The 61,292-nt window shown below is 42.4% G+C and overlaps 1 protein-coding gene across 1 annotated transcript; it reads right to left on the reverse strand.

The window, feature by feature from the left end:
- Positions 1 to 6,360: 6,360 nt before the first annotated feature.
- Positions 6,361 to 60,250, reverse strand: LOC308134982 (LHFPL tetraspan subfamily member 6 protein). Its single transcript, XM_080502845.1, has 4 exons — positions 59,991 to 60,250; positions 57,430 to 57,966; positions 12,409 to 12,507; positions 6,361 to 7,284 (listed from the first exon to the last, which is right to left on the reverse strand). The coding sequence occupies exons 2-4, from the start codon at positions 57,812 to 57,814 to the stop codon at positions 7,166 to 7,168; spliced, it is 603 nt and encodes a 200-aa protein (XP_080358971.1). The 5' UTR covers positions 57,815 to 57,966; positions 59,991 to 60,250; the 3' UTR covers positions 6,361 to 7,165.
- Positions 60,251 to 61,292: the final 1,042 nt, after the last annotated feature.

The following is a 61,292-nucleotide window of genomic DNA, read 5'->3' on the forward strand; positions in this document are numbered from 1 at the left end:
CCTAAATCCATTTCCTCACTGTAAAGTTAGCTGCAAACTGCTGCCTTTAAATTACCGAAGTGTAACTTTAAAACAAGTCTTCACAACGGAGTTGTTTCCCTTATGTGCGACAAGTCCCCACAGCAGTGATAAATGCACACTGTCTCACACACACTTCTAAAGTTAGACATACCCTAAAGCTGCATTAATGAAATCTGGCAACCGGAGATGGGAGAAACAAAAAACAAAACAAAAAACAACAACAAAAACAAAACTAAAAATGATTATTGCTTCTGCCTCATTTGTTCCTGAGTACTATCCCAGCCTTCAGAGATGTGCGCAGTATTTTTGGACACTGCGCACCGCAAACATACCAGAGAACAATTTTACTGCAGAATAAACGACAGGACGTTACCTCATCACCGAGTGGTTCCACTGCCACCCCATCAGCGTCTCAGTCTTAACTTGTGTATGTTCATCTGTTTCCACATTATGTCAGACATTTACTCCAGGGCCGCTTTGTGATTGGTCTGTGAGTTTGCTTCTATAAGCAATCACTATGAATACTGCATTTCATTAACTGTGGTGATGAAGCATATCGCCAATTTAGACACGTTGTATAATACATTTCTGGAGCAATGATCATCTAAAGTGAGTAAAAAAAATCATCTGTTATGCACTATAACTCCTTCAGGTCTCTTTAATGCTGCATATCTGTGCTACCACTAAAGACTTTAACATTTTAGGCTCCACTTATTTTCAAGGATCAGAGCTGCTTTGTTAATAGTGTGCTCCTTAAGATAGTTTTGCACTTGTGACGATTTAAACGTAACACAGACTTACCCATTTATAAAAGCTTCAAATCTCAGAAAATTGGTTATATTTGCTTTCTATCTGTTGCATCTTCCCCCTCCTCTGGGGGACGCCAGAAAACTCTAAGGGTTCTTTAATTCCTGATTGTTGGGAAGGAAAATGAACAAGAAGGTTTTTTTCAGGGAGCAGTTTTGGAGAATTGATCCATTTAGTTTTATGGCTTTACATATTCATCCATTTGTGTTCGCTCTCACCTCAGCTGCTTTCTATCATGATAAACTTTTAAATTATATGGATTCATGTAATGATATATTGTCGGGAGCAATTGTTGTTTTTGTCCGGGGAAGGTGGGGGGGGGGTGCATTCCAGACCTTCTTTGTGCCTTCTGTCATTTCTGCCGATGGCCGCAGCATCAGAAAACATAAACTAGGATAAATAACTATAATCACGTCCTTCGCTAACTTGAGGATTACCCGGGGGCGTCAATCTTTCAGAGGATACCTACACTTTGTGACGGGACGAGTCTTTAATGAGGCGAGAGCCGAGTTAGTCTGATTAGTATTACTTTAGGTTGAAGGATTCTTTCTCTGCTCCGCTCCCACCGAGTGTTACTGCCTAATGGATGTTTTCAGAGGAAACTAGAGGAGCGACGGTCAAGAAAAGATTGTCAACACTGAAGATACCAAGGTAACTTGAGCGTTGGACCATGTACTTTTACACACTGGTAACTTTAGAGAAACTTACACCCTTGGTTATATCCATTTTGGGGCTCATGTCTGTGTAATACTAACTTTTGTTAGTTTGGAAGAAATGCAAAGAAATTATCTAATTTATTGAACGAAGGATTTAAGTTGAGCTGCTTTGTTTTTCTTTTTATCGGCTTTAAATAGTCGTGGTCACGGAGGCATTTATTAGTGATAACACGGGAGAGCTCAGTCGAGACCGAGTTCTGGGGACGGCTGAAATACTTAATCTGACAAACATCTTTTAAAAAGACATGTTTAAAGTGATTTAAAGGGGCATCAAACTGGCGGCAGATTCGGAGGCCAGCGCTCACCAGCTTTTTGCCGAAAGATAAAAAGAATCATCGTGTTTCTCCCACAGGAGACGTCTGTGCTGCAGAGTTGATTACACTGAACAGAACCTCGGTGCTGTGACAATTATTAGATAGGAGCTGGGAGAGTGCCGCTCCCGCATCTTCTCTGCATACATCTCTCGTTATGGTAGGTCTTCTATAGAATATTTACAAGCTTATGCCTGTTGGGTTTCTGCCGGGAGTCATGCTCCCCGAGTCAAGAGAAGGCTATGAAGTTTCTTTATTTATTTTTTTTCTTATTTTGCACAATAAAAGGCACAAGAGAATGCCATGCAGCAGTTGATGAAAGCGGCGTGCTTTCACAGCTTCCTGATACCATTTAAATCTCTGGATTGCCAGTGGAGTATTTTCAATACTGGGAAACTGAAAGGATGCAGGTATCGCTCAGGTTGGGAAATCCAGCCTCCGCCTGAGAGTGAGATTAAAAGGCGACGCCAGACGCCATCCTATGGGTTTTTTTTTTTTATTGATGCTAACTGCACACAAGGAAGACATCTGTCAGAGGAAAACCAAAGCTTGTTTTACTGCTTCCCCTCGCAACTTTCAGTGGCAGTCTCTTCTCACTAGAAAATAATTTAGTGGGGATGATGAAATAAAGCGCTCGAGAGGAGGAGTGTGGACAACGCGAAGGCCACCCGAGATTTGAATGTTTATCTCACCATGAGAAATTGAGGCATTATTGATGGAGTGGTGCGGACAGAACAGGCCACAGGTTTGTGATGCTGCTCGAGTCAGAGGAGGTAAAATTGGTTTTGAGAGCGAACAAAAAAAAAAGAAAAGAAACTGCAGCCAAGGGATGATTGTGGGTGTGGCCTGAAGAGCAGCTCGGTTAAAGCTTCGTAAAAGAAACATCTTCTGTTCTGTGTGATTTGATGTCAATATCAGATAAGCTAGTGAAAAAAAAGATATGAAGAGAAATGAATGAGGAGTTACTATCCCAGAAGAAGATGTCATTAATGTCTTCAGACAGCTGTTGAAGCTCTCTGAATAAAAATGCATCATGGAGATATTATTCACGCTGCCTGTATAATGTTGGATATGACGGGGAGAGTTTACTTCAGTTTACCTTTGCTCACACACAAAGACTTGGAAAAAGGGAAACTGATGAGTATTCATGTTGTTTGCAGAGTGCCAAGGGTATTTTGACTTTGTGAAAGATTATCTATTTTCGGAAGAACTTAAAAAAGGAGCTGTTGAGTAAATATACCTTAGTATGTATAACAACAATGATTATATTTTGCTTCCTTAAAAAAGACATGTTTTTCTTGTTTTGATAACAGTAAGTTGTCTCAAACTAATCAAATAAACCGACAGGCAAAAACGTCAAGTAAAATTAATTTGCAATCAATAGTTATGAAGGATGAACATAAATTGAAAAGGATTTCAGTGTCATACTTTTATGGATCTCATTTGTGAATACGTTAAAAACAACTTATGAGGCCCGATTATGTTCGGAGTCCTCCTATCGGGATGTCTCATTTCACCCATTGTGTTTCAGCAGTTTATGAATCAATCAAAGCTCAGAATGGTAGAAAACCGTCCTGCTTTAGTGTTTTCGAAGTGTGAGGAAATGTCTCCTGAAGCTTCACATGATTCCAGAACGTTGGTGAAAGTTGCTTGTCTCAGACTTGCTACAGAAGATATATACGTTTGTTCATGCTGCCAACACTGACCAATCTCAGCCATGTCTCCTGGGTTGTTTTCTGAGATAGGAGCTCATCCAATTCCACATTGAAAACTTTAGTTTTTATAGCATTGAACCACTTTGATGTCCAAATTAGCACTGTCACTATCCAAAAACAATATTTACTAACGAATATTAAAGCTGGATAAATGGATAAAGTCTGAATTTCATGCGTGTGTCCAAAGTCCTACAAAGTAAACAGTGGCAGCATTAATTCTGAGCTGACATCTTGTCCTTCTTAAATATGCCCTCTCAGAGCAATGCTACCTTTTCAAAGTTCAAACAAGCTGCTAATTTAGAGTTGCTGTTACCGCAGCCCTTCCTCATCCCTGCCGGTGAACCGGTGAGCCTGGGCTGTGATCCGTCCATCTTGGCATTACGGCGTCTGATCCTCTCTGCCGATGCCGTTGGTCCGCTGTATGTTATCGGGAAACCCCTGGGCTCCCCGTCCATATTAACGTGGTAATTGGCAGATCTCTAAAAGACAGAGTTGGGCTGCTAATTGGCAGTTTGTTTCAGTAGAGAGGGACTTGGGAGGCGCTTGATGAAACAAAGAACAGAATGTGTGAACAGGGATTTTTATTTTAAATCAATAGGATGAAGTAATGTCTAAGATTACGTGACTTTCCGGGTTCATTTACATCATATACATTGAGATTCACTCAATGTTTCTTATCATGCTACAGATTATTATATGTATAGGTATTTGATTCCAGGCCTGTTTGTTCAGCTCCTATAGTATTCACAGATGAGAGAGACCGACCTCCCTCCTCCTATTCAGACTCTCCGCTTGCAGTCACGCCTCGCTATCTTGACATCCTGCAGCAATATCCATTAAACCATCTCTTTATGGAGATTGGTGTTATAGCAGCACAAAACCTTTGTGAGTGGAGTTGCTCTTAAGGGCAGCGATTATCCCACTCGTGGCGCTATCGGGGCGGGCAAATAATAATTACAAAGATTTAATTGATGCGGATGTGTCCATCAGGCTGCCTCAGCTGAACCCTCCAGAGGTGAATCTCACTTTACGATCCACAGCATGTGTTCTACTGCTGCACCATATTAGGAAAACATGCTGTCATGCTGTTGAATACTGTGATAATCATGCGATAAATGCAAACACTTGAATAGATGATGTTAATGTCAATGAAAAGGACCAAAAAACAACAGTGCTCTTTCTCTTGCCCTTGTTTCACCAGTGGTGAGCGGTCTGTGTTTCTGGTCCTTTTCATTGATTTCTATGCTTCTGACTTCCACCAGGTAATAACTAATAATAAGGTCAATTGATTTAAATTCTTCCTTTAGATAATTATATATTTTTGTCAATGAATTGCACTTGTCTTTCGTGTTTAAAATTTCTTAATCTTGAATTCGGAGCATACTTAACGACCCACAGCATGTATACACAGGAGTAGATGTGTGTATTTAGACATTGCTATATATTTAGTATCATGATTGCACATTTGTTTTAATTCTAGATATATAGTAATGTTTTTCTTGCACCGTGGCAGCTGGGAGATGCTTTATTAAAACCTCACAGAGTTTCTGACAAATTCTGAAGTTATATGGAATAAATTAAAAGATGTTTCTCACCTGTGCTGGGATTCTCTAACATTTCATCTCATTTTTAGGTTTCCAAGTTTCTGTAGACTTCCAGGCTTATCTGTCAGACGCCTCAGAGTCTATCCAAGTGCAAAGAAGCTCAGAATAACTCGGCGGTTATGATGCTGCTCAGCTTCTCGTCAGTCTAAATTGACATCAGTAAAAAGTACCTTTTAACCGGCAGCCGATCAGAGCAGCGGCCTCACATTTAGCATGTTTTAAGACAATAATCCACCTCCATGCAACAAGAGCTCCGAGGGACTGGTGCTCGCTGTCAGTCTGAGATACGGGTGGTGGTAAAAAGGCGTGAGCGCTCCAGCTTGACCCCAATGTGTCTGTCTGCGCCGACGAGGCTTCTGGTTGACACTCCCAACAATCAGCGCTGATATCAATCAGCTCAGCAGATCAAGACGAGCGAGAGAGCAGAATGCAGAGGAGCGCCGCTGATGTATTAAACAGAGCGAGTGCGGGGAGATACTTCTCGTGTGAAGACTTGAGAGGAGGGGGCGTTGCCATTATCGGGGGGGGGGGGGGGGGGGGGGATGTTGAGCATTGTGAGAAAATGGCCAAGCTAATGAGGGCCAAACACGTGGAGAACAGCTGCGTCGTAAATGGGCTTTGCTTTGTACACCCGGGGCTCGGATGTTGTGTTTGTTAATCAAACGAGGGAAAACAAAGAGAGGAAGACGTGCCTAAAAATAGTAATTGAAAAACTGGGTGCAGCTCAGCGTCTGATGACACACATACAAGGGTGGTAATTGCTAAGAAAAGGTTACCGTTGTTGTTATTCCCACTATGAAGCAAAGTGTGAGAGCTCGAATGCACCCCTTGACATCATAATGGATGCAGAGCAACTCGATTTCCCAGGGAGTGATTCCATCGCAGGCTTTGTCAGGAACGACTCTGCAGCTTTAAAGTTGCAAAAACCTGATCAAAGGCGAAAACTGTGACCAGGAGGTTACGGGATTTGCCTCGTCGATAACAGGGAAAAGATAAATTCACAGCACTGTATGTCCTCGGCCTCGTCATCGATTTGGGAACAAAAGGACTCCCACATGTAGGGAACTCTATCGAGATCTTGAAGCCATGGGAAAAAGCTGTTTAGGAATTCAAGTGCATTCTCCTTGTTTGGCTTCAGGGCCAAAATCCCAGACTAAAATAACACTACGGACAACAAAAGTTCAATAAACATTTATTTACAAAACAAATATAATGACAAAGAATAGTTTGAGAGTGAATATAAAACGTGATATTATGATAAAATACATTACCATACACAATGTATATCTTATGAATGTGTTAAATAAACTCTGTTTAGCTTTTTTTTTTTATTTGTGTAGGAATCTGAGGTTGGGAAGCAGGCAGCCAGTGTTGGATTGCTTTACGTTAAGAGGGATTATTGCATTTCAGTTTGTGTTTAAGGCAAGAATGAGACATGAAGAGGAGACGGCAACACGTCACGTAACAATGAGGCAAGATCACTTTTCTGTTCATCACGGGGCACGTTATCACATAAACATCAATGACTGAAGAGGAAAGGGAAGACAAAACAAAAGAGGAGAGAATACGTTTTTCATTAAAGAAATAGATATGTAACAATTTTACAAATAGGATTGGTCCATACATTTTTCATTTAAGAACAGCTTTTAAGAGAAGTACCAGTTTTCAAAGCTGTGTGTGTGTGTGTGTGTGTGTGTGTGTGTGTGTGTGTGTGTGTGTGTGTGTGTGTGTGTGTGTGTGTGTGTGTGTGTGTGTGTGTGTGTGTGTGTGTGTGTGTGTGTGTGCGTGCGTGTGCGCTGCATTATGAAACAGTCCCTGCAGTTGTCAGATATATAGTGTCCCATGATGCGCAGAGCACTGTAATGACTTGGTGTCTTTGGTGCCTGGTGTGCTGTACTGGTGTGAGTCCACAGAGTCCCCAGTCCACTCCCTTTTGACGCACCGCCTGAGGTCTCCGTCTGTCCCCGTCGTCTCTCCGACGCTCTCCCCCGTCAGTACGGGTACTGCTTTTGCTTCTTCCCCGCAAAGCAGGACAGCCAGGTGCACAGCAGCATGGCCGCCGCCGCTCCCGCGCCGGTGCAGTAATACGCCCAGCCGATCTGGCACGAACCTGCAAAAGAGGAAGCGGGAAGCAGAGCAGGATTTAGGCTACTGCCTTATCACACTTTTATTTTTATCCGTCGCGAAAATCTTCAAAAGCCAGTGGATGGATTTGAATAAAACTTGGACGGGTGAGGCTTCAGCCAAGAAATCGCTGACAGTCCGGTTTCACAAGAGTGAATGTGAAGTTTTTCTTCAGATTATAAATCTCCCGTCAAACTCAATAAAGAGTTAGTTTCCTCCAGTAAGGGTTAATTGCACTGCTGATGCTTATAAAAGCTCATGTATTGAATGGCAATGCAAATGATGTATCAGTCAAAGCCGTCCTAAAATACATATGCTGAATTAAAACCCTTCCTATTGTGATGTGTACTGATAAACATTGATCTTTGATATCGAGAATATAAATGAAATGACGAAAAGTAATAATGTAAAGGATAATAACTGAACATGCAGGTAATTTGATACATTTTCATCAATTTCACGCTTTGAGAGTCTGGACAGTGTCGTAGCCTCGCTGCAGGCATAGCCTTTTATTGGTGTCAGTGCCCTATAAATGATTTAAGTAAAAAAATATCTAAAATTGACGAAAACTGGTGAAAACTGATTCCATGGGTCCGTATCTGCCTTTGACCCGACATCACAATCAAGCACCGATTGTTCCTAGTTGCTCAACATTTCTGTTCTGGCTTTGACATTTCCCTGCCTCGTGTGAAAAACAGTTGCCATCGTCACAACAAATGCACCAAGGCACAGTCAAATCAAACAGTCTGGTTGGTGGCATAGGCACGGTGCAGACTTAAAAAAAAAACGCAGCACCCGTTCAAAGGAAACTAAAATATACACATTTTCTTTCATCCTCTGAGGGGATTATGCACATTATTAAACAGGACATGACAGTTTTTGAAAAAACTGTGATGGACATCCTGACTTCTCATTATAGGCATCAAATATTCTGCCCAAGTTATCTAATTAACAGCCCCGGTGGCCAAACGACGAAGCGTCACATTAACACATGATATTAAATGGCTGAAAATACTTCTTTGTCTGGCTCCAATTTTCCCCTTTCAGTTTTTCTTTGTATTTGAATTAAATGAAAAACTCGCTTTGCATCTTGTGGAATATTTATTATCTAATTATGCAAAATGAACCTTTATTACGATGTAATATAGTCACCGTCAAAGTGCGAACGTGGATTTAAAAAAAAAAAAAAATTTTTTTAATGCTTTCATTCTGAGGACCTTGATCATTTCTATCTTCAACATACATGCAGCTAATATATAATGCAGTGATGGGGATCTGGCGATGTGCCACATTAATAAAAAGCGAGAGACAAATTAGCGAAGGAGAACTTTTAACTCGTGATTTGAGTGAAACTCATTGTTGGTGTCACCATCTACGAGGAGAAATTGAAATAATTGCAGTTTTCAACAGGCACATTTAATGCATCATTAGTACTGAATGCAAAGAGGCTTGGTAATGATAATAATTCCCCTAAAGCTTGCTCACGCAAATAGGAAAAGACAACGAAAACTAGAGATCCAAAGGTCTTGCTGATGATGCACGCTTGAAATTTTAATTATTGAGATGATGTTTAAGTCAGAATATCATCCTTTTGAACGCATACAGACACTTTACAGTTGAAATTGATGCTTTAAACGTTCAAACATCAATCTGTAATTAGAGCATGGATCTGTAAAGTGCATATACATGTATTTAGCGTTGCAGTGTTTTGACTGTTTACTATTACTACACTTGTTTTTCTTCACCACCCTCCAACAACAGCATGATTACTATTCTGGTCTTGACGGCAATCATTTCAAACAAGGTGAACTATGTTGGTATTTCTGAGTAATCAGTGAGAGTTTACAGGATAAGGCCATGTTTTTAGTGCACAGTTTTTGCATTTTCGCTTCAGAAAGATTTTGCATTTTGCACAAAATTAAGTCTATTTAAGGAGAAACGGTAGAAACGATCAAAATGTTTGCTTAAATAGTTAGCACATAGGGCTACTGGTTGGTACTGTTGTTTGTTTTTTGTGATGAAACCACACACACACACACACACGCAGAGAACAATACGATATGAACATTAACAATTGCGGGTACACATACATTCGTATGGACAGACCAACCGACCTGGATTATTATTCCTGGTGACTGTCTGCTATTAAACTGCCAAATTCCAGGAGAATAAGAACTCTGGAATCCACCATTGTTGTTATTGTCCATCTTGTACACATGCAGAAGAACTATTTCCTTCGGGCGCAGTGCACATGCACAGAAGCAGTGCTTCTACCTTCTACATGGAGATGGAGCCCAGGCGTTTTCGAAAACGTTCCACATTGGGAGTCATTTTTAAAAAGTCTTGGTTTTTTTTTGTGGCTCGGAGCACCGTAACGCAATAAAAAGCTTGCGTTTTAACTCGATTTCAACGGACTGCATGCTCATGTGGTTCCGAGGGCAAGACAAGGAACCTCACGATCTCAGTATGGCAGCCATTGCCAAGCAAGGTGACTTACAGGGTAAAGTGCCGTGAGACTAATGAAGCAGTAAAGATGCACTATGTAGGGACAGTCCATTAAACATTCACCCTGTTTCAGCCCACAGACTGATGGAATCAGCAGAGCAAAGCCCAAAGTAACATAAAGTGGGATAGAAGAGCAATGAAACTCAGTTTGTCGTCGTATACACTGGCTCACAGTCAAGACGAGACTTATTGTAATCCTGCTCAGGTCACATTAGTTGAGCTGCTGTAGGTTTAGATCCAGAGATTATTCAACATTAGACTGCAAAGAATTACACTTTACAACAAGGAAAGTTGTTGCTCATACATTTTGTACAAAGAGCATTAAATTACTCCTGCACCTTACGCTAAAACAAAGCAAAGTTATTTATAAGTGTCATAATTATCCAGCAAGCTGTCTATGTTTATCGTGTATTGGTCACATTTGTGTGGTTCCAATACAAAAACAAACTATAGAATTTTCAGCATTTCTGCCATTTCCGTGTTTACAGACATCGTTTTCAAAATGTTGCCATCTAAACATTAAACTTCTCTGAAGCAAAACTACAAACCTGATGCGTTTTGACGAGAAACGTCACGTAACCGGGGTTTCGACAGAGTACGACAAGCCTGATCGACACATTTATATCTTGATTGTCACTTTTATGTATGCACTCCCTGTACCTCCTATAGTCAGTGGAGCTAAAAGTTCCTAATCTGTGGGTCCTGGTCCCTTCAGTTTGCTTCACTTAAACTATTTTTCTGTTTGGTATTTCTCATTCCCTTTTTTTCCCCTTCATACAAGCCGATAACCCCAACCGGTAGAGACAGATGGCCGCCACCTCAGAGTCTGGCTCCCGAGAGGCTTTTTTTTTCTTCCTGTTAAAAGCATTTTTTTTTTCTCTCAACTGTAGCCTATACCTACTCATATGGGATAGCTGATTTATTTGGTCTATATTTAGTTTTGTTGTGTTCTTTTTGGTGCTGTATAAGTTATATACCCCCAAAAACATTTTCTGCACATTCCTGATCTATTTAGTCAGAATTTGTTGTTTTCTGACCCTGTTGACTACGGGAAGATCCACCATCAAGGTAGAATTGTCATTTTAGATTAGATTGAATTGATAGGAAGACATTCCCTGATAAAATTCATGCTTCAATAAGAACAAGTCTTTTCATTTTGAACACTAAATGAGTTTTGTGCTTGTGCCACCCTCGGGTCGAAATGTCAGCGCTGTACAAAAATGAAAATCATCCAGAGTGAGGAGAAACATGAGAATGAAGTTTCTGTTATATTCACCCGAAGTGATACTAAATCTTCTTTGTTCTCTTAATAATTTTAATTCAAGTCCATATTTTACGTTGGGCAAACAATCAAACGCTATTCAACTCACACCGAGTAAAAGAGAGGCGGCAGTATGAAATGCTCTTCCACCTCCCCAGTGTCTGATGAAGTAGCATATTAGTGTCTGCGAGATAGTACTGATACTGCCAGCTGCATACAGAGCACAAATCCAGCTTTGGCTTATTCTCAGCACATACCGTATTTATAGCCATAAAACACTTCGGAAATCGCCGGCGACTGAAGGTTCTGTTGAATTCTTATCATGCATTTTAAACACCAAAAAAAATCATATCTCTTCGGTATATGACAGCGCCATGAAAAAAAGAGTCTGATATAAAAAGTCTGTGCTTACACTTTCACACTTCATCATTGATTCGTCTGTTCTGGGACCAAGAACATTCAGCAAGTTCCAGACTAGGCGCTGTTTCTGTCGACTAAATGAAAACACGGGCATTCAGACGACTCGATGGTGTTCCATTAACTTCCTGAATCTTGAACAAAGTTAAGTGGAAACATTTCTTGTGAGGTTATTGCTGTGATGGAGCGCCGTTATCTTCTCACTGCTACGACATTCACTTTCAGCAATAGAAACTACCAAGTCCCTGGAGAATATGAACTTGGACATCACACTCTGGAGGTCGCTACCGTTGTTATCGTCCATCAGATTAACTATTTACTCCGGCTGTGGTGCGCTCGTGCCTTGAGTGGCGTTTTCAGAAAGTTGTGTTTTCAGAGGCTCCGAGGAGCGCTGTCACTTGAAAATGTCATATAGACGGGCCCTAAGGGCACATCCACGCGACGAAAAAAAAGCACATTGAACTTTAGAAGTAGACTCTTGCTCATAAACCTCTGTATAATTCTAGTTCTTTAGGTCTATGGACGGGATACTCCTGCTGTTATCGTCATGAAGCTTTATGCAGCTCGACCGGCGCTTGTGGTCCGGGATTGTTGTGGTTATTTGATGACATCACGGACCATGGCGGGGGGAAAAGGGGGGCGATTACCTCATCTTTTTTCCATAGTTTTGCCGTCCACACCAGCGGGAGGGGGGGGTTGAACGGCACAAGCCAGCGCTTCAAAATTTCCCCTCCTCTGGGACCCATGTTCAAAAAAACCTGTTTTCACACTTCTCACACACCGCCTCATGTGGATGATCGGCCAAAAACAGCCTGTTTGGGGTAACAGGTTTCATGGTGTGGACGGCCCCTCAGTCATGAACAGACTTTCTGTGTGAAGTTTGCATGTTCTTCCTGTTCAACCGCACGTTTTCTCTGGTCTGCTTACCTAGCTGGAACTGGTCTGAGCTGTTGTTGCAGGTCTGTTGTACTTCCTCGCTGTCCCATCCCAGTGGATAGAGCGCACAGCCTGATCCTATGAGCAGACCTAGGAAGGAGATGAAGAGAGAGGATCAGTCAGGCCTGTGATCACGCTAAATTGCAGTAACGTGACAGATCACTGCAGGGGGGGGGGGGCGTTCAAAAATATCACAAAACATTACCACAGGCAGACAAGACAGCCCACTTTGTGAGAGGAAACCTGCAGCAAGGACAAACTCTCATCGTCAAGGTGCTCGCTCGGCTCCTCGAGGAATGATTTGTTTTTTGAGAAACCTTGCCTTTGTGGCTTTTCATAATTCAACAATCTTTTCATTAAAGTGAATGAGAATGCAAAGCAGCGCTTTTTGTTTACCCTTCTTTCACAGCCAGGACAGAGGAACAAAATTTAAAGCCTGGCTGAAGTTGATTCCCCCGGTTTATGTCATATTCAAGAGACAATGAGCTGCTGCTTTCCACGGGAGTGATACGTGTGACCTCGCCGTTCTCGCCTCCACCTTATCGCCGCTTTCCAGCAGACAGCGACAGAGACGTGGCTCTGGCCTGTTCCGGCGGTTTCATCTCGACACAAGCCTCACAATTCCTTTGTAAAATAACACGGGTTGGTGATTTTTAACCACTTCATCACAAATTACTTTTTTTTTTTTTTTTTTTTTTTAGTGCGACAAAACAAAGCACTCATCTGCCAGCCGCTCATAGAAAACACTGCAAATGAGCAGCGGACGTATGCAAATAGCTTGGCAATTTCTCACAGAGGCTACAGCAAGGAGAGGATAAAAAAAAAAAAAATCCAAGCATTTTTTTTGGAATGCAATAATTACTGTAAAACTCTGGAAAATCCTTGAGGGACTGCTTTATGTCAGTGATTAAAGAGACTTATGACTGTGCTTAAAGCTGTACACTGAGACAAGAGTAAAATCTAGTCAAGGCCATTACATTAAGGATTAATATCCTCAATATTTGCTTGCAGCCAGGTCTTGACAAGTTATTCCCTGTATGTCAAGGCCTGTCTCTTAAAATTACCCCGTGGGGCCCCTTGGTAGGTGGCTCTGCCATCACATTAGCTTAATCCCTTCCAATGTGTCTGCCTGCTATCAGTTTTGGGATGCGAGGATGGAAGCGGAGCTTCGGAAGCAAAGAAAGCGCCTTCCAACCTGATTACCCCTTCGCCATCCAGCACCGCCTTATTACATCTACTCTAGATAACAAGCAGGAATTAATCCAAGTGCTAATGCAGATGGGCTTGACAAACTGGCTCAGATTGGAGGTGGAGGAGGAAAAGTGAAAACGACGTCCGTGTTGTTGTTGTTGTATTTTTCATCCCCAGTCACAGCCAACAGGACGATGAATATCAGCGGTGCAGTTCGGGGAGGGAAAACAGAGCGACCGAGTGTGGCACCGGTGGTAGAATTCAGTGAAACTCTGGCACGCTGATGAGAGTGAAGGGATATAAAAAAGTCTTTGACCGAGTCTGTGTCATTACAGCTCAGGATCAGAGGGGATCCAGGGATTTTCATAACAACTCAGCCGTTTCTCCCTCAGACCCTTAAAGAGAACTTCAGACGAGTTTCCGCTTCGGACCGAAATTTGCCACCTTTAGCAAGAGCGGCACTGGAAACAGGAGCATTTGATGTGAATTCCTGCTCGAGCATTCACTACGGACCCCTGATGAACCTAAAGAGCCCGTCCTCTGCAAGGTGGAGGAATGCAATCTGGAGCAAACACGTGCAGCTGCTTGAACAGTCCTCCGTTATATAATGCTGTCAGAAATGTTTTGAGACAAATTTGTAACAGTAAAGATTGTAAAGCATGCCAGGATGATAATGTATTCATGATTAATATTAAACAAAATCTAAAATTCCCTTTCAAGCGTTGTGCAATGCAGAGAGGCAGCAGCATGTAATCAAAGTGAATTTCCTTGCAGCGAAATAGGAGGAGAAAGAAAAGGGCAAAATGTTGCTTTTGTCTCCAAATGATATTGTCATTCTGTCCAGCTTGGAGTAATATTTCCATTTTTTTGAAATTAAGATTTATGGGGATTCTCAATCACGATTTGATTAACACACTTGTTAAAACAATCCACAGCCTGAAGCTGCTCCGCTCTGCAGCAGGCAGCAGAGAGGAGGAAGAGTGCATAGTTGTGCAGCAGGCGTAGGAAAAGAAAGACTTCAGTGCATAGTTTCCACATCAGGTCAGATTATGACGATGGCTGTGACTGGTGAAAATCAATCGACGGCTGCAGGCAGGAGGGAAATTATGACCTTAACCAAGACAAGAGCTGACGTCCATAAAAAAACAAAAAAAACAAAGAAATCCCAGGTTTCCCTGTGAATTTGTGCTGCTTGGTTGTTTGTGAGGATCAACTGACTGAGCCTTTCTGCGACTCTGCAGTGGGCGGAATCAGTGCAGGCGCACATATGTTGCCGTGATACTATTAAAACATACCGCAGAACAAAACGCGCCAGGGAAGCAGATGAATACATGTATATGACCATGTTGCTGAGGTGTAATTTAGTCGCGTGTCAAACGTGATCCCACATTTCTCTTTCTGGCTTTCATTGATTTGATTTATATATTTATTTTCCTTCTCACGACAGTTAATTCTGTCAAATCCCATCCTCCACACTTACTATGCCGGTTATTGAACACTGGAAGCAGAAGGCTGGTGACTGGGGAAAAGATTCCTAAGAATATATGGAGGGGGATGTTCTTTCACAAAGTGTTTATGAGCAGAGATGTTAGAAAGAAGTGTGGAGTGGTGAGACTCGACTACCTCGGGCTCTGATTCTGCATGCAGGCTGTTGTCGACAGATACTTTCCATCCCTGCTTCCTAAGCTGACACAGATACATCCTGATCTGCACAAATAGACACTTGGGGATTTGTGTCATTTAGCATGTGGCTGTCAGCTCTCCTCAAACTTTTTGGCTTGTGACCTCTTAAAACTGAAGCAAATCCTTCTTGTGACCTCCCGTCATGCACTGCATACGAAGCAGTGTTTTTTTTTTTTGGTTGTTTTTTTTTTTTTCAATTGTGTTCCTGTGTGAATCATTTTGTGAATTCTCTTAGATTTCTTGACCTCATGAACACTACAAACACAACCGACTGTGCTGCATACTAGACTACATAACACAAACCTAATGATCCCCTCTGGGAAGACGCACTTCACTGTGCAGCAGAAAACAAAAAGCAAGAATATAAGGGAACTTTAACTACATGACATCCAATAAATAAACATGGTTTGGATGCATGGAGACGAGAGGGTGATTTCAAGTGTTTGGGGAATAAATCAATACGTAGTAATGTGGTTTTGGCATTAACACACAAGTTACTGATTACCATTATATTAGTAATTCATTTACAAGTTTCAGTTATTTTTTTGTCTGATGTGAAAAAGAGTCGGGGAGCTGCTGTCCCAGGCCCTGTGTACACGACAAAGTGATAAAGGAGAAGTTTTGTTGTGGTTAGGGTGTCTGTTTACATGACAACGGTGCTCGGAGTCACTAAAACACTGCTACTGCGCATGTGTCACGACTCGCAGTCCATATTCTCCCGGGACTTGATGCCTTTTTCTTTCTTTCTATTTTTTTTTACCATCTTTTTAGTTTTATAGTTGAGACTCGCCCCTGATAACATCTGATGCATCATCAATCCATGAACCGTTGGGTTCTCTCCATTTTCTTCACGTTTGCAGTATATTGTTCTCTGCACACATATCTGTGTGGTTTAATTACAAAATCAAGCAACAGCGCCCTCCAGTGGCTCGGCATACTAACGCCATCGTCTCTGTGTCGTCACGTGAAATGTTGTCGTGTAATCGGGGCCTTGGTCGTCTGTCCAAACGAATCCCGGTGTACTTACCATTGTCAGTTATAGCATATCATTCTCTACACGCATGTGTATGTGGTTTTCATTACAAAAACAACCAACAGCACCCACTAGTGGCCCAACATGAAAGCGAGATAGTTTTCAGCGTTTCTGTGTAAACTGAATAACGTTTCCGTGTAAACCCAGAACTTGTCTGAACTGAAAACATGATGCGTTTTCACTAGAAACGTTGTTGTGTTAAAGGTTACCATTGCACTAAACATCTGTTTACTGTAGAATCAGAGCCTCTTGTTAACATTAGGGTTAGAGCCTTTGCAACTATGATGCATTTCTCGGCTTAAGTACCCATAAGCTGGTTCAATGTTGCTTCTACTTGTCATCAAAAGTTTATGAATGTATTTCCATCAAGAAACAGTTAGAATGAGGACAAATTATTTAAAAATGTCAACATCTCTTTGAGTACTACTTTTGAAAGAAGTGACACATAATTCTGAACAAGTGCTAAGTCAGGGACTTACATGACCTATCACTGAAGACCTGAAATCTGCTGCAAACAGAAAGGTTTTTTAGATAATTTCAAAACCTTTCATTTTAGCTGTAATTAATAAGCTTTTTTTTTTTTTTTTTGTAAGTAATAGATCTACCCCAAAGCACAGAGAGGAAATCGTCACTCCCAGACAACATGAACAACTTCATTTCGCTCTGAGCAGATGGCCGTCTCATGATGAAATCATTGCACGGTTCCGCCAAGCTGCCATGAGGATAGTAGGTGGAATACACCAGAAGGATTTTTTTTTTTTTTTTACAGCAGCTCTACAGCATCTACGTTAACACTCACAGAGCTCACGGACAGAAAAAAACTAATAAATAAAAAATCAAAGATGTGAGAAATCTGCCACCAGCAGCACTCGTAGAAGCTCTGTGTGCCCTCCACAGGAGTTATTAAGCATCCAAATAGCCAATTTTCCTTCTACAGCATCAATCAAGTCCTCAGGTCAGACTTTCAGATGCCCTCAGCTTTCTGTGAAATCGGTAGATGTTCGATTTCCGCCTCATCCGCACACGCTCTGAGGTGTTTACCTTGCTGATTTTTCTTTGCCAACAAGCTTTGTTTGTAAAACCTCGGGCCACTCCGGGGCTTTGTTTCAGCTGCTGTGGCTGCGAGATTGTTCCTGGCAGTTTTCAGTGGCGGAGGAAGTGGAGGGGGAGAGGATTGGCCAGAGCGTGCAGAGCAGAGGAAATCAGGCAACTTATTCACAGATCGAGTTTCAATTGATCTCCATGTAGTCATTATCAGAATGATCTCGGGCCTAATGGCTCTTCTGAAAGACTCTCCTATGAACTGGGAAGGAGCGGGGTTAAATGGACTCCACCAAATACAATCAGGCCCACATATCAGTGTCCAATCCCTAAAATCGGCTCTAATATAGCGATCTTTCTTCTGTGTCTCCTTGCCTCGGGTTTCATCAGTGCACTTGAGCTCACTTCTGAAATCGCATTTTGGCTGATTTCAAAAAGCACACAGAGAAGTGTTTTATTCCATCAGCGCTGAGCTATTGTTCCTTCCTCCTTTCTCTTTCAGCGCTTTTTACCTGAATGAAAAACTGCCCCCTTTTCATATCCCCCACCGACATTCTCTTGTATTTAGGGAGTGCTGATGCCTTTTGTCGAGCCTTCCTGCTCTCTGTCAAGACCCAAGGAGTTTCTTTGCCCTCCTTCATGCCCCGAGACAATACCATTCAAGGTTATCATTCAAGAGGCCAAAGAGGACGGGGGGGGGGGGGGTTGTTGGCCAGGGAATTGGAGTGGGGATGTGCCTGACTGAGCTGGCTTAATGTAAGACATTCCTTTTTGTGGCTCTTCCAACAGAGGAAGGAGACATGTAGCTACCGTACCTGGAATGCAGGCCGGAACGTCCTCATCTTTCTGCGCCTTATTTTCCAAAAGAAGAAAGATAGCACATCAGCATTAGGGTCAAATAAATCCACGGGGAAACTTAAGCTCGCACGCTTTCCTTATCGTCGCTTCAATCAAAAACCGCAACAAGCTTCCCAGTGTCACATCAGTCTAAACAGTACATGTGACGAATGTGTCCAAAGACTGATCCCTGCATGTGGAGGCATGTTTCCTCCTGCACCAGAAACACAAGGCACCACATCAACACGTACACCCGCCGTTTCCTTATCGCATTTCCTCTCTTTCCGTCGTTTTGAGTCGGATTAACGCAAACGCAGCTGCTTTCAGAAAGGCTTTACTCCTCTGTGCATCTTTTTTTCTTTTTCTTTTTTGATGGTGAAGCTGGGGTTTTTTGTGCAAGCGGAGGAATCTAGAGATTGAGCTGAAAGGAGCAGTGAGAAATGGGCATGATGGAGGATGAGGGAGATGCAGAGAAAAGGGGGATTTAAACAGGCTATGTGAAGTATGTGCGAGATGTGATGTGCGCAGCGAAGCATATAAATACCTGCTGCCGCCAACGACTGGCCCTCAGCGTCACTCGGCCACTGGTCTACTCATTAGTTTTGTACTCGCTCACAAAGGAATCGCATTCAGCTTGTTAGGAGTTTCTATTTAATTCACTCACCGACGCAATTACTATCGGAGACTGCTGGGCCAATTTACTGTTTTCAGAAAATCAAGTCTTTTGTTGCTTTAAAAGTTGCACGACCAACACAGAGATGTGAAATAGACCCAAGGCGCTTTGTTGCGTCTTGGGTGTCCGTTTACACAACTGTTTTCAGCGTTTCTACTGTAGTCCAATGAAACGGACATCGTTTGCAAAACATTGCCGTGTGAATGCGGAACTTTTCTGAAACGAAATGTTAAAAAAAAAAAAAAAAACTTTGTCGCGTGAACAGGGACTGAAACTTCTACGTTCCAACACGGGGAAGTGAATCAGTGAGAAGACCATAGTGAGATAAAAGCTTCAGCGCAAACAAAACGCTGACTGTTCATTCAGAGTGTGAAACACCCCCCACCTCTCTCCCTCTCTCTCTCTCTCCCTCTTTCTCTCTTCCCTCTGGTATTCACCACCCCAGGCCAAAGAAAAGGTCAAACACATGCAAGGCCACATTATGAGATCACTCAAGGTTCGCAGGGTTGCATTTAGATGTCATCCCGCTTGTTATTTGTCACACATTGCTGCTTAAAGTGGCTGCAAATGCCTCAAACAACAAGAGCAAAAACCCGCGAGAACTTACACCAAAACACTAAACTGATATCACAGTGCACTGGTTTTCAAACCTCAGCCTCGCTTTGCTCGTCTTATACGAGGAGCGGAATTCTTACATTTCCGCCACCGTCTGTCAATTAAAATACAAGCAAAAGACAGAAAGGATGAGGCAACGTTACATCTCAGGAGTATTTGTTTTGCTCCCAGCAACCGCCGCTGATGAAGAGTTGATGTGACGTGACAGAGGAGTCAGGAAGCAAAATCATGTTCACGGAGTGCAGTGGGAATTTTCCTCGTAAATCACTGCCTCCGCAAGTTCACCCTGTCCCGTCCTCACAGCCCGATGGCTGATTTTCTCCAAATCCAAAGGCGCTATCGTTACAAAAGTCAACGGCAGACAACACGAGGGCACTGCTGCACTGAGTCACTTGTTTTGTTTTAAACAATTTAAATACATCATGATCATTTGAGGGCTTTCAAAGATACATACCCTGTTCCACACCAGGTAAAATTCATTTGATTTACAGCAAAGTGATTCATCATGTTTAAGGCAAACTAAATATTTAATCTCACTGAGGACACATTTACTTTAGCAATGAGTGAAAATTTGGAAAATTGTCTTTCATTTGGACAGAGTTGATTGTTCAGGGCCACGTCTGTGACCACTCATCACAAAATCACAGACGACGGGAAAAAAAAAAATACAGAGCAACCTGTAGTTTAAGGTGATAAAACATATCTCACACATTAATTAATACTATTCTGTAATAGACTGCAGGAGAGTATTTAACTATTACCAAGTAATATTTTCTGAGTATGTATGGATATCTTTTTGATTTTAAATGTGCTTGTTTTATCTGAGAACGATTAAAGCAGCCTCTGAACATTTTAGTTCAGGAGCCACATACACCCTAATTTCATCTTCAGTAGGCCAAAATGATAAAATAGTGCCATAATAACCTTTAAATTTAAGCTTATAAGTTTTTCTTTGCTGTTGGGTGGAGTATAAAGTACATGATGAAAATGTAATGAAATTACCAACAAAGATTACTACCATCCCAACATAACCCCAATCGTAATGAAACTCTCTGGTACAGAATACTGTGAAATGTACTGTTGACAGTTTTCTCCCTGCATAACAATCCAAGGGTAATTCTCAAGGTACATCAAATGTGTTGTTTAAGGAAGCTGTGGTGTTGATTCATTAGAGAGAAAGCCTCAAGAAATCGAGCTGTGATGTTTTCAGGAGAAACACAAATCTTAAGCCAGTAAAGTAAGCTGGAAAGATTACTAACAATTATCCAGTAAACAAACTTTCAGTATCTTTGAGACAGAGAGTGTGAATTCTTAGTATCCATGGATGGAGATGAGACGGAGCAGAAAACGGAAAGTATGATGATAATTAATGATAATTAGAGTTTGGATTTTTATGGGCTGAGTCTGATGAGGCTCTGCTGGCACAGTGTGTTATTTCCAAAGAGCCAGCTAAAACCTCATAAACCCCCAATTAGCGCTGTTGGAGCTGTTTTGTAGTTACCAGATTACGGAACACTATTGTGATGCAAGAACAACTGGTGCGACAAACATGGGTCGCCACAGCGAATCATGTGATCTGCATGTCGGGGGTGAAGGACGTCGCTCAGGGGCAGACAGGGTGGACTCATTGGCTTTGTGATTGAAATCACCGTTTAAACCACATTTTTTCAAGTGAAAACCCTTTTTTTGGGGGGGGAGAAGTTTCACATTTACGCGGCAACATTCTTGAAAGCGAGGTGAGTTTATACGAACAAAAGAGCCACTTTTGCAACTTTCCACTAAATATATTTTTCTGGAGCCACAATTTGCCACAGTTTAGAACATCAGACATAATTTATTATTATTTTGGTGCAGGATTTTTCAGTTTTTTGTTTTTTATATGTTTTAAAGCCATTTTAGTCGCATTAGCTGTTGGAGCTGTTTTGACTCTTTGACATTTTGCTTTTTTTTTTTTTCCTTCATTTGAGGCGATACATTTGTAATTGATTAAATCTATTTGAGCTATTTTTAATGTTTAACTTTTTTGGTTTTGTCTGTCTTTAAACTCTTGGAAATTAGGCATTTAAAAAAAGTCTGTTTTTCCTTTTTTTATATACTTATTTGAGGCATTTTAGATTCTTTATTGTAATGTTTTTTTTTATTACCATTTTAGTCATTAGCTTTTTTAATACTATGTTTTTGTTGTTGTAAATGTAATGTCAGTTAGCTTGGCTGTTCTATCTTTGTTCTGCTATTTTGAGCAATGAGATAAGAGTTCTTTTACAAAATATTCCAACGGGCAAATAAAATGACAAAAAAAGTCTTTTAAACATTCCATTTTCTAACAGCTTCAGAGAGCCATTACAGCGGGGATAAAGAGCCACATGTGGATCTGGAGCCACAGATTATAGACCCCTGATGTAAACGGACCCACGAAATGCAACAGAGGTTTTGCGTTTTCACTCGAAAACTCTATAAACAGGACCTGAGCTTAAAGTTACTGTGTAAGCTTGCTTCCACAATCACAAGCACTAAAAGGTTACGTAAGATGTCTCTATGCACTGGTTTGGTGGCCCTTTAAAAACATGATCATTTGAATTCCTCTGAAAGATACTGAAAGGTCAGGATATGACAGAAGTTAAAGTAAAACTACCGTATTCAGCAATGTAATCTGTTTTTTTTCATAACATACGCTCCTAAAATAAGCCCAAACACTGCTCAGCTGCCTTTCCACGCCCATCCATCAGTCACCATCACTGGCGCTGGGCGGAAAGAGCAGTTTGTGTCTTATTGATTTGTCTCACTGCTTTCGCTACAGGCATTCTGTCACAAGGGCTGGTCTTATCTAATCACACACTTCATTTGTCACACAGTTTCTGACTACCACCAGTAATTAATAAACACACCAATTACAGGAGCAAAATGAACTTCTGCTTCATTAAGCCGCGGTCAAAACACTATTAGGCGCACAGTCCGTGAGAGCCGCACAGGAAGCGAGCTGGAAAGCGGGGTGTGCTAAATAACTCTCAATAGAGAACATCTTCTGGATGCGAGTGGAGAACGAGCTTTTCACACCAGGGTGTAGATATCTTTCATTCGTTCCAGCGACAAACCCGTGCCTCGCTGCAAACTCAAACCATGTCTCCTCTGATCTCCCCCCCCCCTCCATTCTGTTAAGGGAAAAGGTCAGCTACGAGGCATGCAAAAACACGGTGACAAATTCAGCAGCATCCGAGAGAAATTCTCCTTTTAGCTTTTCCGAAATGCATTGCATTCTTTGACCTCTCTCCTGTAAATCTTGCCACTAATGTGCTAAGCTGCAACTGAAAACAGAAGCAGGGAAACAGTCCAAGAACTTTGAGGAACAGGGCGCGCAAGTTTATTAGAAAACCTGCCAAAAAGCAGCTGTTACATTGTGCTGGCATCACCGAAGCCAAAAGAAAGATTTATCACCAGATTGGGGCTCGAGGGGCAGAGTTGCTGTTACTTTACATGACACATAGATGCAATTATACACAACTGTACGTGTTGAGACTTGTTGAATTCATGTTATTTAAGCAACATAGTGCAAGTCGAACACTCTGACGTGGTGGTCCAGACCATCGGTTCAGAAACTCCTGGCTGTTCTATCAATCAGACAAACGAAATTGTGTGATGGGGAAAAGTGACGCCAGAGGGTATGGAAATCGTCGACTTTACAGGGTCCTACAAGTGTAGCTCCTCTAACTGGGTCATGTCTGATGTGCCGAGCAGCTCCCCCCATCCTCCCGCTGACGGAGAAGCATGACAGTGGACCACGTGTCCAGAAGTCAGCAAACACCTACAGCAAAGCGTTCTTGATTCTTAATTAGCCTTTATAATGAGCAGTAAGTGTGCTAACGCAAGGCCTTCTGGGGGAGAGGGAAATCAAAGACGCAGCAATCTACGCTGTAATATTCATGTTAATAGCATCCAAATATGCAATGAATGTTTTAGTGCCTTTTACACACACACACACACACACACACACACACACACACACACACACACACACACACACACACACACACACGCACACACACACACACACACACACACACACACACCACACACACACACACACACACACACACACACACACACACACACACACACACACACACACACACACACAAGCAGACATCAAAATGCCTCTCTGACAGTACTGGAGCTCATCATGTGAGCGGCTCCATACTGCAAACACAAAGAGGCTCCTTTCGAAAGACAATGCAACGCTTCAGGGATCGAGGAAAAACTGACTCCCACTGCCAAATGTACAAAGTACTGCACAGCCTGTGTTTAAAGTCCCGGCCCACTGCATTCACACTGTCTTCTGGGACACAAACCAGGCTATCTTATTACCCCTCGGGACTGAGCTGGATTGAGGTTAAGCAGCCTCTCCACGCACTTCCCCCCCCCAAAAAAAAAAAAATCAAATATCCTCCAAGCTTAACTGGCCACTGTGACTTGGTTTGCGAATGTGTAATGTTGAAAAAAAAAAAAAAAAACATTTAGTAAGAGTGTGACACAAGGTCTTCTCCAACTGCAGTGGGAAACTACAGTTCTTATTGGGTGACCTGAATGTTGGCCACAACATTTTAAGTAAACATACGTTTTAATGTGAATATACATACTTGACGTTGATGTAGTTTGAATCAGCAGCTGGCTTGTTTAGTTTTGAACACAAACCTACAAACATCCCGGACCCAAGGTAAACATCACGAATGTAGCAAAAATATATGCACATTTCAAAAGTACCTCTGCTTTTTGTACTGAGAAAACAGTACCTACGTTTATATTGTATCTTTGGTCTCATGGACATTTTCACTATCTCACTATTATTCGCCATTGTTGTTTTTATCCTATTGACCTCTGCAGCTAACGTGTGTGGTTTCAATATGAATGCAAACAACAGCGCTCACTAGTGGCCCAACATGAAAACTACATCGTTTGTTGTGTTTCTGCCATTTCCTGTTTCAATAGACTTTGTTTTCTAAACATTGCTGTTTAAACTCAAAACTATTCTGAAGCAAAAAAATGTATAACATTTGGTGTTTTCATTCAAAACATAAGCTGAGCCTTATTAGTCAATGTATTGTTTCAGATTGATGGATCAGATTGGAACAAGCTCTGTCTTGATATAACGTCATCATCAACAACATTGTGTTCACTTTTATTAATAGAGTGAACTATTTTCATCTTTACTTCACTTAGCTCAGCATTATAATTAAGCTAAGCTAAACTAACTGGATGCGGGTTGCAGCAGAGTACATTTTCCTTAAAAATCTGCAAAAAAAAAGAAAAAATCGCAAAGTTTCATTGGCAATAATGCAAATCAAACCTACCCAAACACAGGAAAATGTCTTTTTTAAAAGTCGTGTATCGATTGCGAGAGGTTATACAATGAAGCCCAAGTGGCTCGTCTTTCATGGTGTACTGTTGTCCTGACATTTTTAAGCCCCTGAGAAAAAGCATAGCAGAAAAATGAGAGCTCGTTGTGTAACATGTCAAATAATCTGTGAGCAATACAATAGGGCAATACAATGGAGAGGCACAAATCAGTTTGTGCTCGGCTGTGTGTGCACATGACATTTTGTATGATATTGAATTGGGTGCTGTGATCCTGTAATCATGTAATATCTGCTTTGTCCCAGCCGCTCAAGGATGAAATGCTATTTCTGCCCTGATGAATCTTGAGATTGAAGCCAAACAGATGTCAAGAAAGGGCTACCGATTCTATTTCATTATAAGATTTACTATTACCATACATTCCTACGTTGTCAGTCCATCCATCACAGGACAAAAAGAGAAACCAAAGTATACTGAAGCAGATTTTCTTGAGACGAATGCTACTCAACTACAGCCTTCTACCAAAGGTTTATCTTCTGCAATTATTGGCTTGGACTCGTGGTTAATATGAAATCCAGATTTTCTTGTCACCACGCCTGTGCAAAAAGGAAAATGACAATTGTTTCACTTTAAAATGTCAGATATAGTAAAACATGCTGAATTATATACAGAGCGCCGACAGGCTTTTCCCAAACTGGTGTTTATATTTCCCTTCTCGGTCTGAGTTCTGGTTAAACGTGATGACTAGATTCCTGTTTTGACAGGCACATTCATTAAACGTTCGTCTTGATGAATAGTCTGTTTTTTTTTGTCAGTTAAGCCCTCAGGCAAACTTAATCAAAAACGGTTAAGGAAAAAGAAACACAACCAGCTCCACGAGTCTGAACCACTGACTAAATTAAAACCCAACGGGCTGAGCACTAGCAGGTGGGCTGAAAATGAAGCAGTATATGTGGTTAATTACAGGATATACAGAAAAACACTCGGAATTATGTGAAATAAATCCTCGGCTTCACTTCTCTCGCAGCCTGCATCCACTTAGAGAAAAAGTAAAAAAAAAACATGACGTAATGCAGGCGGAACAATGGGGCAGTTATTCAGCATACAGCTCTGATAAAACCCACTTTCTTTCTTTCTTTTTTTCTGCTTCGAATGTATTACTTCTAAAACACTCCTGCCTCCCACAAACACATGGCTTCAATCAAGCAGCAAGTACTCCTGGCCTCTGAGTCAGAGGATCGCACACTATGACTCCACAGATTACAGCAGAGGAGCACGAGCAAATGAAAATCAATTGTCCTGCGAGTCCTTCCAAAACTGCCATTCGCTGAGCTTTTTCAAGGAAAATGAAAATCTGAATGCAAACAGATGCAGTGGAGTGTGAGAACAATGTCCTTCAAGCTCCAGTGGTTTATTCCAGCAGTTATACCGGATGTGAGTTTGTTACTGTCCCCACAGCCTTAAGCTAAATTAACGCAAGTCCAGAGAAAAAGTTTTTTTTTTTTTTTTCTAAGTCGAATAATGAAGAAATAAGCCCCTTACCTCTTGGACACGAAACTCAGGTCAGGTTTGTGCAAATTTTCTTACCAGGTTTGCATAAAAGAATATGGTTTGAATCCAGATTAAAAAAACATATTTTTATTTCCTTTTCATTCACGTTCTTTTATTCTGTCCCTATCCTGTAACAGACGACTGGATTTGGAACTTCTTACCATCATAACTGCCAGATTGTTTTCCAATCAAATTCCGAAAGTACCGGAAAGCAGAGCAATAGAGCTTGTGTCTACATATTAGTCATTACAATGGTCCCCAGGATTTTCACAGTGTATCACATATTTGTAACAGTCACAATCAAAAACAGGATTCATAGTATCAAGAAATTTAAGCAACTTATAAATAAGTGAATAGAATAGCAGTCAGCTTTGGGGTGATTTTGAGACACTGTTTTGATTACAAGAATTGTAGTGTATTTATTCTACGTAATTTATATATTTGATGTTTTCGTCTTTTTAATATCTGTTAGTCTTTAATAAAATAGGGGCAGTGGTGGCTGAGGGTGTTACTGGAAGGTCAGGTCTCAAATCCCACTGCCCCACTAATCCCACTGAGGGTTATGTCAGCAAAAAGGCACCCTGTGCAAAACCAATTCTGATTGGTCATGATGAAGTGACCCTGAAGGGAGAAAGGGAAGGACCATGCTCATCGTCATTTTGTTTGCTGGAGAAGTGCGAGGAATTTCCATTGCATTATGTCTGTGTGTGTCTGTATCTGTCGGATCGCAGGACAAAGGATTAAATCTCGACCACGTTTCATGTTGGCATTAAAATCCTCCACCATCTTCTCCAATTATAGAAGTTACTTTCGTACCTCAGGTTAAATTAGATCAGTACAAATAGAGCTTTATGAAGTTTCATTAGAAGGTTCCATCAGTATTCATGAACATGAGCTGCCTCTCCTCAGAAGCTTAAAACGCAGAGATAAAACTTGGGTCTGGTGCACCGGCGATGTAATAGACATCGGCTTTGTAGGATGAAACTGTGAAAACTTCACAGCAGAAATTAGCTCTGTGTCATTACAGGGCTCTCAGTGATGAGGCAGGAAAGTTTCCCATCGGTCCACAAAGGCTCTCGAAGAGTTCGCCCACCAAACGCCCTCAGATTGAATCAGCTGGAGTGCCTGTGAGAGGAGCTTGTTCTGCTCCTGAATTACACCTGAATTGTCCATGATCATAGGTCTCTGCATGTTCATGCCGGTATTTCTTCTTCTCGGATGTTGGTTACTGTAGCACTGCCACGGTATGCTCACCGCCAGTGAATTGCCTGCCGAATGGGCTGTCGAGAACGTACCGCTGGACATCTCAGAGCCAGTCAGTCTGATTGATTGAGCCATAAAGAGTTTGTCTGGTGAGGGGAACAGGACCCGGATAAAAGATTAGGAGTCAGTTGAGTGTTGATTGATGTTGGAGGATGTAACCTCTGGCCAGTGGTGCAGAGAGATTTAGATAAACTGTGAAATTTACAAACATGCTTGAATTGAAGTGATTTGAAGCCTGTGAGGGAGAAACAATTACTTCCTCCCCTGACATGAGCTGCATGGAAACTGAATTGTCCATAATGGGGCAAAACAAGTGCGTATTTATTTATTTATTTATTCTTTTTCTACGGAGAAAGGAATGTGATGACGGTGGAGAGAAAATTTCCCTCTGCATATTAATACAGGACCTTGTCTATGCCAAGCCCTGCCCCACCCCCTGGACTTAGGCTTGCCTGTTTAGTATTCAGTGAATTCATTAAGACACAATCGCACAATGTCTGGGAACATGGGAACTCTTGATGGAGGAGAGGTTGAGTTCAGCCCTCTGGGTGCGTCCCTACAGAGAGAAAACACCCCCATCCCCCCTCAACCTGAAGGTCAGCATGTCCTCGCTCTGCTCCTGATCTACTGATCTACTGATCACACCGCAATTGAGGAGGAAGGAGTGGTGTTAAGATCTTTATTTGCACATGCTGAGTTGTTGCCAGCATGCAAAGATCTGCACCAAAGGGGGGGGGGGGGGGGGGGGGGGGGGGGGGGATGAGTCTTGACTTTTGCCGTGATTGTCCCCCAAAGGTAATCCCCCTCGATTCATCATGCAGGAGGAAGTGTTGTTCTGCGTTGTAATGTCGTGCTTCTCCTTGTAAGCCATAAAAAGAAATATAAATGAGATCGAACTCTGTCGCCTGAAGACCATCTATCCCTCAAAGTTATCCCCTCTACCCGCCCGGCCATTAGAATCGATGTTGAGATGAATGAACAGGGGGAAGCAGGGGGGACACTGCGTAGACAAACTCTTCCGCCTGCTCCGCTGCTTCATACATTAGAGAGGCGAGCCTTGGTTGCGTCCCAGCGACCCAGTGATGAATCATTCCTCAGGGAAGCACTTACACACTTCAGCCAGTTTAATAAAAAAAAAGAAAAAACACCAAAAAACCTGTGCCGTGTGAAAGACGCCACGACAATAAATCACAAGCGATACATTGGACTATGCTGCACAAATCTGGTGCTGTTTTGGCTCAAACCCCACCCCCTAATGGCTGTCAATCTCGTTTGTTTACTTTCATCTTCCCGCTATCGTTCGGATTTCCAGCATAAATATGATCCTGCTCGTCATGATCTGCTATCTCTGAAAATGATTTCAGATTAGGGGAGAATTATCTAAACGGAAGTATGAACTCTCCCCCCGGGGTGTGGCGCCGCCGGTTTATGCTTCTGTTTTGACCTCGACTGGTCTCTCCGACGGTGAAGTTTCTCAAGCCCACGCCAGATTTAAGGTGTAAACCTAATTACCATTCAAACACGAATGGCTCTGTTAGTCCACAGTATACCTCCCTGAGAGAAATGTGTGCCATGTCCTCAAGCGTCTTTCAGTTTCTCTGCACCAAAATGCGGAGGAAAAACTTTGATCATTCACTGTATCTCACTCACCATGAGGAGAGGAAAACAAGAGTCAGGGCAAAGGAGCCGGGGAGGGGGTACTTCACACAAGGGAATGCAGAGGACAGGAAAATGAGCAGAAGAAAAAGGCAGTAAACCTCCAGCAGCTGCAGCAACCTTAGCAGGAAACTAAGCTGCCAAAGCAAGTGTCAAACAAAACAAATTGCTAAAGCCTTCTGACACATGGCTCGCTCTCCGGATTGTCACAACAAGAGTGGAAATTAAGTTGCCAGACGGGAGAATGCCAAGGATAGATCACCAACAGCGAGAATAGTGCTGACTTTTGAAAGCGGAGGTGAGGTGTGGGTGTGAGCGTGCTTACGAGGTATCAGTGCACATGTGAGGATTAATTCATAAATCGTTAGTGGTAACTCTTTTGTCCAATGCGGGATTGAAAGCCTTTTGTGCAGCGTATTCAATTTGTTATTTATTTATTATATTTTTTTAACCAGAGCTAAAATAGGCTTTCTCTCAGTGAGGATCAAAGTAGTGTGTGACAGAAAGGGCCTGATTCCTCTCAGAGCCTCTGCACGGCATAAACATGGTGGGATCCCTCACTCAATAGACAAATGATAAACTCAGTGCTCTTTTATTTAGGAAGGAGGCAGTACTTCAAAGTTCAGCCCCACAGAGTATAAAACTGAGTTGGCTGGAAATGAGGATCGTTAAATATTGATAGTACCGATATGTAATGTTTCTGCTGTCGGATGGATTCTCTCTTGGTAAGATCAAAGTTTTGATACATTTGTACAGTATATTAGTGGTTTAATGACTCAGCTAATCAACAATCCAGATCAAACTCAGTATTGGTATCGTGTCTTTATCATATTTTTTTTGTATCAGCATTGTATCAGTATCATCATTATTGTAGCATTATTTTATTGGAATCCTACTGTCATCATAACTGTATTATATTGTTGTTGTCAAAACATTATTTGACCATTTTCACACTGTATTGGATCATTACCGCATTTGTGTTGTTGTTGTTGTATCAGTAACTTATAATAATCTCATCTAAATTGTGTTGATGTTTTTTCACTATTGTATCAGTATCATATCAGTGTCCCACCCACATGATAACAACTATTATATTAAACTAAATTGATGGTATTGCTCATCACTACAAGTAATACATTGCTGGTGCATTTAACCTCATTTGACAAATGTATATAAAATGCCTAAATTGTATTCATGGCATTCAAAATAGAGTACAATTGTGCAACTATTTTGAATGTTAACAGTAAAAACAATACAGTACAGCCAACTCATTCTATCAGTTGTGGCAAAGGGAGTCGGCATTAACTGCAACTCGAAATGTGGCAGAACTGCAAGAAGTAGTGATAAATGCAAAAGTTGATGGATGGCATGTATTTCAGTGAAAACATGTGTTGCTGTGTGTGTGTTTGTGTAACGGCCATCGGGGGCCATGCCGCAAAGGTTTAAGGTACCCATTACTGCTGAGTGTGGCAGCGATGGGATTAGTGGTACCCAGAGGGCACAGATGGCACCAAAATCCTCCGAGCTGTTTGAAAAAGGTCACAGAGAATACAGGAGCGCCACCCCCACATACTCACCCATCCATTCACTCCTGCTAACAGATTCCTCAGCCGAGCTCATGCCGGGGCTTTTAGCTCCTCATCAATCCTCTGAATGCCCCACCATCATTCTTTTCAAGCGTTGGACAGAGACAAGAACAGAAATGCCTTTAAAGTGTCAAACGACTGCAGACCTGACTCGCAGTGTCATTGGTGAGATTGTGGCAAGAGGCCCGAATTCAGTGTGCAGCGTGTGGATCTTCAGAGGAAAACATATCTTTACTGAGCTCTTTGTGAAGATGTTTACGACATCGGGAGGCAAAGGAGAGAAACATGCAGCTGGAGCGAGACAGACGTTTCCAGAGAGGAAATGAATTGATGCGCTCATCTTAATTCAGTCTGAAGGTCACTTCTGACCTTTTCCATTCTCATGCATTCAATCATTCATCTCTGTCACACTGTACTTAGGTCTGCGGTGTGAATCGCTGCACAGAGACTTGCATTCCTCGACTGTCTTGTTTGGCTTTACTGCTGTCTCTGTGTATTTCCTGCTGCCATACGGCTGCAGCCTCCCCAGGCACCGACTCCCCCGCCAGCACCATATGGCAAGGCCAATGAGGAAAGGAGCGCTCGGCGAGAGTCGACCAGCTTCTTCATGTTTCCATTCAAGGATCCGCCATGCCATAGGGACTTATTACTGTTTCAGGAATTCAAGTCACCACTAATTAATATATAATACGATGACAGAAAGGTACTATAAAAAATAAGATGCTGTTGATGGGATGTCATAAGTGCAATTTGAAGGCGTCCAGGGAGGAAAATCACTGCTAGTGGTATGACTTTGCAGGACAGACTATGAAAATTCATCATTTATGCCTTATGTTAGCTAACAATATGCAAAGAGCTCATCGGTCTGTCTCCTGGAAGGGTACGGATCAAACAGTGGAGTACGACCAGGAACTGTAGAGGTAGTGTTGCAATAAAAAGCTGATAACAAATGGTAGAATTTTGGCCTGTCAGAAATGTGAATATTGCATCAAAAACACAAGTAGGTGACTTGTAAAAGTTTCTATGACACTTGACATTGACGTTCTTAAAAGTTCTCTATTCTTAAACATAATGATGGAGCTAAACAGCACATGGACATTTTTAATCTACTAATCTATAGACAATCTGAGCCCGGTGAGGCAGGAGCAGAGACAAAAACAGATGTGAGTGTTCATAGATATACAGGTGGTGAATACATGTGACTTGAGGAATGCTTGCAGTTAAAAACCTCTTTTTAAATAAATGTTCACTATAATATCTCAGCACAGTACCAAACAATCAGCATTCAAAATGGAGAAATAACTGAAATAGACCAATAAATAATAAAACAATTAATACATTTTCTTTAAAGTGTGAAACTTTAAACATTAACCTATTTAAAACAGATATTTACCAGTTTGTTAACAATTTGATTGCAGGTAATGAGAGTTGGTTCATTGACGTGGCTCCAGGACAGTCTGCAGGTAAAAATCTCCAGGTAAACCACAGGTGGTTAGATGGTTTATCAAGACAATGAGTGATATAATTCCTCTGAGACGACACAAGTACACTAAACAAAGTCTAAATATTGCACCAAAAACTAAATACATAAGACTATTGGAAATCTTACTTACTAGAGTAAGAAGCAACTCATTAATATACCCATACGTGTTGGTGCATAATGGTGTTATTATAAAGAGCTTAGGTTTACAAGCTACAAGCTTGCCTTTAAGGCCTCAGAGATAATGTCTAGGATTAACAGAATATACTGTATCTTCAACAGAAAAGATGGCATATTCATTGAACATTTAATCACATTTTTGAAGAACTGCATTGATTGTTAATTAAAGTAGATTTATTAATATAGTTCTTCGCTTTAGCAAGACCTATTTGTTTTCCTTGTTTGACACATTTATATTATGCTATCTTTGCTCATGCCACATTTGAAAACCAGCCAAATGCAGATTGCATCCAACCAGAAGTGTTTTAAGCGGTACTACAGGCAGTAATATACCAAAATATTATCAAGCAATGTATAAATAATTTGAGTCCTCTCAGGTATGTGAAAGCTAGGACTATGTCTGTGTACACTGTGCAGCGATGTATATTTATTAATCGATATAAATGATGCGCATTGGGCACAGAGAAGAATGTACATGTAAGTGGACACATTGGTTTTATATATTGGGAAGAATTTTAGATTTTTAGTAAAACTGCACTAATGGGAATTGAAATAGATAAAAGTTGCTCCTAAATCTATCAGTGTGATGTTGCGTTGCAACATGTTATTTTGGTTTCAGTTTGGCCATGTTCACTGTGTTAATAGGCAAGAGACCAAGCTTGCTAACTTATATTTCTTCATGCATATATTTGGTAACAACGTGTGCTAGTTATTTATATAGTTGGTATTTCATATTACTTGTGGTGGCATGAACCACGCTGTCTGTTAGTTTTACTATCACAGTATTAATGTCTGGTGTCGTTAGAATATACCAACTGAGTGTTTTAGTTGATGGAAAACAATGTGAAAAGTTTAATTTTCGTCCAGTTTCGAAGTACGATTCACGAGAAAGCTGCCGGTTGACGGCTGATGAAGTTGTAATTAAAAGAAGAGAGGAGCTGGCGGCCATGCGAGCGTTGTGGTGCAGTGAGGCTTTATAATGACACGCCAGTGAGGGAAGTCACTTGTCTGTCAACTCTTATACAGAGTTGCTCAAATTTTCGCCAGGCCACAGCCAGCAGAGTGAAATCTGCGGTTTGGCGTCGGCAGCAGACCACTCATTCCAAAACAGTGAAAAAACTGGAAGGTGCACTGCAACAGCATTTTGTCTGCTGGTACGGAACTGTTATCGCACATCACCTCGGCAACACAACATGCACACTTGCTCATTAGCACCTGAACCCAGGGTGTTGGGATGTGTATTATCAGTTGGTTGAGTGATAACATCAAACACCTTCATCTCTTTCTCTTTTTAGTTCATTGCGACACAGCTTTGTGCCTGTTTGGTGGCGGCGGTGTGAGATTGAAACCAGCTTGAGGAAGGAAGTATGAAACCGACTCGGGGGGAGAAAAGCTGCAAATAGATTTACCCAACCCTGCTGGCCAGACAGGCATGTGGAATATGTGTTATAATATGAAGATGAAGCGTTTGTGGCCCATGATCACACTTTCACGCATCCGGTGTGCCACCCTCTCTCTGCAGCAGGCTGAACTCAGATGGAAAAGCGTTACATTGTAACACGGGTGGAAGAAACCAACGGCTCCGTTCAGAGGAATATGTGTAGTTTAAAACTAAAATTGTAATAAACTACTTAACAGAACTGAAGGCAGCACGACTATAATAGAAGAGGGGAAGTCTATTAATCTCTTTGGGGAAGTTATCCATCACTACTAGAACACTACCGCTCGGAAGACAATGATGAGGCAACATTTACACATAATCAGTTTACACTGAAAAGGCCGTTAATTAACGCCGTTAATGTCCGTGTACTCGCCATTGTTCATGTTTCCAGTGTATCGTTCTCTGTGTGCGCGAGTGTGTGGTTTCATTACAAAGACAAACGGCACCAAAACTCGTGGTCTGACATGACAACTACATCGTTTTGAGCATTTCTGCCTTTTCCATGAAAACGGCCATCGTTTACAAAACACTGCCATGTAAATGCGAAACTTTTCTGAAATGAAAACGCAAAAATGTCAGAGCAAACACTGTCATGTAAAAGAGGCTTTTATGTTGCATTTTGACAAACGTTCTCTCCTCATCTTTTCAAGTTCCACAGTTTCCAAAACATACATTGGATGCTTTTGTGGTGGAACTGATACGGGTGTCGAGATGCCGGGAAGTGATAGAATATCGGCCCCATCCCTGACGTCTGTGAATGATTACAAGTTGTAATGTGCCAGTGATGAATGCGCGAACATGAGTCGGTGATGAATTCAACAGCGTTCCCAGAAGAAGAGAGACCTTCCATTACACGTCTTATTACTGTCTCTTCCTCCTGATGGCTTAATTGATCCTCACGGGCCAACAAATAAAAACCCTCCTCCACCCAGTCTCAGGATTACGATACCCAGTTGGAGGTGGGAGGAGAACTAAGTGATCACAGCAGCTTTTAAGCAAACGAGCCTCTTGTTCTAGATGTAATCACACAACTATAAGGCGCCGAGGCCTTTGTAGTATTTATGTGCAGATTTGCTGGGGCATGAAGATAAATGCGAGGTTCTGTCACCTGGTTGGATGTGACTTGTATTCTTTGTGGGGCAGCCGGTCTGATTGGCATGTCCTGCTGCCCGGGGTTCTTCTGCGGTGGTGCGTGCTAAACTGAGCGCCTCCGTGGATGAATTCAGGGGAGAAATGCAAAGCATGGCAAAGCAGCACTACTTTCTAGCCACGGAAGTTGACCACGGCATATGCTGCTGCTTATTATTCCCCATGTCTGCTTGTTTTCCATTGTATTTATAGCAGAAGCAACTTGATTTAGATCTGCTCCATCTGGTGATTTGCTGTAGGGATGGCTGCCACATCTTCTGCTTGTTTGTGTGTGTGTGTGTGTGTGTGTGTGTGTGTGTGTGTGTGTGTGTGTGTGTGTGTGTGTGTGTGTGTGTGTGTGTGTGTGTGTGTGTGTGTGTGTGTGTGTGTGTGCGTGTGCGTGTGTGTAGTCCCCCGCCCTCTGTGCTTACTGGCTTTTATTTAAAGAAGATGGTAAGTGAGATAGCAGGGCGTCACTCCTCTCACTCTGTCTTTCTCTCTGACACCAGCTGCTGCTGCACAGTTTATGATGCTCGCTGGAGAAAAAAGGGGAAGGGGAAAAAAAAAAAAAAAAAAAACACTCCCTCCCACTTTCTCTGCCGGTATGCAAAGATTCCACAGGCGGCCTCCAGAGCCCCTTTCCCTTCCTCAACCATCCCCCCCAGCCTCAGCTTCCAACAACCTTCAGCAGCCCCTGAAAAGCAGAGGAAATGAGTGGAGGTAGCAGAGCTGAGGATTGGGATGAAGGAGAGGAAGAGGTACATTAAAAACCCTCTTTACCCTCTGACTTCAATATCTGACTCTACTTACCCCTCAATATAAAAATGTTCAGTGGGGTTTTCAAGAGTTTATATCCACAAAGGTAGCAAGTGTAGGTGGCAATTTCCTTTCATGGAAATGCACTCCACAGAAAATGTGGGTCAGGATCTGATCTGAAGTCCCTGAATGCCAAAAAAAGGAAAGAAAAAACAAGCTCTGTACGTTTTCTGACCGTCTCAGCAGCACAAGACATGGGCCCATTTCCAATATAATTACATTTCAGAGGAGATGATAATACTTCCTAATGGGAAGGAAAGTCATTGTAATGGACAACCGGTAATGTGATCGTCTCCCCATGACTGACACTCAATTCAAATCTTTCTTTAAATGCCTTTATTTCATTACCCCCCTAATGTATTCTTTACTCAGTGGGGAGGGATGGTTGAGGGGAGGGGTTAAAGAGGAGCTGCTATCTCAAATGCCCTATTTCATGGGTTATTTTTCTGCAGAATTAAAGTCGAAATCGGTTCATTTGCGATCAGATGATTAATCAGCATCTGAGTTAAACGGTTTGTCTCCTCCAGTGCAGTGTCAAGGCGTAGTGTTTGTTAAAGCTGTGTTTGACTTCCTTCGCAAGGAAGCAAAGACAGGACAAAGTTTGCCTCCAGCAGGTTTGTCGGGGGGCAACATGTCATTCATTTTGCCACAATTGCAAGACTTTCTGAGAGTAAGTGGCAGAGTAAACAGCACACCATGAGGCCAGCCGTCTGTCTTCTGCGGCGTGGTGGAACTTTAATGCTGCAACACACAAAGTCTCGGCAAACAAACAGCAGCAAGATTGTGCTGTTTGAACTGCGCTCCCTCTATTTGCTTTACTTTGAAATGGAAAATTGGAAAACTATTTACGGTAAGCTTTCGTCGTCAGTGCATTTTGAATAAAAAAAAAAAAAATTAAATCTTTCGTTTGAATGTGGGCCAGCTCCATGCAAAAGTGCCTTCTAAAGATTTTGAGTTGCAAGATGCTGAAATAACAGACTAGAAAGCCACTAAACTGCAGTCCAGCGAGAGCATTGTGTGACAAAACACAAGCAAACAAGCGCCCAAATGACTTGCAAACAGTTCTTTGTCCTCCCAAAATCTTCATGTAATGGAGAGCAAACACCCTGGTGGGGAGCATCTCTGCATGTGTTTGCATAAATGTGAGACTGATTGTTTGCTCGAACCAGCAAACGTGACCAAACCACAACTGAAATCTACAACTGGGGGTGAAACAAAAATATCAAACGTTGTTCCCGCAATCATTTATGGGCGATGTGTGAGCAGCTTACAAAACAAACTGGCGGCAGACGTGAAGACGGGAGACTGCTCGCACGCCGCGGAAAACCGACTTCCCCGGCTATTTGCTCACTGTCGCCTCAGTGTGTGAGCAGCACCGTCATGCCTTCTTGCCACTCCTGTGGAGCCTGGAGCCTGGAGCCGTGCCACAAGGGTGCAGGTCAGCAGAGTGTGGGGTGGAAGCGACAGGCCGCCACTCCGCTGCCCACCCGGTGACCAGATGAAGGCTCCAGGGCCTCGGTATCTCCTCATACCTCTGCATATGCAAGCACGACAGGATCGGCGTGAGGCCGCTCTGTGCCTGTAGCCTGTCTGGAAGACGAATGAGCCAGTGGTGGTGGGCCCGGGGGCCCCCGGGCTCCCTGTGGGTGCCTCACTATTGGGCTGGTAGATTAGGTCTGGATCGCAGTTGACATGCCACGGCAGAAAGCAATTGGATGGTGGACAAAGTGGAGAGGGTGGAGTGTTTTTTCTCTCCTGTTTTAAAGTGGAGCAGCCAGTGTGTGTGTGTGTGTGTGTGTGTGTGCGCGTGTGTGTGTGTGTGTGTGTGTGTGTGTGTGTGCGCGTGTGTGTGTGTGTGCGCGTGTGTGTGTGTGTGTGTGTGTGTGTGTGTGTGTGTGTGTGTGTGTGTGTGTGTGTGTGTGTGTGTGAGAGAGATTTGGCATCCCAGAAGCTCATAACAATTCAATGAAGTCATAAAAATGACACATGCATCCGTCGCTGGCTAAATAATTAACCATGATTAACTTAGTTGTATAAAACTAAAGATACCACCTTTTTTTGTGTTACAGGCACTTTTCTCAGCTCATATTCAACATTCAATAAAGTCAAACAAGGTATACCCTAATATATGCTCTTATTGATTATGAAACCCCTCTGTAAGGCGAGACGATTTTCACTAGTACCGTTTAGGCCATTAGGGCATAAATAATAACATATCGCTTCATATCATCGCTACATAGACCACATTAGCGTCCACTCAAGTGACAGCAGCCCATTTTCCCATGTTCGCTTCACCACCCCCTCCTATTACTTCTTCCTTGAAGATATATAACCGGCCATATACATGCCAATGAATCACAGACCTGTTCTGCACACAACGCTTTGCCCTTGGTTAGGTGTTACTCCTCAAGCTCAAGGTCTAACAACAGGAGTAATTATCACAAAGAGCTCAGACAGAAGACAACGCTACTGTATGATATGTTTATAGGGGGTGTTGGGGCTGAATGCATGTTGGAAGATCCATAATTTTGGTGGATTTTTAGATGACAGAAGACAAAAATGAAGGTCAATAACTGTTAGAGAGAGACAGACAAATGTGCCGCATGTGAGGAATATAGATCCAAAATGTCTGAGAGATTTGGAGTACACAGAACCGGGCTCACAACCGCAAGTGTCACACGGTGATCGGCTGTTAGCTGAGGAGAGAATGTAGATCTCCTTACACAGATCAATAAGTGTTGCAGACATGCTGTCACACGCCCGGGTCTGGTGCCTGCTTGTTTCTCCACCCTCCTGTTTTTCGACTGCCTCTCCCGCTCGCCTGGCGCATAACTGCCCACAGGGCCCGCCGAGGGGGGCGAGGACCGAGCTGGAAACAACAAAGCTCAAAGCAAGGACACTGGAAGGCTCCCAGCTGACAGAGCCGAGCTTTGATCGTGATTACAGATTGTCGAGGTTCAGGGCAGGTGTCTCCCTGACTCAGCAGCACCCTGCTGAGAGCCCATCAATAAGCAGAAGGAAGGATGAGCATGTGAATGCTTTGTCTTGGGTGACAACAAACCTTTAAACCTCTTTAAAAAAAAACACCGGATACGTTTGTACGACTTTTGAAGCGCCGCTTTGTTCAGACGCTGAGAAAGAGGATGTTCGTGAAAACCTCACCGGAACTGCTGACTAGATAGGAAGCTCTTTCTTGTCTGTAAAAGAAAATCAGAAACTCTTGCTCCAATGAGTTTATAACAACCAGTGGTACATCGTCTCTTTTATGTATCTTTGTGGCTCATAAAACCCAGAACTTTTAACTTGAGGTTTATCCACAACCGTCACCTATCAGCAATGCGCAGAGTGTATTTTTTTTCTCGATGTATAAAGTTGTACATGTGCAGCATAAACACGTCTTCTTAAAAGCTAAAGGGAGCTCTTTACATCGTTTCCAGTAGCCGACCAACAACTGCTCTGGAATAAGTATCAACCAGCGAGTGTCTCTGCAACAGAGAGACCAAAGCTGCAGATCAGCCAGTAGCCACACATTTGTCGTCTTTCCTGAGCTTTCTACCAGCTTGAAGAAGAGACAGGGAATGTGGGATTCACAGCAGCACATGAAAGCTTCATGCCCACGGGAAATGCAATTCTTTAAAATAATAATAAGCTGTCAGTTTCCCTCAGAAAACCTTTTGACATTTCATTTCGCACTATTTGTCTCCACAGTCCTTCCTGTCCTGGCAAATCACACATTTTAAGCCCTGTTTTCATGAAAACTCAGTGTGACTATAAAGTCGACTTTTAAAAGGAAATTCCAGTAAGAAGTCATGTAAGCAGTTTAGAAAAAAAAATTCCAAGCAGGTTCGGTGGTTAATCTTTTCATTTCTGAAGAAGACCAACAACCAACATGTTAAAATACATACATTCAGGGTTGTGAGGTTAATTTTGTGACGTAAACATCCACGCTATTTTTAGGTTTTTGCAAATGAAAGCAAAACAACGAACAGACATCCAAGATTTAATCAATTCAGTGCAGAACGTGGTGTGCATTTGTTCAGGAGAGCAGTCTTGACTTTCATCAAGAACTGAATTTTAATCCAAAAGTTGGCCCAATCTTTCAGGAAGCTTCTGCCAACATATAAAATAAAGTTCTGCTTCCATCCAAGAGGAAATATTCAGCAAAGATCAGCAGCCATTAGGTATGCATGTTTTTCCATTGTGTTTTTTTTTTTTTTTAGCTTTTTCTTACAGGAAAAATTATGAACTGAGCCTTTTACAGACAGTGTAGTTTTAGAAATCTCGTACGTTTTAACAGATGTCACAGTGGAACTCATAAATGTGGATTTCAAACTCCACTGAACTGGAGGTGATGACTGCATCGACTAGAATATTAACAACATCCTGTCCAACATCCATGTTCAACGCGGAGCCGTCGTGAGATACAAGAAACGCATGAAGCATTTATGTGCACACAGAAAAAGAATTGAATGGAACTGCATGCAGGTGCTGAGTTGTTCAGCGTCTCGAGATTTGCACAGACTCTGTGATTGCAGAAATCCCATGAGTTGAACACATGCGACATCTGGATCTTGTACATCGAGGGTGCAACATAAAATTTGGCTGCATGATGTCAACTTCCAGTTGTGCTCGTAGAATGAATTTATATGGAAAAAGTGAAGAAGTCCCGAATGCCAATGCAAATTTTAGCATTTTGTTTCCAGCAGCATCTGTAAATCATTTAGGTTTCATGTGAATATCCTGTTGTTCATTGTATTTTTTTTTTTAAATTATTATCTGTATTTCCATTGGCTGGTAAGAAGCCTTCAGTGGTAGCAGCAGTGCTTCACTAAATGTGCTTCACAAACACTCCCGATTTGAGCTGCTTTAGTGCCGTCAGTACAACGGGGCAACCCATCACAGCTGGAAGTCTATTGTTTGTAGACACATAAGAACACCCTGAAGTGCTCAAGACATTTATTTGCAGTTTACAGTGAGAGAAAATACTGAATTATATATTTTGACAAAAACATTGACATAGACAATCAAATACAAGATAGACTCCAGATAAGATCAGGCACATTTTTATTTTTTCGCTGCGAACGTTTGCCCATCATATGCCTGGGACAGCATAAAATCACTCTGTGTATATCTAGTGCTTTTCAAACGCTCTGGCTCGGAAAGTTGACACTAACTGATCACAGCGCTTCAGACCCGTCGGAGGCTCGAGATCGACATTTACAGGCAGCAACCCAGCGGGGTGTTGTGGGGGTGTCCGCACACTACACAGTGTGTCTACTCTGCTTTTATTGACAGTCTGCGCATGCCGCCGGAGTCACTTAAGCTGATGTCTCTCCGTCTAACCTTGGCGTCACAACGGCGTTTGTGTGACGCTCAGTGCAAAAGCACTGACTGACGGAGGTCACACTCACCATTGCCAGGTCACAGTTGAGAGCCAACACAGTGATGGAGGAATGACAAAGAAACACATGGATCGACTGTCTGCTGTGGCAGGAAGATCAAAGAGACGGATATCAATCAAAACTTACAACCGACACTTTGTCTGCTTCAGACTGTGACTGACAGGCTGCCCCATGCTATCAGCAAGCACAAGCATTTGTGACTTCTCAACTTCTATTATCTCCCTTTTTGCACACGAATTCGGCATCCGTCACGAGCGAGACTGGTATAAAAAAAACAACACACACACACACACACACACACACACACACACACACACACACACACACACACACACACACACACACACACACACACACACACACACACACACACAAAAGACAGCCACAGTCCGTCCAGCTGCTTACTCTGTGGTTATCTTCAAATGTCAGATGGTGAAGCACATCACGGTCAGGCTGAAGCTTGTTGAGCAGAACAGCTTTGGAGGATTTTGCCTCCTGAGCCAGCAGCTCTCAGAGATTCAGTGATGTTAGGGAAAAATAACAGAGACCTTGAACCTGCTGCCCCTCCGTCAGATCGGTCCGGCCAGTCCCTCAAATAGGGCTGCGAGGACAAGCAATTGACCAAATCTTTTCAAAATTGAAAAGCCGACAGGACTGTTGAGTACCCCCCCCCCAAAAAAAAAAAAGATAATCACTCCAAACGGGTGCTTTGTGAACAAGCCAAGTGGAGTTTTCTTGTTAATGCTACACTCACATGTTCCTGCGTGGAGACAGATGGCAGAAAAGGAAGTTGCCCAGAGGGAAATACCGACAAAGGATTGGCATCAGAGTCGCACTATCAGGACAGTCATGATAGTGACACATCCAGTAATAATCAAGTCTTAGCTGGCGGCGCTGGAGATAAGTAGATGTTGGTGATACCGCTGGAAAAGGAGCAATAAGGTCCACCTCCCCGGGGCTTGGCTGCTCATATGATGTTTATATATTTACAAATGGTCCGTTCTGCTTCCCCCTTAACAGGTGACACCCTTTTGTGTTTCGTTGCCTCCCTTCCAATTTGCAAACATAATCATGGTGAAGTACAGGTAATGGGGCTGCAACACTAGGGTGTGCAGTCAGAGGAATCAATACTTTGCACAGATGTTGGATATTACAGCCGCTCAGACTGCCAGAGAAAATATAAATCAGATCCCATTTTTGCTTCTGAATGGATTCAGATTACTTCATCGTGCGAGGTTGCATTTAAAATGAGAGGCACAACCAAAAGCAGATGGATGGTGCCGGTCAGTGTTTGCATTATCTCTACGCTTGCTATTCAGCGAAGATTGGTGTTTTTCATTATGTTGGAGAGTCTGTAAAGCCTGAGAATAACTCATATTTTATCATTCGATTCATCGACACCACCTCCCGCTACAGACATTAACTCGCGAGGCGGCTCAGGCAAAAGCGGGCAGTATTTGATGAAAAAGCTTTGAGTTCAATTGCAGGACGATATTATATCAGGCCAAAGAAAAGACTTCCTGTAATAATCTCAGGTAGCGATAGGAGTCTGGGTGTAGATGGTTCGTCAGCACCGGGAACACCGAGGGGAATCCGAATGGTCCGGAGCCAGAACTGGAGCACACATTAAAGTCCCTCCGCTCGATCAAACACCGCCTTTGTTCCCACGGTGCCTTTCGAAAGATGCAGAACTCTCAGCTTTCTCTTTCCATTTGGTGACATTTTGTTTCTATTCATACACTTGAGTGAAGGAGGAAGTGAGGAGGGAAATCGAGGAGAGAATATGTGACTAATGGTAATAAAGTGCATGGAAAGGGCAGGAGAGGAGGAGGAGTGAGTGGGCACTGAGGGCAGATTGTCTCGCTGATGTTCTCAGCTCTTGTAACAGGTGAGGGAAGAGATAAGGTATCGCTGCTGATACTGGATTCCACCAACAACCACACAGCTATTAGTAAACTGCACCTGACCCAACGAGTCAAAGCAAGTCCTGGATTTATCTTCCTAACATTAGTTTACTGAAACAACTTTCTCTGTGGAATATTTTATAGCTGAAAACTTATATAAACTTTGATATCAATCATTTTTAATCATAACAATAACACCAAATACATACGGTATATGTTGTAAAAATAAACGTACTGTGGTAGATTCTCCTTCCATATTCAAAATGACACATCTTATTTGGTTTTGAAGGGAGATTGATCACGTGGCCACCAGACAGAAGTAAAAAGCAGAAAAGTCAACTAACCGTTGAGGGACAAAACATGACATCTCAAAGACACCATAAGTAGAAGTCAATTTATTTCATATCATATCATTACCATATGGTGTGTGAGTGTGAATGAAAGGATATGAATTAAGAGTGTGAAGCACTTTGAGAATTCAGCATGCCATATAAGTGCAGTCCAGTCTACTATAGAGTTGTTGTTCCATCGTTCATGAACAGTTCAAAAGCTCAGCATGGAAGAAGATGGAAAGTGTTGACGTGGTTCAACATTTTTGCTCCTTAGGAATCTGCTAAATATTGTTTTGGTTCACAGTGAAAATTGCTCTGATTGTCTTGTCATTTTCTTCTCCTTTTCTATTTGTTGTTGGAATATGGAGCTCATAGTGTGCGTCGTAGGAGGTGGTCACAGTATTTCTCACACTGTGATCCCCCTTCACTGGACCAGAAAGTCAAGATTTTAAGCCACGGCCAGAGATGCTTCCACAATTGTCAAAATTGCACAGTGTCTCTCTGCCTCGACAAACCCATGTAAGGCCATCGGCTCTGGCTCACGTTCATAAACAGACACAAATATGGCCATAGCAGCCTCCCGTCCTGTTTATAGCCTCCTCTAACTCTCCCGCTGACATGAGGCTTACTTTGGGCATTCCTCAGACTTTGTGTTTTGCTTTTACAAGGTTACATCTTGGCCTGGAAACACAACCAGCCACTTTGTCGCACGGTGAAATGAATGGACTTCCTGCCTTGGGGGCTATTTTTCAGGAGCACTCTCGAAGCTCCTATCTGATAGGTAGATAGGATAAATGGGTGACGTGAACCTCTTTCATGCTGGGTTTTGTGCTTCACTTCTTTGGCTGATTTCTTTCTGTTCCTCTCTCTTTCAAGTTCACCAGAAGGCCAGTGAACAAGGTGCCGCTTAACCTCGGAGGCCTGACGACAATCAGCCTGAGGAGGGCAAAAATAGACTTTGAGAGCCAAGCTATCATCAGAACAGTGGTGCACGGCTTCTTGAATGTGAAAACAACTTGTAGCTTAGCTTGTTTATCTTAAACAACGGACCCCTTGCCGCCTCAGGACCCCAGCGATTTCTCCAAATGTTGACCCTCTCTACCCCCCCCCCCCCCCCCCCCCCCCCCCCCCGTTCCCTCATTCCCTCTCTCCTGACGGCTCTGCACCCCCTGCTGCTGTGGAAACCAGATCCCGTAATGTGAAAAGCCCACCCAACTGCTGCCGACCAGCTGGAATGAGAGTCTGGGAAGTCAAAGCAAAGCTAACTTCCACCCAAACACTAAACCCTCCCCAGTATGCTACACAAGTACAGCTGCGGGCCACAAAATGGGGATTATTCTTCAGCCTGTGTCAGCCTTATAAAAACTGAGGCATGCACATTTTTATTCCCTGAGACATAATTTTTTGTGGCACAATTACAGGGTTGTCATTTCATGGTAATGATAGGAGTGACATTTTGCTTATTACCACGCCAAGGTGCCCTTGATGGATTTTTTTTTTCTTTAAAAGGCTTTAGAAAAGCTCCCATTGCACATTTTTCTTCCCCACTTCAAAGTTGTTTATATTGACCACTGAACAAAACAGTACTCAACGGTCCTGTCGTCTTTAATTTATAAAAACTAAAAAGGCAATAGAAGATCCCTTTTACTCTGTTATCATTCACAATCACACAGTAAAGATAGATTTTGACCGGCTATGCAATTCAAACCCTGTACGTTCATTAAAAGTCACTCATGATAAAATTGTGACACGGTGGGAGCGGGCAGGAGAATATATTTACCCCGGATTCCCGGCATTCCTCAAGGCAGACAGCGAAGCCAGAGCCGGGCCTCAGCAGACAGGACATTAATACACTCAGCCACATGCAGACTAATCTAGAGGCACTCTCTGTAAAACCCACAGAGATACACTAAGCAACACATTCACACTTGGAAAGAGTCTATTTCTGACACGTTACCCCCCGTCACCAGGTCCTTAACAGAGCGCAGATCCCTCTTGACAGACAAATGTCAGTTCACAGGTGACCCCCCCCCCCCCCGTTCTCGTCTGATCTAATCCACAGCTGCCTTTTTACACCACCTCCACCTGTCCCCGGGTCCCAGCCGGCTGGGGGCGCACGTGAGCGAGTGACCCGCTGGGGTTCGTTTCGGCGTGGGGGAATACTCCCGGCGCTGCACGCTGACCCTGATCTAATTCTCCCGGGGAGACAGAGGCGACTCTCTTCCAACACATTATCTACCACGAGAGCTCTGCCGCTCCCGTGCTGCACTTTGTGCCGTTCCTGGCTTTTTTTCAAGCAAGCAAGCGAGTCAAATTGAGCGAGACATCCACAACTCAATCCACGACAGAACGACTGGTTCCTCAGTGAGCGTTTGCATTGTCTCGTTGGATGAAGGACTTTATAATCTTAACGTATCTATCTGTCTGTGCTTTGGAGGAAAGACACGAAAGACAGGCAAGCAGTGAAGGATACCTTTGACAGTGTTAATTGTAAATCTGTCTCCATACATCTATTCTATTTTTTCAGCAGCGTGATTTTTGACCTGTGAGAAAGGAGCATAAAAGAAGAATTGACCTCACATTCCCCTCACTAGGAAGAACAGGGTATAATTAAGTGCAGTGTTAAAGGCACAGTGCCTCTGAGACTGTAAAACAGGGCATGAATACTGAGCAAACTGCTTCATCCCACAGGGCTCAGACCCAATCCATCCAATCCATACTTATTCATTTATTCAGGCGACTCATGGCCTCTGACTCCCTGAGAGATGTCTGACAGGTCCGACGTGGGCATTCTGTCTTCTTCAATCCTAATTTGACATAACATGTAGTGATACAGTTTTGTTTTGTTTTTTTCCCATTCCTTCCCTTTTTTTCACACATATCCCTGTTGGATGGAGCTTATTCTTGTTCCCATGACTAAAGCGTTGCTCAGTATTTGTTCAGGCAAGGGGCGCTGACATCAAACATGCCCTCCACAAGGTGTGTCACAAGTTACACAGAAAAGCGGAGCCTCTACCATCTGTTCAGCATCTGTCCAAACACTGATTCATGCATTTACACTTATACATTGTTTTAAGTGTCAGTCGCAAAGATGTGATAAGTGTTGACTCCTCTGTCTGCTGCTCCTCTTCTGTTAACCCTTTAACATGCCGTTTGTCTTCCTGTTTAAAGGCGCGAGTTCAAAGAATTCAGGTTAATTTGAAAGAGTCTGGGTCTGGATTTAAGAGTCCTGGTGTAGTTCACAGAGGGTCAGGTCAAGTACAAAGAGTTTAGGCCATGAGTCTGGTGTTTAAGGTCTGTTTGAAGAATCTGGATCCACCTTTCTTCTATCGAAAGGACCCAGTCAGATGTTTTGGCAGTTTCATAAAAAAAAAAGAGTCTGGGGCCCCGTTCACACACCTTAAACAGAAAACGTCATAACTGTATTTTGGGTGCTCAGAACCACTGAAATGCAACTTTATGAAAGATGTTCAAATCTTTGCCATGTAAACACAAAACCTTTCTGAAACTAAAACGCAAAGAGAGATGGGTTTCCCTTGAAAAGTTGTGAAAATGGGGCCTGGTGTCTCTTTTTCAGAATCTAGGTCTGATTCTAAAAATCAGACATAGTTTAAACTACTTTAAACTTAGGTGTAGTTTAAAGTTCAAAATGATGTAATAGCCCACCTCCTCCTAAATTTCTACTTTGTGTTTCTTACATCTGCTGTACATTCGAGATGGCGATGAAAAAGAAGCCTTGTATATTATTAAAGGTCTACGGTAAGAAGTTACTCAATGATTCGTTGGAAAAGAATAAAGATATATGCTGAGAAGTCGAGGTCAACTGTCACTGTTGGAATTCGTCATTGACGTAACACCCGGAGAGCAAGGTGTGCGAGTGTTGTGACAGAAGGGCTCAAGCAGGCAACTTTACATCCGTTTATGAGCAGTTTAAGTCAAAGTATGCGGCATAAATATATAATCAGGATTAAACTAAAGATAATTAACATTGTGGAATTTTAAATAATATCTGTTTGTATGCAAAGAGTTTATTTCTGGTATGAGAAATAATCTTTGCTTTTCTGCTCTGAGAGGAGGGTAAAGGGTTTTAATGCCGAGGTGGTACCAGGACAGGATTTCTTTGTTTTACCATTATTAACTACTCTGTACGTATCATCAATAACTCAATATTCCTTACGTTGCTCGATAGAGGAAGTCTCAAGAGGCTCCTGAACTCAGACTGCTTGTAGCTGGATTCAGTTCGTCATGGTAGAATTTTGTCTATATTTCATAAAGAGGAGAGTTTATAGATTCATTTTGCTGCTATGAATCAAAACAAATTGAAAGGTATCCATATTTTTAGTGTAAAATAATCATTGAAGTGATCACCTGTCGTAATTAGTAAATCATGTTACGATGATGCCACTGACTTGTTTAGTGGCACTGAAACGGAGCAATATACTGACTTTATTACCAGGAGTACGATGTAAGTGACGATAAAAACAATCTGCCTTAACTAAAAGAACTGACAGATTTCCAATTTTTTCCTGCCATTGCCAAAAAAATCAATAAATGATGGAAAACATGACCTCTGAATGGATCTGCAGCAATTATTCCATGTGATTATTTCACAAAAGTACCATATATATATATATATATATATATATATATATATATATATATATATATATATATATATATATATATATATATGCAGTGCATTATAGTTGCTAATAAGCACATTTCTGCATATTGACACTAAGATGGTAAATATTGTAAACATTATTAGCATGCGTGTACATGTCAACATGCTAATAATAGAAAGTAGTTCAAAGCTTTTCTGTGTCCTCCACTGTCTGATTTAAGTTTTTCATCCTTTAATACAGACATTGACATGAGACTTGTCTTTGATTCATTTCCAAGAGAAATCATACCAAATAAAGAATGGATATACTGTAATGAATAATATCCATGCATACGTGTTTGTGTTTCAATTAGACCTAAATGTTTTTGTCAAAGTTTTTTGGGTTTTTAAACCATAATACATTCAAATAACTTCTTTAAAACAAGACCAGTGTTCTTCATGACTCCTGAACAAAAAGAGAGACCAGCGTTTATTGTGACTCAAATGTAATTCTAACGTTTCACAAAATACATTGTGAGGCTTTGCTGCTACTCGTTTGGTCAAACAGACATCAGTTATGATCTTAATGGGATTTACCGAGCTAGATAAAGGCTAAATTAAATTAAAAAAAATTAAAAAAGAGGTTGGATCATTTAATTTCTCATTAACTAATTAGCTAAATTGTGTCTGATAATATCATGTAAATTCTGAGAATAATTTTAATTAACTGTAATCATCCAATCAACCAACAGTTTGATCACAAGCGAATAAAAGCCTGATTGTCGGTGATGTCCTCAGCTGTCAGTGTCCGACTGCAGAGTCAGGGAATCTGTGACAAAACAACAACCCGACGTGCAGCACGACAGCGACTATGGCAGCGAAAACAATGACTTAACGGAGGAATAGGCTGAAATAACCCTTCCGTCTATCCTTTGGTTTCCCAGACTTCCTGTTTGACAGAACTAAATCCCTGTTGATGCGAGGCTTTCCGCCCCTTTCTCTCTGTTTCTGTCTCACTCCTCTTTTTTTTTTTTTTAGACCATTTCTTTTTCACTCTTCGGGTCACTGAGGGCTGGCCTAATCTATTTTTTCCTCTGCTTGCAGGGTACAGTAACCATGAGGCGGGGGAGGACGAGATGGGGGGTAAAAAACAGAGGCCGAGGACACAGACGGGTGGACATGAAGCGGAGTTGGGGGAAAAGGTGAAACAGCTTGAAATAGAGAGCTAAATACAGAGAGCACTGGAGAAAATATGAGAAAAGGGGGGTAGCCAGTATGGGAGGAGTGAGTTCCTCCTGAGGAAAGAGTGAAGAGAATGGACTGAATATGTTGTGCGCTCAGGCTACGATTCACTGCTCTCCAACTCCCAACACCCTTGCGGTGGTGTTAGCGGATGTTTCGTGAACTGTATGTAGCTTCCGGGCTGAATAAGCGTATTACAGTGCGAGAGTGGTCTGTGCTTTAGGTGATCAATCAACCCCAAGGAAGAGACAAGCACTTTATAACCATCAGAGGCTGGAAACGCAAAGCAACGAGGAGCAAAACACTGCTCCAAACATCATTACACAAGGCTCTTGTCCACAGTGAGAAGGCCTGGCGTTTTCTCCTCAAACATACGGCCCGGCGCTATCTCATTAGTTTTATGCAACGACGACGTGACAGACGAGACAGTGCAGTCCATCATCATCACACCTCACTGGCAGAACTATGCGGAGGAAGGAATGCTGATAAGTTCGGGAAGTGAAAAGGATAATGCCGCACGTCGGGAAATATGTAGCCGTCAACCCGGAAACATCTCGTGATCCAACACCATAAAACAATGACTGTCGAGTGCGAGACAGCGTTCCAGAGAGGATGCCCCCACACCCCCCACCCCTCCTGGAAGGATGAGCTCTTCATCCCCCGGGCCCCAGCTCATGAGGATGTGATTTTGTTTTGTTGCACCTCTTGAAAACGAGTGGCGGTGCTGAGAGGGGAGTGGAAACACACAGTCTGGGACGAGGCGGGATCCAGCTGGCAGGGGCCGGTGGAGCCGACACAAGGACAAAGCTCCTGGCTGTGCTGGTATGGCTTCCAAACAGGACAACACACGGTTGTGCCAAATAGCCTTTGGCAACATCGCGGAAGCCACAAAGGCCGCCCATCTGTAATTTATTTACATGCCTTTAAATTTGTCAGTGACGTTCATGCCCTTGATAAACCCCTTTGAGCCACGGAGGAAGTGCAGACAGACACGCGAACCGAATCAGCCGTCTTGAACGCAACATGGCCGGGATGGTGTGTTTGTGATTGGTCAACGCTACAAATCGAAGCAGGACCGATCCAGAAAGCGACACACTCGTATAGAGGTGGTGAAAACTTGCTGAGGGCACGTAGAGTGAATCGTGTGTGCGGCTTGTTTCATTTACCGACATCCCACACCGGCGTGGGCAAATGAGCTGCCACAGAGGTGTAAACACAGCCAATCAACCAGAAAACGAAAGCGGAGAAGCTTTCCCAGAAGGCCACACGGCCAGTTATTCGATATTTCAGATCAGCTGCAGACCGGGGAGGCACTAGTATGGGAAGTATTCAACCAGCACGGCCAGTAAGTCTGTGCAAACTTTTGAAAACGGGAGTGCCAGTACATCACACCCCCCCACCACCACCACCACCACCCCCATTGTCCCCTCCATCAACACACAAACACACAACCCCTTTTGGCTCAGACAAATTTGCCTCATACGGTTTCATCTGCTTCTATTAAATTCTGTTTGTATTTCCAGTTTATTTGAAGCTCTACTCATCCCTCCATTTTTGCTTTGAGAAAGAAAAAAAAACAAAAAAAACCCCAAAGCTTTGGCAAGTGGTCAGAAGATAAATGTATGTCAAATAAATTACAAGTTTGTCATCTCGCGCTGAAATACCTCACAGGGGAGCAGAAAGCAGGGATCTGTATGAAAAACCCAGATTTTTCTGATCTCATTCCATCAAAGAGCTGTCAGAACCCAGGGCTAATATTTAATGTAATAGACATTTAATGTCGCTAATCAATAATAAATGCTTTTAGCCTATCTTGTAGTGGCGCAAGAGTTTTCTGAGCTTCTCCCCCACCAAAAAAACAATGACAGACAAAATTAGACTGTATAGATTACCTGCTGACCACAACCTTCCCTCGAGGCTGTGAAAACGCTGCGTGGAGCAATTTCTGACCTGTTTTCCATCCCTGTGGGACACAGCGGGGCCCTCGCCGGTCCACCACTCGTCTGTAGCCCGTGAGAAGTCCTTCGTTTGCACATTACAGACTCGCCCCGAACAAACTCCATGAAGAGTGCAACGTGCCGCCTGCTCATGCATCACATTGCCTGTGTTCTTGCTTCACCTTCACTTTTAAGGACGAAGAAGTTCAACCCAGCGAAATATAGCTCGCCCTTGTCCCGACAAGTTATATCAAATGAGTCCGGAAGACATCCACTGCGGGTCAAGGCAATATTTTGAGGGACTGGAGGTCCTCGTGGAGCGACGCAACACCAACTGATCTCAACACTGCACCGTCACTGATGCTCCTCACTGCCTTTCAAACCTCCAGCAGATTTGTGAAGGAAAATCGCTATTATTTGATCTGACATCCTCGAACAGCATTATAAACTTTGTTATCAGTTGCAGTTTGTCAATGAATGCTGAATTTCAAACTACTATTGTGCATCTCTCCGAATTAATATAGTGTCAAACATGAATCCAAGAGCATAACTTACATTTTCCGGCTGTAATCGAGCTTTTGTCGGTAATATAGCAACATAACCCCCCCTCCCCCTCTTTATCTTTTCTTATTTCACAAACAGCAATGGTACCTAATTAGTCTTTGTTATGATAGAAAACAAGAGCGCCAAGCATTTTCATCAGGTGTGAAGAAATCTAGGTCACACTATTTCACATTTGCATGCAAATTTGCTTTGTTTCCTGCCAGTTTTCAAATGATTTTCAGATTTCACTTGTAAGCTAAGGTTTCATTTGGAACCGGGAAATAACCCAAGCATGTTAATCCTTTAAAGCCGGTCACACAGAGCGTGAATTAGACTGTCTCAGACAGGGTTTTCTGAGACTAAATCTCTGGGCCAATTCAGAGCACATGGCCATCACAGAAATCTCTGAATTCGATCTGGTCTGAGAGGCAGTCTGAGCCCGTGATGGAGCGCTTTCAAATATCTCCAGACTTTAAAACATATTTGAAGTTCTATGGGAAGTGGTGGCGACACACGAGACCCATTTGGATGGGAGTGAGTTGGAAAAAAGTGCCAGAAAATGTGTAAATAGCAAATAGACATTACTTTTATGGCACACTTTTTTTTTTTTTTTTTTACCACTTCAGCAGACTCAGTGTACCTCACGTAATCAGGAAGCCTCACTCAGGAGCGCTGTGATGTCGCTACAGTCATTGACATTTGGTGGCTTTTATCCTTTAAATGAAATGCATAAAATGAGAGCATCAAACAGTGTGCGGCCCACTTATGGCAATCTTAAGAGCGGTTTGTACGTCATCCCTGCAGTCTTTGTAGAAAGCACAGCCATTGCAATCTAAAAAGAGACTCACTCTCTTTGAAAACTGACCTCTATCCCTTATTGTCTCTTTTTTTCTCATCTCGTGTGTGTGTGTGATGTGATGTACCAATGATTTTCCAAGCAATCACAGAAGCTCTCGAGCTGGCTCCGTTTGAACCCCCCCCCCCACCACCACCACCACCACCAACCCAAACTACTACTGAGCATCTCATTCGGAAATAAGCCCCATTAAAAACCTCACTAAAACCCCAGGATTGAATTGTTGCACCAGATTCAATCACAGCGCCCGTCAAACTGTCAGCCGTCAAGACAATCACATATCAAAATGTCCGACGACTCAAACGCCTTTTTTTTTTCGGAGGGAAATTATCATGCAAAGTGGAAAACAAAATGTTAAATAGCTTTCCTCCTGCAGCGTATAGCTCCGCTTGAAACCCCCGGAAAGACAAGGAGAAGCTCTGCGGGGTGGGGGGGGACAAAATCCCTAACAACCAAATCCAAGTCAAGAATCTTTTAATGTCTGAACCTCTCATCTGCGCCACGACCGTTTAGAAGCCACACTCCTGCATGACTGAGACAAGAAAACCACCGCGGAGGCAGTTGTTGAACGTAAGCAGACGCAGAAGCTCTCAGAGCTTTGATTTATGAGCCAGAACGGTCTCATACTCTCATACCGAGACCCGGGAAACTCTTTGTCCTCCAGGAAATTTGGGCTTGCGCCATTAGCAATTAACAAAACTCTGGAACAACCTTGCCTTTAGTGAACTGGGACTAAAGCGGCATTATAAGAGGTAAACAACAACACAGTCAACAATAATAGCTATTGTTGAAACTCTTTCGGTCGGGGCTGCAGCTAATGAGATAAAGCAAGGATAAATCCTTTCAGCCTTAATCTTGTTTCAGGAGAGTGAGATAAATTACAGGAAGATATAAAGTGGACGTTTTACTCGTCGAGGCCCGGATGCCCCCGGCATCTCTGGCAAGATGCTCTTCATTAGCGGCTTTCAACAAGAGCAGACAAAAGCACAAAAAAAGGGGGGAGCATGACACCGACATCGCCAGCAAATCATGAGGTTGACTTCACTTTCACCGCCTGGAAAAACTGTCCGCCACTTTTACTCCTCTCCTTCAGTCAAACAAGTGCTGATTTTAAGGCCCATTTTCTCAAATTTCCATTTTTTTTTTTTATTTTTTTTATAAGAAACGTTAGGATTGTTGTTCTTTCTCTAGCACTTCATAAAAATGAGTCATGTGACACATGCTATGATCCTAAACATACACAAACAGATACAAATATTGTGTTGTCTTGTCAATTTCACCAATTACAATAAGCCACAGTGGATTTGATGTTGTTTATTTTCACTCTCTTAGAGACATTCGGGCTGCCGCTGCATGACATTAGAGTTGAGAGTGAAGACAAAGCGACTGCAGTGTGAAATAAAGTTCATTTGGAGGTCAAAACAGGTAAAAACACAACTAACCTCACTAATTCTAATCAGTGTTCACGATACTAGTCTTTCATTTTGCATTTTGCACAGTGATGCACTTTACTTTGCAGTGCAAGTTAAGACCCCAGCTAAACAAGTTTCACGTTTACAAGGCAACGTTTGGAAATCAACGTTCATTTCCACGGAAACCAAAACAATGCTGAAACAGATGTAAAGTTTCATCATCAGTTTAAAGTTCCTAAGTTTTGAAGGTTTATGTTGTTATGAGAGTGAGGTAGGTTGTATTAATTGATTAATTTCCAAGTTATCGTGTTAATTTTTTGTTGTTTGCCAGAAATACATTTTATTGGTTGTCAGTCAAAAGAAATAGGGAGTTTTTGGTATTAAAAATCATTTGCATCCCTAGTTTTTAGGGGGGTTTTCTCTCTCTATTTCTGCTCCATTGTGCATCGCTGAGTTGTAGGTGATAGATGCAATACACTGAACGGCTCATTCCACTTTGCTTCGGAGACGCCTCTGCCCTTCGGCTCACCAACTTAAAAAGATCTCATCCCCTGTATTGTACGCTGCCTCCTCTGACTCCCACCTCCTCCTCCTCCTCCTAAACTCCCGCACGCCTTGATTTGTGACTCCAAGAAAGAGACAAATCTCAAAAAAAAAAAGAAAAGAAAGACAGACAGACAGGAATTTCTTTTTTTAATCCTACCACCGAAAATAGCAGCTTGCTGTAAAGCTGTGTGCGTGAGGTTGCTGTGAGACGAAAAGAAGCTTTCCTTTACATGAAAGTGCACATTTCTGAATAAAGCAGCCAGCCTTCGCCATGATCATCCTGCATATTATACATCATTAATACTGATGTTCCTGAGCAGCTGAACCTTTTCCAACCAAGGCTTGGCATGTTGTGACAGTCCACCGTCAAGTCATAATTCGTAAATTCACAAAAAAATTCTGTCAGGTCTGTCAAATGCGCCTGCAGACGGCTTCTCCGTCACGTCGCTGTTATTGAAGTGACAAGGACTGTAAACTGCAGCGTGGCGAGCTGCAGTACGCAACCAATGGCCTTTGAGTTAATGAGAGGCTGCAGCGCCACAGCTCCTCAAACGAGGGCAGAGAAACTCGCAGCTTCAATTGAAGCCTCTTCTCTGTGTGTGTGTGTGTGTGTGTGTGTGTGTGTGTGTGTGTGTGTGTGTGTGTGTGTGTGTGTGTGTGTGTGTGTGTGTGTGTGTGTGTGTGTGTGTGTGTGTGTGTGTGCCTGCGTGTGTGTGTGTGTGTGCCTGCGTGTGTGTGTGTGTAAACAAAGCTTGGGCGGCGAGTCCACTCACGGTCATCAAACAAACAAACAAACAACAAGAAAAGATGTTCTGAGGCTTCTAGTTGTAAAATGAGCCGAATCCACGTTAAAAAGTGGGTTCCTTTCTGAATTACATGTTTTGGGTGTGTTCATGAGCACAAATGATTTATTTTTTGTCTTCCTTTTCCATCATCTCACCAGTCAAATTCCAAACAAAAGAATATGAATGGAGGCCAGACGTCTGCTGTCTGTACGAGAGCAGGCAAAGAAAATTACTGGTCGGAGCAAAATACAGGAAAAGTATTATAAGACTCGGCTTTGCACTGAAGGTTGTTTTTTCCTCATCAAATTATATGTCTCTTTATACGTATTTACAATACGCGAGCCCAATCTCAAACTTGTGGAACCCGAGCCACACACGACAAAGCCACAGGCATGAAATATTGACAACATGGGACACTTTCATCCACTTTTTATAACCACTTTACCCGGCTTAAGGTCACAGGGGGGTCTGGAGCAGAGCACAGCATCACATGGCCCACACAAAGAAACACACACAGGCCATTAATTAACACAGATGCTTGTGGACTGCGGGAGGAAACTGGAGTAGTAGTAAAAAAAAAAGCACATGCATGCATAGAGAGAACATGCAACCTCCACACAGAGACACTTAACGTTTTCAAACTGAGGTAAGGATGCGTCGCTGTGAATGTTTCTTCTAACCGCTGACAGGACCTTCAGTGCCACAACTCAATGGGTTATGAAAACATGGGAAACCGGCATCCCGCAGCCCACCATCAGCACCCCCCCACCATCCCCATTCACTGCAGCTCGCCAGCCAAAAGTTTTTTTCTTATTGGTTGTGTAAAGAGTAAAGCCACACAACCACATTTGAACCTCATTTCTATAGTAAATAACCTATAATTACTGTAATAAATCAAATCTTCCATTAAATTAGGAGCCCTAATCCTGATGCATGCTTGTGCTCGAAGTGCTCGGTCATAATTTGGATCCAACTTTTGTGACGTTAGTATTAATAAAGTTGCTCATCCCTGGTTTAGGATGTGACAATATTTAAAAAAAAAAACTAAATTAAAAGCAGAGAAATGGAGCAGGGGAGGCCCCCAGGAAAAGGAATTTATGAGGCTTCCTTTGGCACAAGAAACCCCTCTTCCCTTAACCCGAGTACTTGATTACAGTTTCTCCTGTTGATGCAGGGGAAGGTGTTTCTATTCATAGTTTCCCTCAGTGTAGCTGTGTAGCTACACAGTGTAGCTGTGTAGTTTGTGCAATTGTCCTACATTTAGCGATAAAATGAGGCATCCAGCACCACGTGGGGTATGTTGTACATGTCGGGAGGGACGTTCCTGTCTTCATCTCGTCATTACAGGACTTCCCACCATACCACCGTCAAACAGATGCACCAACATGAGCTTCTAAACACCATCGAACACACAAGTCATGTTGAAAACTGAAGGGTGAATTCATCCTGGGAGACGAAGCCGAGGCAAACACTTGTTGCACACTGTTTGACAATCCTAATGTCATTAAATCTGAATAAATTCCTGGTAATGACAGGTTTAAACTCCAATGGTAAAAAAAAAGAGCCATGAGGTCTCGATGGGAGACGGTTCATTTCCTGTGCAGTACCAAAGGAAACAAAGGCTTCACAGCAGGTTTGTTGGCCAAAGATAAGAATCAGGATCTGTGTGCCTTATTCGCTTTCCCCTGCTGTGTAATTTACTTTAATGTTTTGTTATAACACGAGCTGGGAACAAATTTGATGAGACGTTAATTAAAGCCATCCAGACACCCGTAATCTCTATAAACATCAGAGGAATTACAGAGAATGTGAGGTCTTCGGATGAAAAAAACCATAATCATCATAAGTGACCCGACTGTTGAAAAGTCCAGACTCTCAAGCCACAGGCAAAACAAAATAAAAAAACCCAAAACCAAAAACAACCCCTCACCTCCAACGAACTGGATGCCACCCGCCACGCGCCCGATGGTGCGCGAGATGAGGTCGGAGATGCAGCAGCCCATGAGCGCCGTGAGCGCCACCAGCAGGAGGAGGCCGCAGCCCACGCCCGTCACCACCGTGCAGATCCTCCACTCCAGGCTCGGGATGCCGTGGAAGGAGGCGTAGCGGCCGCACTGCTCCAGCATGACGGTGGCCTGCCGCTCCTCGTCCCTCACCGGGTAGGAGCAGCGGCGGAACGTGCCGAAGGACACCGGCTTGTCCATCTGCGTCCCCAGCAGCCAGTAGGGCATGAAGAAGCCGACGCAGGAGGCGGCGGCGCACAACAGGGACAGCAGGGCCCAGACCACGCCCGCACACGTCAGACTGGACGCCATAGTCAACGGCCTGCGGAGGGGCTTTCACACGGTGGCTGAACTGGAGGGCGCTTTTTTTTTTTTTTTTTACGGGAGCAGTTGCTGTGTTGCAGGAAACCTGGCGGAGAGCATTTAACAGCAGCAGTCTTCACCTTCGCCGCATCTCAGGGTCCCTGTCAGCAGGAGAGCAAACAGCCACACGTTAAAACGAGCAGGGGAAGAAACAAAAACAATAAAAACAACAGATACACATGACTGAAAGCTCTTAATTTGTCACTGTGTATTCATATTTAGCCATGGGGAGGAAGTAATGGATTACAAACACTCACAGTACATATATAATCATAAGTTCCTCCTGCGGATGGCCCCAGTAGCCAATAACTTAACTTTTTACTTTTTCTACTTTCACTTGTATTTGATGTATTTTCTTTTATGTACTTCATTGTAAATGTGCTTCGAACACTGTAGATATTCTTTAACTACCTCATAGTTTTAATTTGAAAGCATATTATTTTACAGGTCCAGCCCACTAAAGATGAAATTGGTCAGTATGTGGAACAAGAAGTGAAAAATGTTTGACACCCCTGATATACAGGTACAAAACTTCAACTACTTGCCTGGAAATAAATGTGGTTAGAATTTCATCAATACTTTAATGGTGCTTTTACTTGACTATTTTCAAGCAACAGTACTCTAACTTGCACTTTTGCATTTGTTGTACTTAAGTACAACTTTTTATTACACTTTTCAACCTGTGCTATGAACACATCAATGAGAATGAGAGATAACACAATGCAGGAACAAAGTATTACTCAATGACATGATCCAGTAGAAATGTTTTAACCACGTTTGATTTGTTATGTCCGAACAAAACAATCAAAGTTCATGATTAGTTACTGATGATCAATTCCATGTATTTCTCTAGCGTCTCTTACCATAAAACTACACTAAAATTAGGAATAACTAATAATCTGCATAATTCATGAGAATCCATTTAATGTCATTGTTAATAAATGGTAACCATGAATATTAACAAAATACAGTCAGAATAAAGTAAAATAATCAATTCGAGTCCAATGAGCTAGAAACGTTAAAGAACTTTAGAACAAAAGCACAACTACTACTATCTCACTGCAAATTGGACTCAAATACAAGTTAATGTACTTGGAAATACTCTAGTAAAAGTTCTCTTCTCAAAGACTACTGAAAGTTCATTACTGCTGAAATACAATTTCGTTGTGATTGAAGGCTTTCCATTCACTTCAGCTGTTTGAAATACCTACATTTAAACAACTAATTTCTCAGACAAACGAAGTACATCGAAAAAACAGCAAATTGAATTTACTCTTAGAGAAAAATAAACAATCGCCGTGTATTTTTTCTGTTAAAAGCCGAAATTCTGCAGGAATCCAGATCAAAAAGTGTGTATATCTAAATTGTGACTATTCTGTACAGTCTGAATCTGAAAAAGTTAATGTGCAGAGTCAACAATCATCACTCTGCAGAATGTTTTTAAGGAGATGTGCACATTTGAACGTTTATCCACTGAAGCTAAACAAAAAGGATGTGAGCTTAGATGGAACTGTATCTTAAAACATTGTAAAACTACTTTTTAAAAAAAAAATTTTTTATGAAGTAACGGGATCATATGGAGCAGAAGTGAAGCAGTCCCGATTTGTCATGTGGCCCCTCTGGAAAATGAATAGCCCACCCCGTCACTCAAGTACATTTCATCCTGGAAAAAACATTCATGCAAGTACACGTAAATACTTAAATACTCCATTACTGTAAAGCAAGTATTTGTGTCACTTTTACTTAATTAGTAATTTCATAATTAATAAAAAAAAAAAAAAAATCTTAAAACGACTCAGAATAACACAGGGGTGTATGCACATAATGACAACCAATCCGACAAGTTGGAAAAATGTGAATAATTGCGCACGGTTAGAGACAAATCACTTTCATTTTGAAGACAGTGTCTTATTATAATTCTTCAAGTAGAATAATCACATGATCGTATAAAAACTACACACATCACAAACCGTGCTTTGTTATAGAGCATGAAATAGGGTGTAATTTAATGTGGAATGTGTTTCCCTGCAGCAGCAGCAGCAGCAGTCTCCTCCAGAGCGCACCGGGCGTCCTGGCTGAGTGTGGCCGAGAAGCGCGCTTCACGGAGCGGGCGCAGGGAGCTTACATGCTGGGAGACGGCGGCGGCTTCCATCCGCGGACTCCAGCTGTGTTTGGTCTCGGTGCAAACTTTTCCTCAGTCGCAGAAAGTGTGGAGGGGATGGAAATAAAAGAAACGCAGGATCGACCTGAGATAGTAAATCCAGAAAAGTGTGCGTCCACAGATCGCTCCCAGCTCAGCGGCGCGTCTCCCGGAGCTCCTGATCGGTTATTCCTCCCCAGAAACGAGCGGCTCTGAGGGACTCAAGGAGCGGACTCTGGTTTCCACATTCCTGCCCTCTGAGAGAGAGAGAGAGAGAGAGAGAGAGAGAGCGAGAGAGGGGCGGGGAGGGGAGAAACACTCCCGGGGGGGTTACCATCAATCACACTGATCCCACCCAGAGGCCGGACTCCTCCACTACCATTCCCATAGACGCACGATGCGTTCAGGGATGGCTCGGAAAACCAAAACTTCCTCATGTCTGCGCTACACATTCAATAGAATAGTAGAATAGGTCTGTCTCTGACAGGGGGAAAAATCATAATACTTTTGGGTAAATATCATATCAGCATTGCAGTAAATGTAGAATTAATAAGCCTTATTTTACTTGTTTTAGAAATGATTTCAAGCCGTACTTCTTTTCTCTGAAAAAGAGCACTTCAATTAGATGTGCAATAACATTGTGCAGACTTTCCAAAATGTTTGTTATTTTAGTTCTCATCGCCTTCCCTGTGATTGTTAACTGATTTATCGTTAATTTCTTTAAAAAAAAGTTTACTCTATTCATATGCTCTAATTGCATTAATACATGCCTGTTGTGTGTATGTATATACAGTGTGTGTGTGTGCGTATATGAGGACATGGATGTCGTTGATAGAGGAGGCACTTGAAGGCAGCATAGCCTTTCTTCGTGGATCGTTAAATATTTCATATGAGAGTGAAAGCTGAAGGACAAAGGTTATCATCTGTTGGCGCCTGATATGTAACAACGACCCGAATTGTTATAAAGAATCAAACCCAAACTATAATAACTGATCAATAATGTAACAGAACGCTGAGCCCAAAATCTAAAAAACTTTTTCTGAACCATGTACACTGTTCATTCAAGCAATAAATACATTTTAAAAAAAGAAAAATGATTACACTATTAGGGGAAAATATTTTGCCTGCCCCATAATGTAATATAAACCTAAAATGAAACAGCTGTTTTCAAATGTATCATTAGTTAATTAATTAATAATGAACTCAATGAACTAAATGAAATGTTCTAAAATGTATCATTTTAGATACATTTATCTTTAACATGTTTTATGGTCTGCTATTGCTATT

This window comes from Blennius ocellaris (genome assembly GCF_963422515.1).
Source record: "Blennius ocellaris genome assembly, chromosome: 2".
In the NCBI taxonomy this organism is placed as follows: domain Eukaryota; kingdom Metazoa; phylum Chordata; class Actinopteri; order Blenniiformes; family Blenniidae; genus Blennius; species Blennius ocellaris.

Coding starts and splice junctions, on each gene's coding strand:
- LOC308134982 (XM_080502845.1), bottom strand. CDS start 57,814: ATGGCGTCCAGTCTGACGTGTGCGGGCGTGGTCTGGGCCCTGCTGTCC. Junction 12,508..57,429: donor TGGCATCCAGTTCGTTGGAG/GTGAGGGGTTGT, acceptor TCTCCTTCCTAG/GTCTGCTCATAGGATCAGGC. Junction 7,285..12,408: donor CTCAGACCAGTTCCAGCTAG/GTAAGCAGACCA, acceptor CCTCTTTTGCAG/GTTCGTGCCAGATCGGCTGG.